Source organism: Desmodus rotundus, chromosome 7, assembly GCF_022682495.2.
Source record: "Desmodus rotundus isolate HL8 chromosome 7, HLdesRot8A.1, whole genome shotgun sequence".
NCBI lineage: Eukaryota > Metazoa > Chordata > Mammalia > Chiroptera > Phyllostomidae > Desmodus > Desmodus rotundus.
In genome coordinates this window covers 117,946,946-118,007,893 of record NC_071393.1, presented here as the reverse complement: position 1 = coordinate 118,007,893, position 60,948 = coordinate 117,946,946, and the positions used below count along the sequence as shown (strand labels likewise).

At 51.5% G+C, this 60,948-nt stretch overlaps 2 protein-coding genes across 3 annotated transcripts; one reads left to right on the top strand and one right to left on the bottom strand.

The window, feature by feature from the left end:
• Window positions 1-336: 336 nt before the first annotated feature.
• Window positions 337-8,183, top strand: ZDHHC22 (zinc finger DHHC-type palmitoyltransferase 22). The gene is made up of 3 exons (XM_045201917.3): window positions 337-429; window positions 2,258-2,806; window positions 7,531-8,183. The coding sequence occupies exons 2-3, from the start codon at window positions 2,281-2,283 to the stop codon at window positions 7,794-7,796; spliced, it is 792 nt and encodes a 263-aa protein (XP_045057852.2). The 5' UTR covers window positions 337-429; window positions 2,258-2,280; the 3' UTR covers window positions 7,797-8,183.
• A 14,521-nt stretch (window positions 8,184-22,704) lies between these two features.
• CIPC (CLOCK interacting pacemaker) lies at window positions 22,705-45,578 on the bottom strand. Of its 2 annotated transcripts, none has more exons than XM_024568282.3 (4): window positions 45,456-45,578; window positions 39,335-39,507; window positions 30,214-30,383; window positions 22,705-26,404 (listed from the first exon to the last, which is right to left on the bottom strand). In XM_024568282.3, exons 2-4 carry the CDS (start codon window positions 39,468-39,470, stop codon window positions 25,514-25,516), a joined length of 1,197 nt encoding a protein of 398 aa, XP_024424050.2. In that variant the 5' UTR covers window positions 39,471-39,507; window positions 45,456-45,578; the 3' UTR covers window positions 22,705-25,513. The 2 variants fall into 2 exon arrangements, with proteins under 2 accessions (XP_024424050.2, XP_045057686.2); XM_045201751.2 differs by lacking the exon at window positions 45,456-45,578 and adding an exon at window positions 45,365-45,438.
• Between the last annotated feature and the right edge of the window lie 15,370 nt (window positions 45,579-60,948).

The window sequence follows — 60,948 nt, the reverse complement described above, 5'->3', positions numbered from 1 at the left end:
AGGCAAGAGCAGGTGATGGCTACAGCTTCCACACCAGAGCTGGATCGAGATCCCAGGTGGAACCGGTGGCTGAAGTCAGGCAGGGCGCCCCAGCCGGCTCCGAGGGAACTAGGTAGGGGAGGGGTGGGGGGCAAGTCCACGATGCTGAGAGGGGTGGCCAGAGCGCCGCCCCCAGAAGGGAAGGAAGGGGTGGCGAGGGTTGGGGGGGTACCCAGCTGCCATACCCGCCGCTTCCTGGCCCCCACTCGCCGGCGCCCAAGTGGGAGGACCACAGCTGCCCGCTCCCTTTCCACACCCCCGCTACCTGCCCAGTCCCCGAAGCGAATCGTGAGGAGGCTGCGAGCCAGCGGGGCCGAGCCCACAACTTTGCAGCTTCGGGGAGGGCGAGAGTCGGCGTCCAGGGCTCCTCTTATCCGCGACTAGAGCTGGGTGAGCTCCTTTCCCCACCCCTCTGCGGCGGTGCAGCGGCGGCGCAGGGGGCGGCTTCCCGGGCGTCCGGGAGGCGGTGGCCGAGAAGCCGGCGGCTGCCTGTGCTGCCTGCCTCTCTAGGGCTCCCGCGGTGCCTCCCACCGCGGGCGAGGCTGGCTCCAGTGCTGAACGGACAGCTCCCCTCGTCCACCGGCCGCACCGGCGGTCTCGTAGTCTCTCCTCTGTCGCAGGGCCCGGGCCGCAGCCGCCAGTGGAACGCTGCTCACTCCCCCAGCCCCAGCCCCAGCCCCAGCCCCAGCCCTTCGCCTTCCAGGCGCCGCGGCGCATCTGGAGGCTGCTCCTGCGCCCCCCTGGCGACCGGCGTGGGGAAGACACTTGCTTCCCCGGAGCCGGGGGCCGAGGGCTCTCTCCGGGGTGGACAGCGCCGCTGCAGCCCTCGGGAGCGCGTGGCCAGAGGCAGGGCTGGGCCCCCAGCGACCACCCCTGAAGGTGCCTCGCTCTGGGCCCCTGCCGCGGAGAGAGGCGCGGTTCCCAGGCGGCTGCGGTCCCCGGGAGCACTGGCACCTTCAGAGGGGACTCCAAGGTGATGATGGGTCGCCCAATAGGACGGGACAGCCTGGATGAAGGCCCCGTGGCATTTGCCCATCCAGGGTGCAGCAGCCTTCCCAGAACTTTTCTCGCGCCTCGGGCTCTCCTCTCCTTAGCCCCTAGAAAAGTTCTCTCGGGCGACCAGAATCCTGTTTCCCGGTGGCCTCCGAAGCTGGGCAGGAACTAGGGCTGGGGGGAGGGGGCGGGAGGAGTGGGGATGTGGCAGGGGCTGCGCTGGGCCGCGGGGGTCGAGCAGCAGAAAGGCTGGCGGAGCACTTACTCCTGAGCCCAGGGTGGGCTGCTTGGTACCGAAAGGGTTTCGGCGCCATCGGCGTTGTTTGGGTTTCTAGCTCCAGGAAGGCGGGAGGCGGGCGCGAAGGGGGGATTTTAATATCGTTGTCTCAAATGAAAACGCTCTTTGCAAAGAAATAGCCAGGGCTGCCGGCGTGGAGAGGTGGGCTGACCAAGACCGGCTGACACAGGTATTCCGGCTGCCCCCACCCCACCCCACTCGGTGCCTGAGCGCGTGTGTGAATGTATCGATTGCTTTAATTGATTTTTTTAAAAGCCAGGTGGCAGCGTCTGCTTGTGTGTACACAGATATACACATACACAAACACAGACACCCAGGCACACACAGATTACACGTATAGAGTCACACAGGGAACACCTCCCCCTCCCCCAAACATCACGAACCCACAAGCACACATACCTCCAAAGAGTCTTAGGTTACCAGTGAGGTCCCTGAGTACTGCCCAAGATGGAGTGGGGGTGGTAGCTGAGAAAGGGGAGGGGAAGCAGGACTTCCATTTGCCTCAGTCCCCACCCCAAATCCTTTGCTTCTCTTCCTGTGGGGTCTGAAGGAGAATCCCCAAACCTGGGCTCTTTTCCGCTGCAATAAAGGAGCGGTACCCTAACCCCCTGCCCCCATCCCTTGCAGGCTGCGCACAGGCCCATCCTCATTCTCCTTGTGCCTGGCTCCGGGGCACCCGGGGGCTGCCAAAGTCACTCAAAAACCGAGGGAGCGGGCACCGGGAAGTACAGCCTGACCCCCAGAGGCCATTGGGGTCTCAGGGTTGCAAACCTGCTCAGCCCGGGTTAGGAAAAAGAGGAGGGGTGATCGAGGAACAGGGAAGGATCCAAGAGCGAGGATGTGCGTGGAGCCAGACCAACAGACAGCTCTGGAGGAGCACCCTGGGGCGCCCCCTGGACACCGCAGTAAGTCTTGCTCTCACCCTAGGCCCCTTAGGAATGTAATCGAAGATGCTGGCCCTGAGGCTGCTCAACGTGGTGGCCCCTGCCTATTTCCTGTGCATCTCCCTGGTGACCTTCGTGCTGCAGCTCTTCCTCTTCCTGCCCAGCATGCGCGAGGACCCCGCAGCCACCCCTCTCTTCTCGCCTGCGTTGCTCCACGGGGCACTCTTCCTGTTCCTCTCAACCAACGCCCTGGGCAATTACGTCCTGGTCATCCAGAATTCCCCCGACGACCTGGACGCTGGCCAGGGGACCTCCGCCAGGAAAGCTCCATGTCCCCCGCCCAGCACCCACTTCTGCCGAGTGTGCGCCAGAGTCACCCTGAGGCACGACCATCACTGTTTCTTCACCGGCAACTGCATTGGCAGCAGGAACATGCGCAACTTCGTCCTGTTCTGCCTCTATACCTCCCTGGCCTGCCTGTACTCCATGGTGGCGGGCGTGGCCTACATCTCCGCGGTCCTTTCCATCTCCTTCGCCCACCCCCTGGCCTTCCTCACGCTCCTTCCCACCTCCATCAGCCAGTTCTTCTCTGGTGAGTGGGCTTTGAGAGGCAGGTTGGGTCCTGTACAAAGATCCCCCCAACCCCAACTTTGCCAGATTTGGAAAACAAACAAATCTAGAATGCCCAATTAAATTATAATTTTGGATAAATAACACATAACTTTTTAGCGTATAAGTATCTCCTAAATACTGTGTGAGACATACTAAAACCAGTTACTGTTATCTACCTGAAATGCAATTTAACTGGGCATGCAGTAGTTTACCTGGTAACCTCTCATCCTGCCCCCATCCTCATCACTTCCTCCTTGCTCACCACTGTCCATTTGCTCATAGTATTGTGGTGATCCAGGCAATACACCTGCTCTGTGCCAGGCGGGCTGGGTGCTGGCCGTCCTTCCATGCAGCCTGGGAGGTACTCCCATGCCATGACCTCCCTCTGCCTAGACCCCAGTCCTGCTCACACACCACCCCAAGGCCTTTGCTCTCCAAAGGTATTGCCAGCCAACTACAATAAGGTCCACAGGGTACCAGGCCAGCCCCAGCAAGAGACTAAGCTCTGCCCTCCTGCCCATTATGTTTGACCCCTCCCAGGTGGTTGAAGCCTGCAGATGCCTCTGAGCAAGGGGCAACGTGGTGGGGATGCAGCCATGGATGATGGCTCCATCCTCAAACGACAGAGTCACAGGTCTGGTGTGGAATCTGTGCCTCCAGGAGCCCCTCACATGGGCAGGGGCCGGTTGTAAGGGCCTTCACAGAGGCGCTCAGTGGGGCACCCTGGGGAAGGCTGTATATAGTGTGCCCAAGAACAGATCCCTGGTACCTGGCCCAGAGGGACCCGGTGGCAGTTCTTACCCCTTTACCTGGCCTTGAAATTTGTCCCTCCCTCATTTCCTTCCTCTCCATTCCTACCCTGGCCTTGGACTCTGATGGACTTGGTTCTTACAACTGATAGTGTGCACCTGTGTGTGTGTGATGTTGTCATCTCCCTTTCTTAGATGAAGAAACTGAGGCTCAGATGGGAATAAGTGGCTTGCCCAGGATCTTACTACTACTGCAAAGCAGCCCCTTGCCTGCCCCTCCCCCCTCCAGCAGCACAAGGAATACAACCTATTTCCACACCCATTGGCATTTCAGGGACAAAGAGAGTGTGCAGCTACTTCCACTGAGAACCCAGGATTGCCTTGATGTGCCCGGGCTGGACATTCAGAAAAAATCTGCTCCACTCTGCAGGGAGCCATCATTTCAGTCTTTGCAGGCACAGAACCACTGTGCCATTTGGCAGTGGGAACACAGAGACCCAGGAAGGACCCAGCTGGGGGGTTGTCTGGAGGTCTGGTGACTGAGCTGAGCCCAGAACTCAGCTCTCGGGCCTTCTGGATTCTGATGCTGGCATAGGAGGCTGCTGGGACTGAAATAACCAGGAGGAGGAAGGGTAGGTGGGCGGGCTAGGGGGTGGAGTGTGAGCATAGGCAGGTGGAGGGAAGAGGAGAGCCAGACAACCTAATTACACGTTCTTTTCCAAGTGGTTTTATCACATAAAAATGGGTGGTTCCAAAGGGAGGACCTTGAAATGGTTTGATTTGAGATAGGCCAGGCTTGAGGCTTACCCATATGTTCAAGGTTTGGGAGACAGGAGAGAAAAGAGGAAGGATCTATTTCTTTGATTTGATGGGAGAACTGAGCCAGTAAGTGCCTGCCTTGGAGCCCAGGTCCCTATTTCAACAGAAGGATGAGTGCCATTTTCTTCTACCTCCTCACCGTACCCACTAGGAAAAGAAGGCCAAGATTTCTAATCTCCAACTCGCCCATCTTGTCTTCCTCTTTTGCCAACCTTTCATCGTTCCCCTTGCCAGTCCTTATTGTCTCCCCTCCCTAACACATACACCCCACCTCTTCAGCACCTCCCTCCCTATCTCTTCCCCCACCCCTCGATTCTCAACCCAGGTGGCTGAGGGCTCTCCCTATCTCATCTGCTCAGGAGGCCAGAAGGGAGTCAGAAGGCCCAACTTCTTTGCTAGATTGAGTTATTATTTCCCAACTGTGGTACTTTTTGTCCCCAACTGTGGTACTGTCGCTGAGTCGTATCTGCCACCAGAGCATGGGATGGCTGGGAGTGTGGGCCCTGTGAGTTAGAAGTGGAAGAGGTCTTCTGGTTGCTGCTGCCCATGGGCCTTCAGCTGATGCTAAAGAGGTAGGAGGCTGGCCAGGTGGATTTTAGAAGTTGTCTTTTCTTTGGTCTTTGTGCGATCTGTCCAGGTTGTGTCACCTCTCTGAGCCCCGTTCTTCTCACCTAGGAGATGATGCCATCTGACCTGGGTCATGGCATTTGTATAAGTACACCAGCGGGGAAGATGCCACCAGAAAGCCCAGTAGAAGGGAAAGGGGATTAATGTCTGTTGAGCACCTATTATGTGCTGCCCACTGTGCAGGTCTCATTTCATTTAATCCTCACCACAAATCAGTGAGGTAAGTACTATCATCTCCATTTCAAAGGCTCAGGAACCAGAGGGTTAGCAAGGTTAAGTTGCTTTGAGGCCACACAGCGAGCATGATTCCAACCCAAAATTTGGACTCAGGGTTTCTGGCCTCCAGAGCTCATATTCCTTCTACTCCACCACACTGCCTCTCTAAAGCTGTTTCTTGATGAATGAGCCACTTTGGAAGTGAGGGAGCTTCTTGTCCCTGAAGGTATATTCAAGATGCTAGGCAATGACCTGTCAAAGGTGTCATAAATGCTTGGTGGGAAGCAGGGAAGGAGAGATTGAATGGTGTGACTACTCAGGCCCTTTAGAAAAACTGGTTTTTCTAAAAGAAACAGAACTATTATTAGATAGTTGAAAGAGCCTAGGCAGCTGGGTTAGGCAACTTCAAACACCTCGAGAAAAAGCAGGTCCCCAGAAGAGCTTTTGGTAGCTGCCGCAAGGGGCCAGGAGAAGGCCACAAGGTCTTTTCTGCATGCCTTGATTTAGTGCCAGAAAAAAAGCTCGTGGAAAACAGTTTCCATCAGCCCAGGCTTGTCCCTGAGGCTGAGATGCAAGGCAGGCCCACGCCTGACAGCTCTGATGCCCTCACGCCCCAGCTCGAGGGCCGTCTTGGCCTGTCAGTTCTCCCGGAGCACAACGGGAGCCGTGGTCCCTGGACCCTTCATCTCACATGGGGCTGCCTGAGCTAACCTGTGCTGACAGGAAGAAGTGGGTCAGAGGGGTGGCACAGCCCAGTGTGAGGCCTGTCCTGCTGCTGCCCCCAGCCAGCAGACGGGGCCCTCAAGCTGCCAGCTGGAATGAGCTTTCCATCCCCTGGGCAGATGGACTTATTTTTCTCCAACTTTGCAAATAGAAACCTGCTATCAAAGCTCCTAGGGCTGAGGGCAAGAGGAGGCTGCTGGTGAGCAAAGCCGAACCAGGCCCGCATCCTCCTGGTGGCTGAGAATGCCACCGCTCAGGCTGGACACATTTGAAAAGCCCAACCCTCAGGGGTCTGAACATTGGAGCCTGGGAGACCGGGAAGGAGGTAGACTGGGGACAGGGGCGGCCGGAGAAGGGAGGGATATGGCTGATGTTTTCAGAGGTCAAAGAGGTTGTAAGGTGAAGTGTCTGGAAAGGTACCTCAGCACCCGGGGGAGGTGGTGGTGGGCGTGCCCTGCAGGACAAGACGAGCTGAGGAGGGCTCCCGAATTCTCTCCTGGGTTCACCGCCCTGGCTGCTGGGCAGGTCAAGGTAGGTGCCTGCAAGCCCTGGGATGGTCTAAGGAGAGGAAGTCGAGAACTTTTGGGGTATAGTCTTCTAATCTGTGAATGACCCTCAGCAGGGAGCACTGCGCTGAGTGTGAACCAGAAAACTGGCCACTTCACACACACTTTTCCTGAATCATGCAACCCTATGGGACCAGTTTACACATGAGCAAACTACAACTCAGAGAGGTTAAGAGACTTCTGTGAGACCACAGAGCTGGGAGATTTGAACTTAGCCTGGACTGACCACCCCAACTCTGAAGGAGTGTGGAATCTCTCACTCAGTGAATGTTTAAAAACTAGTAACAGAGAGAACTTGTCTAGAGGAGTTAACAGGAGGTTCTGCCCAAGGCAAGGGGCTGGACTAATGACCTTGGGTGCCTCTCTCAGCCACAGCAAGCTCTGATTGATGTGACATGTTTTGGTGGCCCAGCATCCCCTTGTTAACATTAATGACTGAAATATTCTCTAACTCAGAGCTCTGCGCTGCCCTGGGAGCTTGGGACTTGTTCTTCCTGATGACTAGGCACCGTTCTCCATCATGCTGTCACTTTCCTGAGTGCCTCCCCCCCCCTCCGCCCGGCCCCATGCTTCCAGCTCCACGGGGGGAAGATGCTTCAGTCTAGACAGCTGCCCAGGCACCGGCTCCCTCTCTAAGATCCTCAGCTCACCCCTCTTGCCTCCTGAGAAAAATCCCTCTTCCTGTTTCCAGAGCAGAAAGAGAAGGGAGAAAGACAGGCATGTCTGGTTCAGGGCACGTTCATGTCTAGGTTCTGCCCAAAGAAGCGTCCTTCCTGACATCCCCAGTCCATTTCTGGCCTCAGGAGTCATCAGCGCTAAGAAAAAGTTAGGGCAACTAGTTATGCTTTCTCTCCCTCGCTGAAGTGCTGAGATTGCTATAAAATGTAGACTCAGTCTCATCAATCTCCCTCCCTTCGCAGCGGAAAGCGCCTGCAGCGATGGCAGGCCCCTACGTGGCCTGGATGTAAAGCAGTTCTGGTGTTTCCCCGCCCCCTCCCCTGCAGGAGCTGTCCTCGGTTCTGAAATGTTCGTCATCCTCATGCTCTACCTCTGGTTTGCCATCGGCCTGGCCTGCGCCGGCTTCTGCTGCCATCAGCTGCTGTTGATCCTGCGGGGTCAGACCCGCCACCAGGTGCGGAAGGGGGTAGCAGTGAGGGCCCGGCCGTGGCGCAAGAACTTACAGGAGGTGTTTGGGAAGAGGTGGCTGCTGGGCCTGCTGGTCCCCATGTTCAACGTGGGAGGTGAGAGCTACAAGCAGCGGGACAAGTAGCGGGCACTCCCAGCGTTTCTCTCTGTGTCTTGACTCCTCCTGAACACAAGACCATGGTACCCTTGTCTCCACCCATGACCCACTACAACCTATGGCTGGTGATGTCCTAGCATCCATCCCCCACTGGGGCACAGAGAGAAAACATTGGCTGGTGGATCGTGACAAGGAGGAACATGAGGTCCCCCAGGCATTTTTACCGTCCCCACAGGCCAGCCAGGTGGCTGTTAGGAGGCCACTGCTTTGGTTTCTTTTCCTTGGGATCCCTGGCTTGCCCCTCGGCCCAGCTCATCTGCCCCCTACCATATCTAGCACGTGGCATAATTGCCACGTGCTAGAGCTCTTTCTGTCAGCCCCATTTTGGGAGTGGGGAGTGAATTCTTGCTGCTAGGAGGCTGCTCCCTGGGACCTGGAGTCTGGCAAAGATGTTTAAAATTACAAAATGTTTAAAATTACCAAGTCTGCTCTGCCAACTGCCAGGAAGGTTGGGAAAGGAGGGGGGGTGTCCTCGTCCCCTCTGTGGAACTATAGGCAATGGGAAGGAAAAAGAACTCAGTAGCTTGCTGCTCACACCACCCACCCCCAACTTTCAAGACCTTTCTTTGGGACACAGCAGCCAATGGTCTGGGATTTCCAGCTGCTGTGTACTCTGCCCCTGCTGGCCACCCAAGCCCAGTCCAGGACCTGGCTGGATACTTTCTTTCCCTGGCATGCTTCCTGCCTTTGCTAGATGCTGGGAAGGCAAAGAGAAGGGAGAAGAAAAGGGGACATACTGATAAATGATAGAGGAACGTGACTACAGAAGCATATAGAAGAGGACATGTGAGAGAGAGAGAGAGAGAGAGAGAGAGAGGAAGAGGGAGAGAGAGAAAGGAATGCTTAGGGAAGGGGAAGGAGGGTCACAGAGAGGCTGGGCACTGGGATATTTGGGGAAAATGAGAATGAGAGAGGTGAGTGGTTCATTTCTTCCCTGCATTGAGGACTTTCTGGAAACTAAAGTGGCTCCATGTTAGAACGTCTGCCTGGGGACCGTGGGGTTGTGAGTGCCACTAGCCCGGAGGTTTCCCAGCAGCAGCTCGGCAGGCATGCCATGGAGAAACTCTCTGCATAGGGTCAGGGAAGGGAACGTCTCCTCCCATCCCAAGATTCTGGAGTCCTCTTTGTGATTGCCGGGCCCAGAGGCAGGATCTGTAGAGGTGCCTGTGAGTTGTGTGCTTTCATGGAGGATGGACCGGGCAGGGAGGAGTCTGAAAATCACGATGCGAACTTTTAGGACCCCACCCAGCCGCTCAGGAGAGAGTTTCTGGAGGGAGAAGTCTACCTGAGTTTTAATGCTAGTTAAGGGGGTTGGCATTGGAGGACAGGGAGGCGGAGCAGTTCAGAGGCAGGCAGGGACAGTGGTGGGGAGAGCAGAGCTTGAAGGGCATGCTCAACTCAGAAGGGTGAGATTGGGAGAGTTGAAGCTGTGGAAGGGGGAGACCAGAGAGGAGGGGTGCAATGGCCAGACCAGCCCTGTTTATCTGACTGGCTCTGAACAGGGACACAGCTGTGTGTTCTGGAACCCAGAGGACCAGACCCCTGGGACATATAAGGGAGCGGGAACAACACATGTGCCCTCTCCTGACTGGATCTCAAGGTCAATCAGCCATCCATGCAGGCAGGAGGGCTGAAACCCACACTCTACAGTGTCCAGCTGGTGACCATGGTGACCCCAGCTGTTGCCACACATCACCCTGAGTTCTTGAGCAGACCTTGAAAGGACTTTACCTTGGTCCTGCTTCACGCCCCCTAGAGGACTACAGTAGTAATGGCTCCACCCGATTAACCTCCCTCCCCTATTCCTTCATTCATGCGTCCTACATGTGCTTATCTATTTAGTGCCAGCTAAGTGCTCTTCTGGGCACTGACTCCCAGTGGCGATGAAGACAATGAGATCCCTGCCATCGGGGGCATCTTGTCACTGCCCCCATGCACTGCCTTCCACCCCCAGAAAAATGGTGCCTCTGCCATCTCGGTGGTCAGCAGGGAAGGTCATGTGGAGGGAAAGGATGGGGCAGGAAGGGCTGAAGGAGAGCCCAGGCTGCCTGGATGGAGGAGTCACAAGGGGCATCCTCACCCCAGTCCTAGCCGTGCTTAGGTGGTGGGAGTGGAAGGATGGGGGAGAGACCCTGGGTGAACCAGGCCTTGGCTCTCTGTTGACCGCAAAGCTCAAGCCTGGAAGCCAGCACAGCCATTCACAGCCTCCTGGAGCCTCAGCCCTGTGAGGCTGGACATGGGGGGCAGGGGGTTGTCTCCGGGCAGATTGGGCAGTGTGTAGGGGGAAGGGTGATGGGGTGGGAAGGTTGCCAGGTGTGGGACTCGAGTAGCATTTGTATACGTGGCCCTGTATTGTCGATAAAGAACATCAATAAAATATGTGGTTTTTAAATCGGATTTGACGTGGTCACATGGGTACTGAGGTTGGTAGCAGGGCTGCAATGCACTGATGCAGTCATACTAGCTCTTAAAATATTTAAGGTAAGTGTCAAAAATACTTCTGCTTAAGTCGGTACATCATCTTTGTCTAGACTGCTGCTGCCTCAGATGCTCCTGCTCCTCCCCTGGGGCCCTGGCTCACCCCACAATCCAGCAATAAAAGGGCATCTGTGTGGCACCCCCAGGCCCCTGCCCCAGACTTTCAGCAGCGTCCATTGTGATGGGTCAGGGTTGTGCTGTGTGGCTGAGAAGTGTGCGGATATCAGCCCTGGTCGGCAGCAGGTCTACAGTGCTGGGGTCTGTGAACCCATGGGACCAGGGATGGACTGGCTAACCCCGGGACTTACTTCCTCTTCTCCCACTTTTCCCTCCTCCCACCTCTCTCTATGTCTGAGGACAGGGCGGGGGAGAATGAAGAGGCTACCTGTTCCTCCAACACAGCCAGAGATGACCACCCCTGAGGATCAGCCAGAGACCCCTGCCCTCTCAGTCCCTACCTACCACACCTGGAGCCTGTGGGCTGCCCAGCCCTTGCAACAGCCAGGAGCGGGTTGAGCCCTGCAGGGAGTGGTCCCTGAGCAAGTGAATGGGCATGACCTCTGATGCACCTTAAAGATGTGCAGGCCCCGGGCTGATGGAGAAAGTGCTGACTCTGTTTGGGCTGTTGATGAACCTTCAGCCTAGGCCAGGGGCTGCATTCCCTGAACACACACCATTGGGCAGCAGCCCCCTGATATGCAGGGGCAGGTGGGGAGGGATGAAAGAGCTGTGACTAATCCCCTAGTGCTCAGCCAGTGCTCAGCACATTCTAAAACATGGGCTGTCTCTCTACACTCCACAGGGCAGATAGGCCTGTCTTGTTCACTATTGTATCCCAGATGCCATGCAGGGGGTAGGCATCTAGTAGGTGTCCAATAAATATTGACCTGATGAATACACAGATTCTGAGCTTGTTCTCACTGCGCATCTCCTACACCCCTCATGTAGCCCTCATTGTTCTCTGCACATTGTGGGGCTAGCAGACGGATGGGACAGCTCTGTCCTCAAGGGGCTCACGTCTGAGGGGAGGTTCCCAGGAGAGCTCAGAGGACGGCACATGCGACTTCCTGTGCAGGGGCCTGGAAGGGTGTTTGAAGTCTCCAAGGTGGAGACAGACCGGCTGGGCTTTCCAGGCAGAAGGAACAGGTCTGGCGCCTCGGAGTGGTCACGAAACAACGCACGTAGGGGACATCACAGAGAGGCAAGAGGGAGTTAAGGCTGAGATGAGACTGGAGAAGAGGGCTTTGAATGCCAAGTAAGAGGTCGGCAGTGAATTCGACAGATAAGAGGGAACCGTTGAATGTTGTGAGCAAGAGCTACGTGGTTAGAGCTAGATTTCAGGAAGTGGAGCGTTGGCAGCTGGAGTGGAAATGGGAGGGACCCAGTAAGAGGCTTTATTGAGGATTTGAGTGACGGGACCAGGGTCTGGGTGGGAACGCTGGCTGTGGGTCAGGTCGGGAGCAGAGGGTGTCAGAGTGTCTTCACAGACAGGGAGTGTGACCGGTGGGTTGCTGGGGTCAGGGCCCAAGGTGGTTCTGAGCGTTGAGACAAAGCGATCAGGGTGACCTCAAAGGACAGGCCCTCAGGAGCACTGTGGTAGGGAGAAGACCATGACCCTAGGGCTCAGGGCCCACCAAGCACTCTCCTGTGTCACGGGTTCGCTAGTTGCTAGTTGATGACGTCATTCTTAACGATGCTCTGCAGCTTTGCCAGGAGGAAGGGGTTCAGGGCGACGGGCACATTGTACTTTGCCACACAGCTGTCTGACCTCCCAGGCTGAGCAGAACCATCTGCCTGTGGCCACAGAGGTCTCGGGTCCTCTGGCTACACACCCTGCATCAGACAGAGTGAAACGCTTGGCTCCCCAGTGCCTTAATATTCCTATCTGGAAAGTGGGAGACCTGCTTTGGCCCATGTCCTAGTGTCGGATTAGGCAAAAGATGAACTGCCATACTCTAGGGTTCAGGAACGAAAGGAGCTTCGGGAAGAGGCTGGCTCCAGGGGACCTGAGCCACACCCTCCTCTCCTATAACGAAGCCAGTCCGTAGGTTCCAGGGGCCTTCTTTTAGCAAATCTCTTTCCCTTAGAATATGGTTGTCCTTGTCACTTTATGTATTTGGTCCTCTAAGTGCCCTGGCTCCTCTCTGTGCCCTGTGCCCTCCAATTGGGCTCATTGCTCCCCTTATCACCTCCTGCCCTGTCTCTGGGCATGCTCTCAGGGAGGCAGCCCCTCCTGCCGGGGAGAAAAGGAGGGCATGGGCAGGGAGCAAGGATGCTGTGTCCTGTGCTGCCTGAGATGGTTTAGAGGGGCGGCAGAACCTTGGACCCGGTCACCCACCAGGGTGAGCCTGCTGGAGGGGCAGGGGTTGTCTGGGTAGCCCAGCTGCCTTGATGTCGGCCTCTGCTTCTGCCCTCGTTCCTCTCTGTGGGTGGTGCTGGCCCAGCTCCTCTATTCATTCCTCAAACATTCATCGATGCTGACTTGATGCCAGGCCTGATGCCAAGAACCAGGAATTCAAAGATGAAGGAGACCTATTGCCTGACCTTGGGGAGCCCAGAGGGAAAAGGACCAGTTGCAGAGGGTGTGGTTCAGTGGCTGATGGGAGGGAGAAGAACAGGGAGCTATGGAAGCCCAGAGGAGAGCACTCACTTGGCTGAGAGTAGGCTGGAAGACTTTCCAGAGGAGCAGCCCTTGGGGTCATGCAGGATGAATAGGAGTTGGCCAGGCAGAAAAGCAGGGCCATGCGTGGGAGTAGGGGTAGGAGAGACTGGGTAGAGGCAGGGATGGCAGGCGGTTTCTGGGATTGCGAGTCTCCATTTAGGAGTGCTGGGGACATGGGTACACCTGCTGCAGCCACACTGCCCATGAACCCTGCCTCCCCTGCTCATCACTTCTCACAAAACCCTGACTCACCCTCGTTCAAGGTGGTTCCTCTTGGGTGAGTCAAGTACAGATTGACGTTTAGTTTTTCTAATGGTCAGCAGGGTTCTCCAGGTCAGAGACCACAGGCAGGGGGTCATGTTCATTCCCCGGGGAATCAGCCTGGGGACATCAGAGCCCCTAGACCTCTCTCTTTGGGTCCTGAGACTGGCTTCTGGGAGCTCCCTGTCTTTCCTTCCCACACAGCTTCAGTGAACGGGGTTGGAAGGAAACTGTTTCTACCAAGACAACTTCCAGGAGCTGGAGTCGAGTTGAAAGGCTGAAGACTCTGAAACATGGGGATAACATTTCACGCTGTACAGTCCCCACCCTGACTGGCGAGGCCCTCTGCACCCAGGTGGGCACCTGCAGCATCATAACCTGGTGGCCCAATATGCCTCTTCCTTCAGCCTCAGCCTGTCCTGGCCCTCCCCATCCCACGTCCCACAGGGCCTTGTCTCCCAGGTCCAGCCCCTGGGGGAGTCTTCCCTACACTCGGCAGCAACCCACCGCTCTGACTGCCTCCCTCCTGTGAGGGTTCTGTCTGTCCTACTGTAAACCTTGGCAGGTAAGAAAGGCGATGGTGGAACCCTCTGGTTTCCCCCACACCTAGCACCTAGTGTAGGGCGCAATGTGGCCTCTGTCATTCTACCACGAGTAATAAAGACCAACACTTACTGAACTCACTCCATGCCAGGCCCTTGTCATACACACATTTTACCTGTAGTAATTATTTATCCTCATAGCAATCCTTGCGGTATGCTTTGTTACTCCCCCCACTTTCCAGGTAAAGAAACTGAGGCACAGAGAGCTTATGGAACTTGCCCAAAGCCTCATGGCTAGTAGTCAGCAGAGCTGGGATTCAAACCCAGGCTGCCTACTTCCAGGTTTATCCTTTGAATGCAGACCCTAGACACCCAATCAATTTCCTGCTGAAAAGTTACAAGGGGTTGAGTTTTCATTCATTAAGTCACTGACTGATTCATTCATTCAAGATGTTTATTGAGCACCTATTATGCAGTAGGCTCTAGGGGGTACAGAAAAGGGAACTAGGCTCAGCCTCTGCAGCTTTCACAGCTGCTGAAGGTGACTCTGCAGGTGAAAAGAGGCTGGCTTCAGGGTGTACGAGGTGTGTATCTGGCTCCTCCCAGGCGGATGGTAATGGGCAAGTTGCCTTGTGTGAAGCGGTTCCTTTCAGATCTTGATTGTGGAGGCCTGAGGACAGTCCAGGCTGGGGACCCTACCTCAGCGCTCAGCCAGAGAACAAGATGCCCAGCCAGAGAACAAGACTGGAGCTCTTTCTAGGCTGCTGCTTGCCCAGGCAGTGTCAGGGCACCTACAGGAGGGGACCAGACATGGTCAGAGGGCTGAGCACAGCCACCCCCCAAAACCAGGACAGGGGCACTGAAGAACCTTAAAGGAGAAAAGTATCTGCCACAGCTCCTCCAGAGAAGCCGCTGGAAAAGAGGAGCCTCTGCAGGAGCCACAGGGATGGCTGGGCCTGCGGGTTTGCATGTCAGTGCCCCTCCCCCTCCACTGAAGGCAGCCTCAGTACAAAGCTCTGCAGGCTGGAAGCAGGGAACTGACCTGGAACCCGGAGCCCAGAGCAGCGGAGAGGAGAGCAGGCGCTGGGGCACTGTGAGACCTTCCAGAGAAGAGGCAGGTCCTGTGTGGGCTCCGCCCCAGAGGCCCTGCCCCTGAATGCCCCCATTCTGGCTTGGTTATGATACCTGAAATCCCCACCATTAATATCTCCTTAAAAATAGCATTGCTCCCCATTCCACCCCCAACTCCTCCTTTCAAATTCTGGGAGGGATTGGCTTGAGCTGCTCTTTTCCTGCCTAACAGCTGAGGGCTGGGCCTGAAGTGGTCTGAATGGGAAGTGTTAGATGCAGAGGAGAGAGTGGTATCCAAGGCCACTCTCTGGGGGGAGCTGAGGGGACTCTGAAAGGGATGGGGCCCCTGCATTAGTGGGGGGGGGCAGTGCCAGCCTGGGTAACTCCTCCAGCATGAGGCAGAAACTAGGCCTCTGATGGGCAGAACTGGTGGGGGGTGGGGGGAGTGGGGAGAGCACCTATCCCCGTCCTGTAAGTGGCATCTTGGAAAGATCGCTGTATGATGAGTCCAGAGTGGCCACTGGCTCTGCTGCTGACTCCCTGTGTGACCCTGGACAAGTCACTGCCATCATTGGATCTTAGACTTATCAAGAACTGGACACTCTTGGCCTTCAGTGGAGCACATGGTTTGAATGACTTCCCCCAAAGGGGAGGTCTACTTTGTTCTACTTTGCCACAGACTCCACCTCTCCCGATTGTCCTACATAGAGCGAGTCACCCTCTTCCCCAACCAGTAGGGTCCCTGGAGGCTTCTGAGTGTGTGATCTCTGAGCGACTAAGTTTCAGAAGATCTGAGCTCTAGTCCTGGCTATGCCATAAATATGCCGTGCCACCTTTCACGAGCCACTGGGCCCAGTCTGGAAGACCTGCTGAGGGCATTGTGCTGTGGACAGCAGGAGGGAAGGCAGGAATAGAGCTTAAGAGAAAAGGCAGGGAGGTGTATGATTTGCGAGATGGAAAGGCAGAGGAGGTGAAATGACATGAATTTGATTTTGATGGGTTCTTAGCCAGCAGAGGTCACCAGCAGCAGGGGAAGTGCCATCCTGCCTTTTACTTAGTCTGTAAGGATTGCTTGCCAGGTCCAGGTGCAGAGAGAGCTCTGCGATCCAAGCCAGGACAGCGGCCAATTGAGCGGGCAGCAAGGCCCATCCACCTGAGCGAGCCTGGCAGTTGAAGCTGAGAGGTCCCTCGCACGTGCTGGATAATTAATAAACAGAGGGGAGCCGGAGGCGGGGGGGAGGGGCGGGAGGCGAAGCGACGGCTCACCGGAGAAAGGACTTAATTAGCAACGCTTTCAGGAGAGAAAATTAAATTACAGGGAACAATGGTGCCCTCCGAGGAACACGAACCCCCTAAATTGATTCCTCAGGCCCCCGCGCGCGCCAGGGCCGTAATTCCACTGCCAGGTCCCACCCTGTGGGACAAGGGACGCGTGGGGCTGGGGCTCAACCACCAATCCAGGTGCGTTGTGGCGGCGCGCGCGTGCGTGGCACCCCAGCACCCTCTAGGGCCCGCTGCTGTAGCTCGCTCCGCCGGATGGGGGCGCTGCCGGGCCATGCGCCCGGCAGTCCCTGCGCCTGTGCTCTCCCTACAAAGGTTGGAGCGCCCCGGAGGACCTAGGGCAAAACAAGCCCCAGTTGAAGGGGCTGCTAGGTCTCTTGCCTCGCAGAGCCGCAAAGAGCTTCGGGAGACAAAGGGTGAGAGCTGGCCCCAGACTCGTGCTGCTTGCTAATAGTGGTCTCATCCTAGACTCATCTACATTGCAGAAAAGTGGGGAGAAGCAGCCTAATCCTGGCAAGTGGAGTCAGGGAGAGCCAGGACAGAGCAGCCTTGTGCATACCCGGATCCCCCTTACCTGGCTCCCGTGCGTCACCCCCTTAGCCCTGAGGACCTCACTTTCAACCCTGCCATTCTTCCACAGGTACCAACGGGGACTGTTGTACCCCCCCTTCACCGCCTCCCTATCACCTGGGAATATTTTTATTTATAACAATAGCGACCATTCTTGGGCTTGTGCCAGATCCAGGCCGTGTGGAGAGTACTTGGCCTAGGGAAGTTCACTGAATCATGAGTCCTGTGCGTTGACTAGCCCAGATCTGCAGAAGAGGACCCTGATGCTCAGGCCAAGAAAGTCTCCTGGGAACACACAGCTGGTAAGTGCTGACGTTGACATTCACACCCCATTGGCCTCTGAGCTCTTCTCCAGCAGGGGGGAGCCATTTTTGATCCCCAGTCTCTAGCACCGAGCCTCTCACTTAGTAGGTACTCAGTAAGGATTTGTCAAAGGAATGGCAGGTGCTTCCTTGTGTGTCAGAGGGGATGCTAATAGCTGAGAGACTGCGAGGATGAGACGAGACGGTGAGTGTAAAACACCTGGCATTGCATGTGGACCGCCGTGAGCATCCAGTAAAAGCTGGTGTCAGCGCTTCTCAAACTTGACAGTGTGTGGGAGTCACCTGGGGATCTGGTAAAATGCGGACTCCAATCAGCTGCGCCTTTGATTCTGCATTTCTCACAAGCTTCCAGGGGGGTGGTGATGCTGCTAGTCACACTTACTGTATCGTGTGGGCTAGTCCCCGCGCAAGCCCAGTCCAATCCCAGTCCCACAGGAGGGAGCCGTTGTAGTAGTTGCCAGCTTTGTCTGCACACTTGCAGTCACCAGAGGAGTTTTCAATTTTACTGGTGGGAGTTGGGTAGAGAGAGGTCCTACCTCCCAGAGAATCTGATAGAATTGGTCGGTCTGGGTGTGGCCTTGGCATCGGGATTTTAAGAGGTCCCCGAGGCTTCCACTGTGCAGCCTAGGCTAGAACTTCAGCCGCAAAGGTGCCTGAGGAGGGCAGTAACATGAGCAAGGTGGGGATTGATGAATTCACCAGATACAGGTGTGGAGAAGAGTTTGCGCCTGTGGGAGGCTGGGCCGGGTGTGAGATTAAGGGTCCTGGCTAGGACAGGGCAGACAAGCAATAGCTCCCCACCCCCTGGCTGAATAGCCCTGAAGAGGGGTGAGGCCTGGGACAGCCTGGGGAGAGCGTGCTTGCCAAGTACTCTGAGGGTGTGTTCCAAGGAGGGGCTCTGTTCTGGGTGCAGCAGGGTGTAGGACGCCCACAGAGAGCTGGGCTGGTTGGCTGCTCACTGCCTGTAAGTACAAAGTGAAAGACTGACCTTGGACTGAGGCGAGGCCAGCTCAGCTGGTCTGTCCTCAGCCCTCAAATGACGGCGGAAACAACCCTATGATTACTGTTTGTATGGTTACTGCTCTCAACAGAGCGCCTGCCATGCAAGGCCCCTGTTCTAGACAGACACTGTCCGCATCATGGCACAGTCACCTTTGAGCAGGTGGTAACCTAACAAATGAGGAAACAAGGCCCAGAGAAGTGATCTAAGTTGCTAGGATCACACAGAAACTGGATCCAGATCCAAAGCCATGATATTTCCACTTCACCCTGATGCCTCATGTTCTTCCCTTTGGCTAAAATGCTGTTCCCATCCTCCCAGCTTGCCTAAACTCCACCGCCAAAGCTGAGCTTGAATCTCAACTGGCCCTGGGTTCCTCTCGAGGCTTTGGAGCACTCCTCCAACTCTGGTCCGGAGTTGGCCTTGGGCACCGGGCCATACTACCTTGAGCTTCTGCTTTCCCTGGGAGTTGTGTCTCGGGGCTGAGCTGTGAGGGCTGGGACCACATGCGATCTTCTGTAGGTCTTGGGCGTCAGTAAGTGTTTGGTGCTGCCAGGGACAGGATCAGGTCCTACTGCAATTCTTAGGAAGGTGCTCGTGCTCGAGGTTGTGTGAATGCTTCAGCTGGCAGCCGCGGGGGGCTAGCGGGGGAAGGCAGACACAGGTGCTGCCGTGGATGAGCTCAGAAGTCTGACGGTGAGTCGCTGAACAGGATAATCCACTTCTGAGAACTCTCCACTGGTGTGTTTGGGTGTTGAGATGAACTTATCAACTAATTAATATGTTGAGCCTATATCAACACTTCTGTTCTCAACTACTAGTTTAACTAACTAACCTTAAGGACTCTTACCCTAATCAAAGGATGCTAAACCCAAAGGTTATTAGAATGTTAATCTTTAACATGAAACGAGTAGGATGTGCCACTTTAACCGGCTTGCACACCCAACTTTAGACGTGTAAGACCCAGTGAGACTGGGACCATCCAGGGGGTGACTGGCTGACTGATGGTCATTGCTGCCTCCCACTGGAATGTGAGCAGGGGCCATGCTGTGTCCTTTGCCATTTCACACTCTACAACCAGGCCAGCACCTGGGACAGAAATGTGTTGGCAACTTTATGTATTTGTTATCCTGAGGAATCACAAAGACAATGTTTGGTCAGGTACACTTCAGGACTCCTGAACACTTTCCCAAGTAGAAATGATCAGGGTTTGAGAATAATGCAAGTTTGAGGGGGTGTGTGTGCGTGAAAAACAGAGTGGTTGGGACCACACGTTTGAGGCTGTTGAAAGGTCTCCAGAGTGGGACTTACCGTGAGGCTGACCTGTGCTGTCAGCTGCTGCCTCACTTCTGACCCTGTGGGTCCCAGAGCCCTTTTTTCTTGAGATTAAAAAAAAAAAAAATTCACACTGACAGAGACACTTACCACTCGCTCACTGTGTACTCTCCCGTTTCCCAATCCCCTGCAGCTGGCGGGGCCAGGAGGCCACCCCCGTCACCGTGGCCCAACCTAACACACACAGCAGCACGAGGGACTTACTGGCTCACTAGTAACTTAGTGGCTTCACAGTGTACCCGAGGCTTGGAAAATGTTTCAAGAATGAGAGCAGCACATTCTTCCAAATACTCTTTACTAGACAAGCATCAACATGGAGACTTTGAAAAGAGACTTGCACCTTAGCTATCCTCGCCCCCGCGGTCTGCCGCAGGGCCGGGACCGCTAGGGAAAAGCTCACAGTCTGAACCACACTTGGAGTTTCATCATTGGCTGTGGGTGTCCTGGGCTGCTTGCCCTTCCTTCCCTCTCTGTGGTCTGCTTAAGTGACCACTCATTTGCTTTTCCTGAGCAAGCCAGTGACACTCGAGGAGAAGCCCAGAGGACTTGCTGGAGAGCAGAGGGGTCAGACTTGAACCTTCACTAGGAGGACCGCACCTCCGCATCCAGGCTTTCGTGCATCCATTCAACACGATGCAGGGCCTGCAGAAGATGCAGGTTTGTATTTGTGGGTAGTTTTAAGCTTCTTCTCTTCTCCCAACTTGGGGGCAATTTGTTGATTCGTATAAGGAGTGGGCAGGAATGGTGATTTCAACCCAGCTCTCTCTAGGGGTATTTCGGTTTTACCATCTACAAGTAGTAGTGGTTTCTCAGGTGCTTTCTCAGCCCCAGACGATGGGCAGGTTCCGGGCCAAGCACTCCCCTCTACCCACCCAGCAGTGGAAGGCTTATGGGTAACCCCCGGAGAGCACAGGCCCCGGCCCACCTCTGTTACAGGGACTTTTACCAGAACTGTGGAGCCCTCCTCCAAAGCCACTGCGATTCCTGAGTCTTTAGGAAAATTAAAGGCAGCTATTTTTACTCTCAGCCTCTCAAGCCACTCTGAAGGCCTAGTTCCACTCGCTAATCATGCAGCCTGACAGGGGCCCTCACGCCGGCTGGCCTCCGATCCCGTTTTCAGCCTTTATTCCCCATCCTTTCCTGACAGCCGCCACCTACTCACTCGCTGTGTTAACTTCGGACTCCACAGGCTTTTCTCCCTTTCTTGCTCATCTCCTCCAGCTGCTGTAATTGGAGGCAGGAACCATACAGACTGTTCTTTCAAGTGACTGTCTAACATCTTGCATAACCACCCTTCAGAAAAAGAAAGAGATAGGAGGGCCACGTGTTCTAAGAAAAACGGAGCAATTCTGAGAAGAAAAAGCCAGCGTACTTGGGCCTACAGAATAACTCCTTGCAACAGCCCAGTCGGAGGATGGATTGGGATGTCCTCTCTTCCCATTAGCTGTAAATGAGATTTTGGTAAAAGATAGTCTTGATTATTCCGAGCAAATGACAACCCCAAGGGGTGGAATGCCATCGCTCGTATTCGTTCCATTGCTGGGTTTTGGGCAAGGAGGCTGCCTGGCTCTGCGGAGCAATTTTGAAACCCTCGAGTCATTTTTTTTTGCACTCCACTGTAATCTCGGGATGCCACGTGGACAGCAAAGTATTACTCTCCTCCTCTCGTGATAGCGGGAACCGTGGCAGCAGGATCAGCTCTGCTGCCTGCTGTCTCCCTCCCCGCCGTTCCGGCTGCTCTGTTGCCCAGCCTGACCACTTCTCATCACTCATCTCTCTGCCGGTGCGGATGAAAGGTCACAGCCAGAAGGCTGGGCCCTGAAAAATGTCCTCACAAAGTGCCACCACCTCCAGGGAGGCTGGGACTACCTGAGAAATAATGTTAAATCAACCTAAGAGACTCCTTATCAGATGCACAGAAACATCCTTCCCGGGGGTGGGCAGAGAAATCAGGAAGGAAATAAAAGCTAAATGACATACTCTCCAAAACATAAAACCAGTTACATCCTTCACCTCGGTGAGAGGAAAGCACTGTTCGCAGATGACTGACCAGGGAAGGCCATTATTTCATTGAACCCCAAGTTACTCTCCTTTGGGGCTAATAATTCTTTGCTTGGAAAGAGTCTTTTCTAGGGGAATTAGTGAATCCATGGGAGCTGCAAGCAGGTAACGATAAGAAAGACAAACCAGTGTGGACTGGCAACATGGCTCTTCCAGAGTCACCTGTGATGAGACGAGACTCTGGCAGAGCACTGTCACATAAAGCCATCTTAACAGAGCGCTAGGAACCTACTTTGTAGGTTAAAATGTTTTAAGTACATTAACTTTATGGCTCACTCATCTGTAAGAGAGCCAGAGATCTTACACACGGTTAGAGCCGAGAACTGGAGAGAGCCAGTTCCGATGCTTTATTATTCAACTGAGAGGACTGACACCCAGAGAAGGTCAGTGACCTATCCGAAGTCCCCTTGTCAGTGAGTACTAGATGTGACAGGCGCGTGCAGGTCCCAGACCCCAGCACACAGGCTGCGATCTGCAGCGATGCCATAAAACATGAGGATTAAACAGACAGTCCGCGCACAGGCCTCCTAAGTGGACATTGTTTCCACGTCTGGAGATCAGGCTGAGGGGCTGAGGGGTGCACGCTCAGGAGCTGTGCCCGCCTCAGTCTCGCAGAGCCTGCTTTGGGGGCTCTCGCTTGTCTGGGGTCCCAAAGCAACTCAGCAAATGGCGTGGGGGAGAAATAATGCTGTAAGGGTTAGACTATGGCGACCCTATAGGCCTCTACATGAGGATAGGCTTTTTGTTTTTCCAGGGTCTTAAACAAATCCCACGGGGCGCTTGGGGGGCAGGGAGGACACCACACATCTCCCTGTTGAGACTCTGCAGGTGAGCCTTGAGAGGGGCAGGGCATCGGGAATCAACTCCAAGAAGCGCGGAGGAAGGCCCGGTGGAGCCCTTGCCGGGGCACCCTCTGTTGTAGAAAGAACTTCACTTAACGTGGCTGCAGTTTATCCCAGTAGACAACTGGAGTAGTTCTGTCATTTAAAAATTCGACTCGTTAAATCGTCAGGTCGGATGGAAGGAATCACTGGGCTGTACTCTCCCCTCCTCCCAGCCTACCCTGTATAACCTCCCAGGGTCTAAGGACATTGCATCACTCGTTTGTCTTGAGACTGACTGCTGGTATTTCCTGTAGCTTCACAGCGGTCAGTCTGAGTGATGGACTTCTGCAAGCTCAGCGTCTAATCCCGACGTGCCCGATGACATGAGTGCACATGTTTGGGACTTCAATCAAATCAAACGTTTACTCTGGGTTCCACTTAGTATTTTTAAGCAGTTACAAAGCAAAAAGGCCAACTAGTTTTCAAGTAAGTGACTTTTATTTTTCTCTGACAATTCACAGTCAATCTCTACAAAACTTCATACTTCCTCAAAAGAATTCACATTTGGTAAATAAATCTCTACCCTAAAGAATGCATAGCTGGAAAAACACTTCAGTATATGCACGAGAGTTACTTTTCTGCTGAAGGAATCAGAGTAAAGTCAGACAATACTATGATCAATAAACAGCAATGAGAGTGTAATAAATTACAATGTCATTAAACTCCATTCCCAAAACCAATTCAATCAGCAGCTTTTTCTAGATGTGTTTCAATATTGCCAAAAAAAAAAAAACCTGCCAGAAGTTCTCTTAAGGACTGGTTTGAGCTAAGAAAGTCTTCTCACTTTCAGCAAACAGTAGTTCTGTCACCGGGCGTCATACCAGACCACATTCTGCCCCACGGAGACCATTACTACTTACAGCTCCATGCAACCAGCGAAGGTCTTTCGAGTCAACTCCAAGGATCCTCCATTTGCCGACCTGGATCCCGGCCCCAAACGTCTGCTAGTTTCAATGGAGTGTCCTTCCAAGGTCTAAGTCTCTACTTGGCTTCACCTGCCTACAGCCCCCCTAGGGAAAGAACGCCCATGCTAAGAGCCTAGAGAGACTTCCAGCACTGAGACCAGAGAAGAGCCAGGAGTGGCGCTGCTTCTTCCTGCCACTCAGCAGTGAGGATCAGTGATGGCTCTCATCATCTTTTACCAGGACAGGAAGGGAAATGTAAACCTTAATCTAGGAAGAAGAGTCCAAGAGGCTTATAGCTCCACAGAGGGTTTTCCGATGGAATCAGTTTGGTTCTCAGCAACTCTGTTCAGGTGTTTGACACTAAGACTCATGACTTGTGCCCAGGCTGTTCTGAATGCACCTGTCTCCATAGCTTTGCTGCCAAATACACTCTCCCAGAAAGGAAGCTGCCTAGCGCGGTGCGCAGAGCAGAGCTGCTGGAGTTCCAGAGATTTGGGGAGGCAACGGGAGTAGGCCAGGACAAAATTACTCACTCGCTGAGTCTGCTTAAAGACACACTTACTCTGACTTTTTGAAACTCTTTCAGAAAGCAAAAGGCAGGTGGTAATTCTGCATTGATCAGGAGAGTACAGAAGTTTTACCAAGTCATTTATTTCTAAGTCTGTCTTACCTAACTTGGGCATATTTGAGAACAAAGCGCAGGCAACCCAAAGCCTTGTAGTTTTTAAACTATGTTAGAGTTACCACTACCTAGCAAATATGAGCTTTAGCTTCTTTCTGGCCTTAGTAAAACTTCAAGAACATTTTCCTTGCAGAAAAGCTGGTCATCCAGAAGTTGTTACTTAGATTTTTAAGAGGATGAAATTTTTAAATGAGAAAAACTTTGAAACTTTGTTAGTGGAAATCTAGTTTACCTTAACAAGGAAGCTGTAAGAATGTGTATCGTGTGTACACTCTCATCACACCCTGCACTCCCAGATGAAGCTCACAAGAGCAACACTATACTTTTGGGGTTGCTGCCAATATCCAGCGCACGGAAGAAACACAGAAGACGCTGCTCCCCAGTTGTACCACGTCACATGGGAGACATGAAGACTCTGGAGGCCAAGAGAAAACTGATAGAATGTTTCCCAAGTTTGTGGGCTGATAGCTCATAACCTCAGGATGATCTTAATCCCAAATCCATCACGCTTAATAATCACTTGTTTCATCTTTTAGAAAAACAAAAGAAAAAAAAAGTGGCAGCAGCAGGTCAACTCACACTACTTACTCACTCTCAGGAACCATGAAAAGCTATCCTTAAGATGTTCACATGTAAGACCTGGCTGGGTGGCTCAACTGGTTAGAGCGTCTTCCCAATATACCAAGGTCGTGGGTTCAATCCCCGGTCAGGGCACATACAAGAATCAAACAATGAACGCATAAATAAGTTGAACAACAAAATCGATGTTTCTCTCTCTAAAATTTAAAAAAAATTTCACACATAAAACTGGTTGCATTGCTTCAAAAGGAGAAAGAAGAAAAGCACAAAGTACCAGAACCTTCCAGCTCCTGACCAAGAGATACTGACCATGTCTTTCCTTAGACTCTAAGGCAACAGAGCGGCTCACCCGCTGCGATGCCAGGCGGCACAGAGTCTCTTCACCAGGTTAAGTGAAGAGGATCCTGGGTCGTGTTGAAAGTGTAAGAGTGAGATGGAACTGCCCTTTCCCCCTGGCTTTCGGGTTCAAGAAACAAAGCTGTAAGTGATTAAGGGCTTGCACCCTATGCCCGACCTGTGCCCAGAGCATTTCAGGTTTCGTCCAGGTGCCGCGGTGCCTCAGGAATGCACACACACTTCCTCCCACTTTTCTCTGTGACTTTTCTGTAAGACATTCAAGGGAAGACCTGTGAAGGGATCCTTATGGCGCCCACTCCTGGCATGACGGGCACCACTCTGTACGCGCATCCGGGCCACTGCGCCTCTGAGCACAGTGAGCGGGAGGGATGGTGGGGGCGGCAATCAGAAGAGCCTCACACACTCCTCTCTCCTGCTTGGCCCTGTGAGCCATCCGAGTGCCTGCAGGCTAAGGAAAAGGGACTCAAGGACACCCTGAAGCTGAGGCCCTCAGCGGAACAGACGTATGTAAACTGTGCCTAGACCACAGGTTAAGACAGCAGCCAGGTACGGGCAGGTGGCTTCATAAGTGACCCGCCAAACAGTTTAGGTTAGAAGGAGAAGCTCTTACACAAGCTTTGGGAAATGGGAGTAAGGTAACAGGCAAAGGGTTGGAAAGAACCACTCAAGTACCACGAAGATACACCCTCTGTGCTATATGTCTGGGTGGGCAGAGAATGCGTCTAGGTCACTGCCAGTATGACTAGACCCGGACGCTAAAGACGCCTGCAGCTTGGCCCAAGCCTGAGGAGCCCTGCTCTTGATGGCCTCTAACAGTAGCTGTGTCTGCTCCTTCAGCTGGTCTAGCTCCACCTGGGTCGCCTGGTTCTGACGAATCAACTCCTTGGTTTTCAAAGTGATCTCCAGCAAGCCGGACTTGTGCAGGACTACCAGGGTGTTCTGGAAGCGCCTGTGTCTGCTCTGCCGCTGCTCCGCGAAGATATCCGGGCTGCGGCAGAGGGGCTCCGCGGCCCACAGAGGCGAGCTATAATTAGCCGGCAGCGGCGAGAGCGGGGAGTTGCTCTCCAGCCCATGCAGAGTACTGTCGGAGGCACAGACAGGACTGGCGGGGGACGCAAAGGTCAGACTGGGAGCTTTAGCCACGTGGCTGCTGGACACCGGCTGAAGAGTCTGTGGACTTCCGCCTGCCACTAGGGAGGGCACACCCTGCAGAGCTGAGTCCTCTGCCAGCTTGGTGCTGGGGGGTGCCGCAGGCGGGGGACTGGAGGACACAGCGCCAGTCTTGGTGGGCTCACTGGCAGGCGAGCTCGGCCCAGGTCTCTCGGTACGGATTTTCTTCTGCGTTCCACGTTCTCTTTCTTTGGGGCTGAGGGAAAGGCCCCTTTTGCCTGGATGTGGGGCTATTTTGGTGTAAGAATTCAGGATGGGCAAGTAGTTCCTGGAGTCCGACTTTTTCTCGCCAGCGTGACAGGGCCTGACGGGAGACGGGACGGGCGGATGAAGGAGTAAGAGCGGCGGCTGTGCAGAGATCACTTCGAAGGAGGGCTGGACAGTCCACGACTGGAGCTGGGAGGAGCTGCCGCCCTGCGAACAGAAGAGCAGCACACTACTCGTTACCTGCTGGGAGGACGGGTGCTCCCAGCTTCTGCCAAGGGCGAAGCAGGGGGATTGCTAACAGTTGCCAGTGCAGAGCCCCCCGCACGTGAAGGGCAGCCCTTTCTCAGGAACACGATTGGAGAAGTGGCTTACAAACCCATCTGGGCCCCACATCACCTTTTTTTCCCTTTTCCTAAGGGAAAACTGCAGGAAAGATCTATTTTTATTCAAGTGCTATCACTCAGGAAGAGAAACTGTAGGTAGGTGAAGTGATGACAGGAGAGGTCACAACTGAGGCAATAAAAATATAAATAGTACAATTTCTTGGCATAAGTTAAAATGTGCTAATCTCAAGATTATAAGTGTGATTTTACATCAAAGTCTATCATCATTTAGTTACATCTGGAACCTCTTTTACCTGAACACAACTTTTGATTAAAAAGTTACATATTGTCGGGAGTCCACGGGCCCCTTTATAAGGCAGTGACAACCAACAGTCGTAAAACCACTCGAGATCACACCAGTTACGTGTACTGCTGCTTACCGCAGGCCAGCCCTGGGTGTAACGTTTCCCACAGGCTGTTCCCATAACAACCCCACGGGGCACTTATCATTTCCCTTCTCGAATAGGAAACTGAGGTGTAGGAAGGTGCACTAATTTGCTTTCAGCAAACAAGATCCTAAAGGATAGAGCTGGGATTCTATCCTCTGACTAACTCTAAAACCCATCCTAACCATTTTGGTATACAGCCTTTGGTATATTACTCCTTGAATATATTTTTGTTTTTAATTAAAGTACTGATTCAGATGGAAATCTACTATAATAAAGAAGAGCATGGCTATCTATTTCCAACATTTTTAAAGAGATTTTATTAATTTATTTTTAGAGAGAAGGGAAGGGAGAGAGAAAGAGAAGGAGAGAAACATCGATGTGTGGTTATCTTTCAAGCACCTACTACTGAGGAACAGGCCCACAGCCCAGGCATGTGCCCTGACTGGGAACGGAACCAGCGACCCTTTGGTTCATAGGCCAGCACTCAATCCACTGAGCCACACCAGCCAGGGCTATTTCTAATGTTTAAAAGCCAGTCCAGTTCCAATCTGGTCCCAAAGATCTGAGTGTTGAGGCCAAGCAGAGAGCCTACCAGAGGTTCTTATCCTTGGTGGAGAGGTCAGGTGATTTGGCCGAAGAAAGCTACCTCCCACACACGCACACCATCTTGCACACATTTCAGCCTCTTCGATGCGTGACTAGAAACTTGAGGCTCATCTCCTGGGCAAAGGTTGGGGTGACCTGGAGAGCCCATCCTGGAGCCCTCCTGGTGCTCAAATACACTCTGGGACATACGTAAGCGAGCACCGTGAGGCCGAGCGCCACGGCACCCTGTCAGAGGAGCTCCAAAGTCAGCGGTCTTTCCAAGTAGACATCACAGTCCAGCTTGGTCAGGAGCAAAACATCAGGCTATTCTGCTCACTCACACCTGCGGGTAGGCCTACAGGGCAGATGGGCCCAGGAAATACCTAATTCATGGCTTTCCTGAATTGATTCCACTGGATTCCTCCTAATGCTGCTGTTATGCCCACTGCCGTGCTAGATACTTAGCTTACTTATTCTAATTATTAGATTTTACAATGTATTACTTTTTTTTAAAGATTCCATTTACTTATTTTTAGAGAGAGGGGAAGAGAAGGAGAAAGTGAGGGAGAGAAACATCTACCTGTGAGAGAAAGGCTGACCAGTTGCCTCTCACTCCCCCAACCATGGACCTGGCCCGCAACCCAGGCATGTGCCCCGACTGGGAACTATCCCGCGACCTTTCACTTTGCCAGATGACGCCCAGCCCACTAAGCCTCGCCAGCTAGGGCTCCAGGGTATTATTCATGCTGAGATCATCTGAGGGAACACAGGACAAGACTGTAGACTTGGCTACCATCTCAGAAGCATTTCACATGCAGCCTTTGTGTTGAAGATGAGAAAGCTGATGACCTGGGTGGTTAAGTAACTGTGTGCAAGATCACGCAGTTAAGTGGCAGAACTGGAATCAGACCCTCAAAAGAGGAATATCTAAAACCAAGACATTACACAATACACATAGATTTTTTAAAAGTATACCACTATTGTAATCTTGGAATATGCTGGATTCTAGCATGTATGAAAAAAAAAACGTCGAAACTCCTAGACTATGCCATTAGGTCAGCCTGTCTCCGAGCCGCCCATGTCGTGGCGGCCCAGCAGCCTTCCCCGCGGGCCTTTGTCCTGGAGAAGGCAGCTCTGCTGGGAAAGCCTACTCGCTCCGCAGCTGCGGGCTGTCTGCAGCCCTCGGAGCCGCCAGCCTCGCCCACGACAAAGAAGGCATACAAACACAGACACACAAGAAAGAGCGACAAGGCAGCCAGAGAGGGCGGCGGGGAGAGGAAGAGACAGGAGAATGGAAGCCCTGAGCAGCGCCTCAGCGCTGGTGGGGTGGACTAGCCAAGCTCATTGGGCTCCATTTCGTGTCTTGGTCCTCTCTTTGTTCAAAAAGCGGAGCTGTTCTTCCTGCTGAGATGTGGTCTGCCAAGCAAAGATCTTCAAATTCTTTTTTCCAGACTCACCAGGATGCCTTGTTGAAAATCAGTTTGCGTTCCTCAGAAATAACTAGGGAATAGTTGAGACGTTAAGGTGTCGTGTCAGGCTACAGGGTGGATGTTCTTCTGCCTAAGGTGGCAAGGTCACCAACATAAAGCCGGATTTCCAATGTCACTAGCTTCAAGAAGCCTCATCAATGAACCCGTGGACCCACGTGAGAACTGATATAATTCAGAGCAAAGTGGGTAAGGTTAAATGTTCTTTAACCAGGTCATGTGATTAAGGTCTCTGTTGCAAACACGGGGCTTAGATTTTCATCTGGACAATGATCACATCTCGTGTCTAGTTACGTAACAAAGCCCATGGCAGCATTTTTAAGCTCCATGGCAAAGCTGTGTGGCCTCTGCTGGGACAGCCACCTCTACAGCACAAAGCTGCTTTCCCACGGGTGACATGTCTTCGGCTGATTACTGAGAAAATGCTCAGGATGTGATGTGAGAGACATAGAAATTGCCTCTACTTCTCAAACAAACAAATGCATCCTATGTTTCTAAATTCCCAGGGCATTTCAAATTAAAAAGAGATCCTCTTGCTTATACCCGAAACTCTGTCACATATAGACTGCACTGTAAGTTATGACATTTCTGCCTGGTGCCTTTACACAAGACTAAAGAATTCTGGCACTGCCCCGGCTGATGCGGCTCAGCTGGTTGGGTGTCATCTCCTAAACCGAAGGGTCACAGCTTCAATTCCCAATCAGGGCACATGACTGGGTTGTGGGTTCGGTCCCCAGTTGGGGCACATACTGGAGGCAACTAATCGATGTTTCTCTCACATCAATGTTTCTCTCTCTCTCTCTCTCTCTCTCTCTCTCTCTCTCTCTCTCTCTCTCTCTCTCTCTCTCTCTCTCTCTCTCTCTCCCTGTCTCTCTCTCTCTGGAATCAATGGATATATCCTCGGGTGATGACCAAAAGAAAAAAGATTTCCAGGGTCCCTCTGAACAGATCAGGGATACAAAAATAAACCAGTCTTGCTGTCCGGAAAATGAGCACACACGTCACGATTCTTGTAGCCCTTTTTACAACGCTGTCAGTGGTGGAGAGAAAATGTCCTCTCCCCAGGACGGAGTGCGCACCCTGCGTTCTGATGGTCGGCCCCCGGCACCCTGCACAGAGGCGGTGTGCGCACCTTAATTTGCAAAGGCGTCGGGGAGAGCACCCCGCCTCACCTGTCTGACCAGCACGTTCTTCATGACGACCATGGGGGACAGTGTGGGGAAGGCACTGCCCGCCGTCTTGGAGTTCTGCCTCGGCCTGTCTGGCCGGCTCCAGCCCAAGGCGCTCAGCACGTCCTCGGAGTCCATCTGCTCGGCCGAGCTCAGACATTCCGAACTCCCATCTGGTGGGCAGAAAAACAGTCGCTTCACTCAGGATAGGGACTCTAGGCAGGCCTCTTAGGGAGTGGTGGGTGGTACCCCTTGAAACTGAATGGAACATTCGTGAAATGGGTTTTTGTGAATTTTTCTGAGGACAGGGTCTTTAACTTTCACTGGATTCTCAATGGGATCCATAATTATCACTGCCACCCCCAAAGACTGACTGCCCTAGGACCCCCTTCTAACTCTCTCACAGACAAAGGTCTGCGTCCATTCAGGCTCATGAGAGCAGTCACCGCCAGCCTACCAGGGAGTTGGAAGAAAGGCTTCGGCGGCAGCGCATTGCTTCCAAGCGAGCGTGGTTGAGAGGGGAAGGCAGTCCGTGCATGACCTGGGGCCAGACGAAGGCCTCTGAGGGGCTCTGAGCCTCCCGAGATGCAATTATAATAATAACAACAAAACCAATCTGTATACCTCAGAACTTACATCCACACTGCAACAAAAACAGCTTCTTTCTAAGTTTTCTAATTGTAAATTCTGGGTAAGTTCACCAAAGCTGAAGTTTAAAATGTATCTGTCCCTCTACCCAGTTAGGCGCCTCCTTTGTTGGTGCCTGAGGTGCACGGGTGTGCTGACTGGGGGTCCTGCGCCCTGGGGGACAAACGCTCTCTGAGGAAAAGAACATATGATTGTCCTCATGTGATCTGGCAAAAAGCACTCAGCTCCCTGCTGGAGCGAACCCCGAGACTGCAGTAGCCCTGCGAGGACCCTGGTGGGGGGGTACCCTACATGCTCATCGAGGCCCTCATAGTAATCTGGATGCGGCAGGACTGGAATGTGCCTTTAATTGAAATGAGGGCAACTGTCAACACTTGCATTTAAATCAGAGTCTCCAGTGACGCTTTTTAGGAATTACAGATGTTGGGGTCCTCCCCTCAATCCACTGAACGGACACATCTGGCAGCCAGGCAGGTACAGTTTCACAGTTGGGCGCCTCTAGTTAAGAACCAGCCTGCCAGAAACAAAGACCTCGGGAGCAGAGAGCCCAGCTGGTGCCTGGGCCCTGGCTCCTAAATGCCGTCCCGCATGAAAAGGAAACCAGGGCTCCTTGGATTCCAAGTCTTTGGCAGGGAAGGCACAAGATGAGCCTGGACATCTCATTGTCCCAGAAAGCAAAAGGTACTCAAACACAAATGGAGGCATGTCGAAAAGACACAGGAGCTAACTAGAAGGCCAAATCTGGGGCATTTTGAGTACAGAAAAGAAGAATGATAATGTATCGACAAACTGAATTACGAAGGAATTCCATGAACCACCGCCATACTCAAAAGGGGGCGGAGGAGGGCAAGGGCTTCTTTCCAAAGAAAGTCAGCTAATAAAATGTACGAGGACTAATAGAAGTAGATCGCCATTTTTACACTGCAAAGGCAGTAGTTGATTTGGGCAAAGACCAGCAATGGATGCTAAAACCACTGGCGGCCAGGAGTTTGTTGGGGAACAAGATAGTCGCACAATCTCAAAATGTCATCTCATACATTGCTTACAGTTACAAGGAGAAAAGGGCACTTTTACAATATGAAATCTAGTATACTACCTTAACCAACTACTAACACTGCCTTAACCAAGCGATCACCCAGAGCGTCGCCAAGAATAAGCCGCGTTTAAGAGCTTCCTTGTGTGCGCAACGCGAAGGATGTTAACAGAAAAAAATGTAGTAGTCTGGAAAAAGAAATGTTTATCCTGGTTCTAGTGATGGGGAAGCTACCAGAAAAATCCAGAGGGTGGGACATGGCACAAAACAGACCTAACTCATTTAAAGATGTCAATGTCGTAAAAAAGAAGAAAAAAAAAAGGGCAGAAAAGGAAAGACAAGGGAGCTGTTCTGAACTAGGTTAGTCTAGAAAGACAGGGCAGCTAAAGGAAAGGCACCGTCTTCGATGGACTCTGGATATACAACAGACAAAATGACTCAGAGCCACAAAGGACACAACTGGGACGATGGGGAAACTCTGAGTGTGGACTGCAGCTAATCAATAATTGCAGATTCCGTCATGTTCTCAGGTAACTGAGATAGTAACTCAGGCAGTGACAAAATCACTGGCACCTGGCCCTGAGGTGGCTGGAGGCGTGCGTTCACTGGGGTTACTCTCTGGAGCCCAACCCGTCCGATTCGTTTTACCAGTGCCTGTGTCTGAACAGCACAATGCTTCTTAAAGCACTTCTCCACGGGGACTAAGAACGCTGTCAGAACCACCACCCGGACTTTGGGACACGGTAGAAAACAACTGGCCTGACAACGGTGGAAAGAGGAAAAATGTCAACAGTACTGCGAAAAACAGGTGGTGGGATGGTGAATAATGTTTATATTTTTCTTTGCACGTTTCTACATTTCTAAGCTTCTACAGTGAGCACATATTACCTTTGTGACATGAAACACAGGGGGAAACAAGCATGACATTCAAGGCAAAAACAGGCACGAAGCCTGCCATGTCTCCCAAACCTGTGCGATCACACCGAGCACCAGGCCTTCCGGGCCCTCTGCCAAGACCCTCGACGTCACAAGGTCCGGGAGAGGGGCCTGGGGGGCAGTATTTTTAACAAATGCCTCAGACGGGCCTCACGAGGAGGCGAGCTTGAGGAAGAGTGCAGAGCGAAGGAGAAAAGCCCGAAGGGCTACGCGCTGGCCCTCCCCTTTCAGGACTGTCCTTATTTTAATTCCTCGGCCAGCCGGTGCTCTGTTCCTCCCTGAGCGACAGTCTATTTGTAATTTTCTGCCTACTGGGAGAAAATATAATTCTCCCATCCAGGGATGAGGCAGACCTCGTACTCCCAACAGCTGTACTCCTCACCATAAGCTAAGGAATCAACAGGATAGACTGATTAGTCTCTGCGAGGCTGGATGACATCCACCTTCCTCTAGGAGAGCGCTCCGCCTCAGGATGGCACCTCCCACCCCCAGAGTCCCCAGCATCACCGTTCTGCCTCCCCCGTGCCTCGGCCTGCGAGGCAGTCAACGGGGTCCGCCGATACACCTGCAACGGATGAAAAGGGATGGGACAGGAGGCGCGAAAGAACGGCAGCAAGACAAAGGATTCTGATCAAGCTGCAAATTTATTTCAAAACGGAGGGAGTTATATAGAGGAGGGCAGTAGAGGAAGTGCAGTGGATAGGTGGCTTCAAAGCGTGCTCTAGCCTGCGATTGGCCGGGGGGTGCATGGTGGGCGCGTGATCAAGGCACTGATTGGTGTGCCACCTGCATGTTCAGGCGGGAGGGATTCCATGGCTCCTGACCGCAGCATCCTGTTTATTCCGGCGCAGCTCTCAGGTCTGATTGTATCAGCCTGTTTCAGGCTTATCCCAGCCCCCAACATCTCCTCCCTTATTTTCATTTTTAAGGTGAGGAGTGGACTTTAACCGGCTAGGGGAGGCAGTGGTCTGGCTCCTCCTGAGCTCGTCCCGAGCTCTGAAGCACCCTTTTCGGAGGAGAGGGTTGGGGCGCTGACCTCTATGCAAGCCGACTTGCCTCTCAGGAGACATGGCAGGGCCACCTTCGGGGTAGCTTCTCCTTGCGATGCTTTGCTCTGCACCTAGCGGTATCCATTACAATTTATATGTAAAGTATAATGCCAAGAGTTATACTGTTCTCGTAGGAGGTGGGGGTGCAAAAAGGAGCTTATGCGCGAGGACATTCTCGGAGAAGACGCTGCGAGTCAGTGCCAGGTTCATTCATTTCTAGCTGGTGATAATGTATCTGGATAGGTTTGCCAAGAAGGGAGTTAAGTTGGTCTCGGATGAGGTTTGTGGTGCGCCTGAGAACCCAGGGAGCAAAGGTCAGGAAGAGAATGATAGCTATTAAAGGCCCGAGGAGAGGGAGAAGAAAGGGGAGTAGTCCGTTGAAGGCTGTAAGGAAAGGGCTCTCAGTCAGAGCTTTTCGTCGTCTTTCCAGATCTTCTTGAAGGATCTTGATCTTGTCCCGGACGATGCCTGACTTGTTGGCATAAAAGCAGCATCGTTCCTGTAAAGCTAAACAAATGCCTCCCTGCTCTGCTGTGAGTAAGTCTAGACCTCGTCTATTCTGTAGGACTACTTCTGCTAGGGAATCTAACTGGTCTTGAACGTCAGTAATAGTACTTGATAAGGCTTGGACATCATCGACAAGTTGTTTGGAAAGTTTTGTATAGGAGTGAACTGCAACTCCTAATCCTGTAGTTCCGGTAGCTACCGCTCCAGAGACTCCTAGACCAACAAGCAGGGGAATAATAGCTAAGGCTCTCTTGTGTCGTCCTGCGAAGTGGTCAAAAGCAGGAATGGGGACAGGCTCATCTCCTGGGATGATGTCTATGTCAGGTAATAAGGCAGCTAGGACGCATAGCCCTGTCCAGTTGGCAGGTAAGGCAGTGAAAGCTAAATTATTACCACAAATGAATGCTCATCCTGGACCAGGGCAGAGGGATGTGCTATAATTAAGCGTGTGGCTACAATTGGTAAAACTAGCGAAACCAACAGAAATATCAAAAGAATTATTTTGTAATTTCTTATAGATGCAGGGGGAGGAGTAAAAAAGCATAGGCTGAACTTTAAAGGGTATGCTGAGGGTGCAATTTTGTTCGGTGATATTCAGGGCTGATATGTTGGTGGGGACAGCTAGAGGCATGGGGGTGCCTTGGCTTAAGCATAACCAGCAATCTTGAGCTAGTGTAGGGTTGGAAATATTTAGCGCCCGATGGGTGGCTGTCAAAATGTCTGTCGTTTGGGTATATCCTAGACCTGTCTTATTAAACTTTGGATTAATAGAAATGGGTTGAGTGATGCCTTGATGGTTTTTCCCTAGCCCTTGGCCGGGTAAGAATCCTTGGTTTAGCATTTGAGTTATAGCAACGTTACTGGGGCTATACAAGACTACTTTCATTTGGGCGAGAATGTCTCTCCCCCATAGATTAACGGGCAAGTTAGGTAGTACATACGGGGTCACGAAGCCCTGGTTTCCTTCATTGTCTTCCCATTTAAGGGTTTTAGAGCTTTGTTGTGGATTGGTAGACTGTCCTATGCCACGCAAATGTGTGGCAGCTATGGTTAGGGGCCAATTTCGAGGCCATTGAGACTCAGAAATAACAGTGGCATCGGCTCCTGTGTCAATAATACCTGAAAAAGCTTTACCATTAATTCTGAGTTCGAGTAAGGGACGGCCCTCGGTGACCTGTTGTACCCAATATGTATCTGAAGAGCCAGGGGGGCTTGACCCTCGAAAAGGTTTTTGAAAATTGGAGTTAAGATGTTGAAGGGGGAGGATGATTATTTGGGCTAACCTAGTTTCTTTGGGGATGGTAATTAAATCTGAAGTGGTGGAAAGGATAATTTGGATTTGTCCTTCGAAATCATTATCTAGAATGCCAGGGAGGACTTGTATCCCTTGTAGGGTGGAACTGACTCGGCCGAAGATAAGCCCGAAAGTGTTAGGCGGTAGGGGCCCGAAAACGCCGGTGGGGACTATTAGGGGACTGTTGTCTGAAGTTAGTACTGTGTCGGTGGCGGCACAGAGGTCCAGTCCTGCGCTGCCTGCTGTGGCCCTCCACAGGTCTGTGATGTGGCGGCGTGATTGATTACTGGGAGGGCAGGGATCCGTGGGTGGAGTGATTGGGGGGTGAACTGTGTAGCCCCGGAGTTCACACCCGGAATGAGGCCCTGGGGCTGGGCCCTGTTGGAGTTTCCCTGCTTTGGGGGAATGGGCTGTCCATAGATGTCTGTCCTAGATCTGCATTCTGAGGACCAGTGAAAACCCTTCTTACAGCGAGGGCATTTTGTGGCAGGGGCTCCTGGACTATTAGTACTAGGTCCTGTTGGGTTTTGGATCCGAATTTGAGTCTGATTTTGGCTCTTCTGGGGGCAGGCTCGGGAAAAATGTCCAGGTTGGTTACAGTTGTAGCAAAGGCGATTAGGGGGGCGCGCCGGCTGTGGGGGCATAAAATTTTGTAAGGCGGCACCAATGGCAAGTCCGAAAGCATGGGCAGAGCCGATGCCGGAGCAGAGGCGAACATAGTCACAGAGCTCTCCTTGGCGATAGGGGCTGATGGCATTTTGGCAAGCGGGGTTGGCATTTTCATAAGCTAGGTGTTTAACGAAAGCGTTTTCACTTTCACCCGCGCCAAAGAGCCTCTCAGCTAATTCTTGTAAGCGACTTATGAAATCACTGTATGGCTCATCTGGGCCCTGTCTTATTTTTGCAAGAGAAGTGGTTGCGGTGCCCTTTTGTGGAAGGCGCCTCCATGCTTTAAGACCCGCGGACTGGATCTGGGTTAGAAGTCCGGGGGGAAATTGAGCTTGTTTCTCATTGCTTTGGTAGGGGGCGGAACCAAGAAATTTAAGTATGGTCCAATTTTTAGAGGAGGATTTTCGCATATTACGCTGAACAAACTGTTTAGCGGTGTCTTCATATTCGCTTTTCCAAAGAATAAAGTCACCTCCACTTAGCGCTGCCTTCGCTAGAAAGAACCAATCATTGGGCGTGAGCCAGCGCTCACTAAGATTTTCAATTAGGGCGAGGGAAAAGGGGGCTGTGGGCCCGTAGTGTGTTACAGCAGATTTGACCTTTTCTAATGTTTTAAGACTAAGTTTCTTATATGTGTGGAAATAAGTTTGGGGGGCCGCAGTATCTCTTGTACTGGGCTCTGCTTCATCTATATCAGAAGGGGAGCTGTCAGAGTCCTCGGGGTTGTCACTGTCAGGAAGGGGGGTAGCTGCAGCCGCAGCTGAACTATTTATGTTCTCGGTCCTATCTGGGCGAGTCTGGGATCTAGTAACTGGGAATGCTAAAGTCTCGTGGGGAGGGGGACTGATCGTAAAAGCGGAGAATTCTTTGGCAATGGTTTTAATATCTCGGATGAAAGTGAGGGTCTCTTGAAGGAAAGGCTTTGGAAGCGGAGTGAATGCGGTGGTGGCCGCCAGGGGCAAGGTAATGGGTGCCTTGCACACGCGGGTGAAATGGCGGACGCGCCATGCGCTGAAGGCAAAATGGCGGCGGCAGGTGCGTGAGAGGTACTATAAGGAGGCGGTTTGAATGGCGGAAGGACTGCCGCCACGAGTGGTGGCCAGCCAGGATTATTGTAGCGAGCGGCCTCGTCCTCTAATTCTGCCTGTTCAGAGGGATCTAACTGGTCGCCGGAGTCCTGAGAAACGGGGGGTGGAGCAGAGGAATAGAACTCCTGAAGGGGAGGGTGCAGAGAAGGGGCCGGAGGGTTTGTATCTATTTGGATGGAGACAGAAGGGCAATTTGAAGGCGCTGGTGAGGGGGGTCGCGAAAGCGAGTCAGCATGAGCGTAGGGGAGGCCGTGAACTGAGGGGGCTTTTGAAGGGGCCGGGGAGTGACTACGGAGAATTTCTTGCCCTTCTTTGCAAAGGCGCTGTATGTCAGGGGAATTATTGTGGTTTTTAAGGATGTCTGCTATGAGGTTATAATAGTTAAAGGCAGTTATAGGGACAGTCTCGGGGCCAAAAACCTTATAATAGTCATTTAGGCAGTCGCCTACACGGTGCCAGAGGCGGGAGTCAATGCTACCCTCCTGAGGAAACCATGGGCAGATTTTAAAACGAAAGTGAAAAAGGAATTCAAATCTTTTTTACGAACCCTTATCTTGCGCACCTTGAGAGATTCTTTTAATTGAGCAACGAACAAATCATATTGTGAGCATGCCTGTCCCATGGTTGGGTCTTACCTTTGAAATGCCGCTGTCGGGGAACGGGGGTCATCAGGGAATGCCGGCGCGCGGTCGGGTAGTCGCGGTGAGCCGGGCGAAACGCTGGCGGCGAGCCGGGCGAAACGCTGCGATCGAAGGGGACAGCGGTCCGCACAGGCGATCAGTCGAGCCCGACGTTGGGCGCCAGTTGCCTCGGCCTGCGAGGCAGTCAACGGGGTCCGCCGATACACCTGCAACGGATGAAAAGGGATGGGACAGGAGGCGCGAAAGAACGGCAGCAAGACAAAGGATTCTGATCAAGCTGCAAATTTATTTCAAAACGGAGGGAGTTATATAGAGGAGGGCAGTAGAGGAAGTGCAGTGGATAGGTGGCTTCAAAGCGTGCTCTAGCCTGCGATTGGCCGGGGGGTGCATGGTGGGCGCGTGATCAAGGCACTGATTGGTGTGCCACCTGCATGTTCAGGCGGGAGGGATTCCATGGCTCCTGACCGCAGCATCCTGTTTATTCCGGCGCAGCTCTCAGGTCTGATTGTATCAGCCTGTTTCAGGCTTATCCCAGCCCCCAACACCCCCGGGGCCAAAATGTCGACACTAGAGCCACAGTCCAGTGTCAAGCACCACCCTCAGACCTGGAAATAGAAAAGAGCCTCAGCACAAAACTGAGAGATTCCCTGGGTGTGTAGCTGGCCCTTTCAGGTAAGATTTAAGACCAACTGCTAAGGAAAATCATTCTACTTTCTTGCCTCTGAGGATGCTCACGTTGGGAACTGAGCCCAGAGGCTCACAGTCCAAATACAGAAAGCATGGCTCCCGGGAGGGTGGGTTCTAGAGGGGAAGCCTTTTTAAGCACAGCAAAATTACTTTCTTAGCAAAAAAGTTATCTGAAAGAATGATGTTACTTTTGTTTAATTTGTTACTTGGAAACAACATGCAGTATTTTTCCTGCAGTGTAACTATTCCCATGAAAAAGGAGCTAAGACAGCAGAATTATGGGTACTGAAATATTTCTTTCCAGTAACCATTTGCAACAGTTGGAAATGTAAGATTTAAAACTGATAGTCTGAGTTGAAAAAAGATGTCAAATCATTCCTTCGGAACTGACCCCCCAGAGACTCTGGTGGGTACCTTGCCACATGGCACCAGAATTACCATTTTGAGAGATCAGATATTTATTTACTCTGTCCGTGAGAGCTTCCCATCCTTATCACACAAATGAGTGACAGGGAGGAACATTTTCAGGCAAATCCCTCATTACAGTGTAGAAAGAAGGAGGTATTTTTAACCTGAAAATCCAGAGTCCTTGTCTGACTCGGCAGCTGCTGTGCCCAGTTGATGAGCCACCTTCTTCACCTCTGTGCCTTTGCCCAGTTTGGCCGAGAGTCTCCTGGGGCCCTCTCTGGGTGGGGTTTTCCTCTCCATGTTTTACTGGGCTGGAGGTGAATGCATCTGGAGTGCCCTGTGAAAACAATAATTACGTAAGAAGTCAATCCCTAGAGAGCTGAAACAGGTGATGGAAATGGTGTGTAAAGTTGAGTTGCGAAGAACACTGGCCTCGCCCACTTCCTCTGTGTCTTCTCAGGGGTCTCAGCTGAAGAGGCTTCAAGTTTACTAAACAGTAGAAGGGTTTCCACCCAAAAGGAGGTTCACTGTCCTCTCCCTGCCCTCAAATTCCATTAGGAATTCAAGGCACACAAACGGCTTTCAGTGGAGGCTTTGTAAACAGCTAACAAAGGCACATTTGATTGGGTTCCTGGACCGGGCAACTCACCCTGCTCCCCGAGGGGGAGAGCGGAGGGAAGGCCCATCTGGGACGAGGCTTGCTTTCCCAGGATACATTCACCACCTCCCACAGTGTGGTTTCTCAAATTAACCTTTCACTTCTTTGGATGTTTTACTGAACAGAGCAAAACAACTCCTCATATATGCACGCTCCCTTTTGGCTTAAAAAGCACTGTTATGCACAAAAAAGATCATATAGAATAGTGCTTTGCTTCTATAAAAGCCTATAACATTATTTCTGCTGATGTTACCTCAAGCCCATAACATCATTGCTGCTAATGTTGCTATACCACTTTACAGAGGAGGAGGTTGAGGTTCAGATTAGGTCACACTGAGTCATTTAAAAATATTTACCAAGTGCCCACTAAGAACTAGGCATTGTGCTAGGACTGGGGGTACAGGGTGAGCCCAACAGACAAGGGATACCTTCCTGGAGCTCACACACTCTAGAGAGAGACAGACATCGGTCAAGTAATCACACAATTAATTACTATTTTGATAACAGCTATGAAGGGGAGGGGCTAATAGTCTGGGGGACAGGGAAGTGACATGCAGCTGAGATCTGGGGAACGAGACAGTTACTGGGAGTTAGCAGAAGTTCAAAGGTGAGCTGGGGGGAGGGGCCTGGGTGGGGTGTGGAAGTGTGAAGTCCCTAAGGGAGAAAGAAGCCTGACCTGAACAAAGAGCTGAAAGGCCAGGGAGGCCAGAGCTGGGGGGGGGGGGGGGGGGGGGGGCCGGGAGGCCACACCCTGACACTGGAAGGGCTGGTGGGGGCCAGACATGCAGCGCCTTGTAACCCATGTTGTAAAGACTAGGGCTATTAACTTCAGAGTGATGGGAAGTCACGGAAGGATTTTAACCACTCGCTCGAGACACGGGATCTGCATTTTTAAAGCATTTGGATGCAGGACTAAGACTAGAGCAGGGAGAGGCCAGAGTGGCGTTGAGACATCTAGACTCTGCAGTACGACCACACAGTCCAGGGGACGTAAGGTGGTGGCAGTGGACATGGAGAGAAGTGAACAGACTGGAGACATATTTAGGAGGCTGACTGGATGGGGCCCGGTGCCTGTATGTTTGGGGACAGATGGTGGCGCCAAGAAGGGCACAGAGGACGCGTGGTGGGGTGGCTGGGCTGATTCAGTTCAGGCCACATACAGGGAAGCGACTGTGGGTCATGCAAGTGGAGACGCTCGGTAGGCCGTCATATGTTCCTGTTGGGAGCCCAGGAAGAGGCCTAGAGTCGCCCCAGTGACACAGCGCTAGCCCACAGCAGGGCCGTAACTAAGCTAGCAGTGCAGAGAATTAGACAAACGAGCCCTTCCGAGGGCTGGCGGAGGCTGAAAGTGTTCCAGATATTTTAACTAAGCCATCTGAGGCACTGAGAACGGGCAACAAGAACACAGGGACACAACAGGGCTAAAGACAACGGGAGGCCGACAAGGACAGGGACACTAATAATAAAACTGGGTAAGTGCTGGTCTGAACGTTTGTGTCCCCTCAAATCCACATGCTGAAACCCTAACCCCCAGGTTCAGGAGGTGGGTGGGGCCTTTGGGAAGTGCAGCCCTCGTGAGTAGGATTAGAGTCTTATAAAGGAGGCTCCAGAGAGCTCCCAGCCCCCTCTACTGTGTGAGGGCACAATGAGAAGTCTGGGACCCAGAAGCAGGTCCTCACTGACCACACTGGCCCTCTGACCTTGGACTTCCAGCCTCTAGAACCGCTAGAAATAAATTCCTGTTGTTTATAAGCCACCCAGTCTGTGACATTTTGTTACAGCAGCCCAAGTGGACTAAGGTGCAAGCAAAGCCTAGTGACACTTTAATTCATAATCCACTTGCAGCTCCATGCATTTGTCCCGGGTGCAGAGAAGCATGAGCCCCCTGCCAAACAGCCCTGTGTCTGGCATGCCCTGGAATGCCAAGTCTGAACATTTCTGCTAATACAGGGTCTTGTGAAGAACATCAGCTACTCCAGAAGCAGAGGAGGGATTCAAAATAAAATTAAACAGAAGACAAGGATGCTTACGAGCATCCCTGGGCAACCCTCTTGCTCATACTTCTGCATACAGTATAAATGGACTAAAGGGAGCACACTAATCTGAATGAGACTGAATTTTAAACACAATTCCAAGCAAAAATCATTTTGTGCCATGTCGACCTCATTTAAGGGAACTGGTTTCTCATGTCGGCCTAAGCACTCCTTGAGGGTCATTAGTCCTTTGTGCACATTAGATAAACAATGGCATCCTCACGTCTTACACAGCATTCTGCAAAAGCAACATCTCCCTGTTCACGGCCAGGAAGTGCGACCGCATGGACAACGCAACTTAAAAAACAGACTGACATGTGAAAATGTATCTCTAATTAAGTCGTAATCCCTTTATTTGAAAACCAACAAACTGCGTGGTTTCATTTCCCTGAAATAACACTATCTGAAAGTGAATAGGAGGCGTCTTCAAAATGGAAGTAGCTGCAACTTGTGGATGGGCCGTCAGACTTATTTAGGTCTGACCCTGCTGTTGATTTAGATTACGAAAGATGCTCATGTTAGTTGCAACTGATTAAGAACTTGACAGCCCTGGCTGGTGTGGCTCAGTGGGTTGGGTGTTGTACTATAAACCAAAAAGGCTTTGATTCCTGGTCAGGGCACATGCTGGGGTTGTGGGCCAGGTCCCTGGCTGGCGGCGTGCGAGAGGCAACCGATTGATGTTTCTCTCACACATGGATGTTGTTCTCCCTCTCTTTCTTCCTCCCTTTCCCTCTCTCTAGAAATAAATAAAAGAACTTGACAAAGTTTCCCATTATCTTATAAAATATACATTATTTTCCAGGTATTTTAGATAAAGCATCCCAGTTTGGTCTTCTCTGACCCTTGTGACAAGACAAGGTCGCGCTGCAGATACGGAAGTGCAGCTATAGAGCTACAAAAGATGCACAGGAATGTATTCTGGCCCATCAAGGCTCTGCAGGACAATACTGATGGCGGAATCAAAATGCGGAAACACTGACAAACTGGTGAAAAGGAAAACAGATGCTAAAATTTTAGATCCTGGGCCACTGGCGGCAGTTGGAAGTAAAAACCACACAGTCAACTTGAGAATAGTAAATGAACTACTCTGGTCGCGGAAAGTGTCTAAAAACGTGAAAGGCTCCGCCCTCAGTTCTCACTATGCAGCAGAAAGCCTCAGTGCCCAGGGGTGTCCGACAAAGTTGGGGAACCAAGGCCTGCCTCCCAGCCTGGCCGATCGCTCTGAGCGCCACTTCCTTCCCGGAAGTGGCACTGAGGACACACCAGCGCGTGAACAGCAGATCCACTCACGCGCAGGGCAGCAGATGGGCTCTCCGCAGGAGAGGGCCGAGTAATGGTGTCCATCCCAGCGCTCTCACACCCAGTGCCGTCCGGACAGCAAAGTCCGAAAACCTCAGAAGGATTTTTCCTTCCTCCTCGGTGTTATTTTACAATAAAGACAGGTGCTCATGAGCTGACAAGGGGTTGAAAATGGGTTACCACACTGTCACCCACGGCGGCATCTCTGCTTCCTGCACAGACTGGAAACCACAGAAACTGCCTTGCAAACATCGCAGATCCTCAGTGCCTGATTGCGTTAAAAAGACCCCACCGTAAGCTCCCCGAACTGTCAGGACCGACCCCAATTGGGCCTCTTAATAAGAGCATACGTAACCCAGGGTCTAAGGGTCTACAGAGGGAACAGTACGTGCTAAAGCTTATTATGAAAGTGAATGTAAATATAGAGGTTTATATAAACAGGTATAAGATAAAATTCTAACAAGCAATCCACAGCACTTGGCTCTTCTATTTTTGAACTTCTACTACTCAAGCCTAATTATTTGTCTCCTCAACATCAACAGTTTTTTTATTTATTTTATTTTTGCTACCTCAGCCCCCAAGAATATGTATGAGGTACTCAAGAGAGTAATTAATTCCTACAGCCCTTCTGTCCTGCTGAGCCGCGCTGACAGCCCCAGCAGCGTAGCTGTCACTGAAATACCTGAACAGCTTGAAGGTCAAGATTCTGTGTTTCCAAACACCACCGTCACCTCCACATCTAGCTTCCAGTTCTGGTCTCCTGCAGGAAGCACATCTCTCATCTACCCCTTATTCTCAGAGGAAAACTCAGGGATAAAAGCAAACTAAAGGTTGGGTAACCCCCCCCCCAAAACAATCTCTATGACGATGTAGATTTATAGTAAACAGGAGACCCAAGGTTTACAAGGAAAGGACCTGAAATGCTGCTCTCGGATCTCTCCTTTTATAGATACTTGGCAACCTTCCCGAGAGCTCAAGTTCCCTTTAAGATGTGTCACATGTATAACACGCGTGCATGGACAGAGTTGAGAGGCGAAAGCCCAAGCAGAGACTTAAATACAATAAAGTGACAAGGCCATAAAACACTAAGACCTCTCCACCCAGAAAACCATGAGTAATCCCAGTTAGAATTATAAATACATTACTAGGTTTTCTCTGAAGTCATTTTCTCTTGGTCTGCATGTTTGGAGATACCATCCTGGGGAAATGTCTGTGTGTTGTAACTGGGGAAACGTCTATTATAACAGAGAATACTCCCCACCCCACCCCACCCCATCTACCTAGATCTCTAATATTCATCTTCCCCTTCACATCCATTTTCGTTCTTCCACTTGGCTGCAAAAATCCATGTCAAAAATGCTACACCCTGATCCCATACAATGTCCTCTGTTTGCCACCTGGTATGGCTCACTCCATTCTCCACCCCTCAAACTCCCTGCTTCCAGCAGGGCCCACAGTACCTGCACCCACCTCCCCATCCGCGTCAGCCAAGGCTGCAGCTGTGCCAGGCGGCAGGAGCACCCTCCGAGCAGGCGAGCCTGCCAGCTCCGCAAGGCGGAACTGGGCAGACCCTACTAGGACGGTGCTATGGCTGGCATCCCACCAGCCTCCCGGGGCGAACGCCCAGGCAGTGCACACTGCCAGGACTTGGGCAATAACGTAGAGCCTGAATTCGGGCTGCACCTGGCCTGGATCCTAGCTCCGCTCAACCCACCCACCAACCCCTTACTTGGTACTTCTTTCCCATCTCCCCAACCCCTGGCACCATGCCCGGCCGGCTGGCCACCTAGGGGAAACAAACCAGCCAAGTGAGGGAGTGACAGTAGGTTTCTGGAAAAGACGGCACACCTGTGCCCCGGACCCCTTACCGGGTTACCAGCTCCCGCACCCACTCACCTGCCCCTTCCCTGCCCCTCTGTTCACAACTTGGCAGGAAGCTTCCAGGCTCTTCCCCTGCCCGGAAGCCCTGCAGGTTGTTAACCCCATAGACCAGGGCCCACCTGCCCTAACGGTCTTACACCCCTGGCACCTCACACAAGCCCCCTCTCGGGACACGGCCCTGTCCTCACCCGGGATTCCTTCCCCCAGGCGGTCCCACCCCTCGCAGCCAAACCAGCCAACCAAGTGGGAGAGGGACGCACAGCATCTGATCCCACCATTTGGCCTTCAGTTCCCCAAAAGTCCAAGTTCCCCCTCTTGCCTACCTCGCGCCCCTTCTTTCCCCTACTCCCACCTCCTTTCCCCCACGCTCCTCGCCCAAACCCTCTCCTCCTGCGCGCAGTCCTCCTTTCTCACCTAGGGCCGAGGTCGCCGCTTCACTACCAACCTGCGGGTCAGGTGGCGCATGCGCCAGCCCGGCCCTGCCGCTCCATGACAACCCAGTAGTCGCCGGGTCTCCAGCAATGCCCCCGCCCCCCCGGCCTCCCGCCCCTTTCTCCTCCCTCCGCCTCCTCCAGCCACGTGACCCGGCTCGGATGACCCAACACCATGGAGACTGCTCGCTGTTCTCCTAGAAGGGCCTTTGGAGGCGCACCCTGTGCCCGCCTCCGCCGGAACTCGAGCTCCGCTCGCCTCTCAGGAGCACGGACTCCCCGAAGAGGCTGGCGCTGTCTCCGCGGAGGGCGGATGTCTCTATGGTTATTTCCCAGGCCATGTCGCCATTTTGTACGGGGGACTTTTAGCCTTGAGCGGCTCGGAGTGCGAATTCCACACGGGGTTAGGAGACGCTCCCTGCGAACATGGCAGGACGCATGAATCTCTTTGCGGGAGTGGGTGGAGATTGGCTAGGGGGACCGGTTCTCGGTTTGGACGCCACGACACGCTAGGGGTGGGGGCCAGGACTGGCCATGCTGACTGGCACGCGGGCGCGTGGCAGCGGCGTCCGGCGTGGGAGGACAGGCGGACGGCCCCGCATGTGCCCGATCGGAGGGAGGCGTGCCCTGACCGCCCCCGCGCGGCTCACGTTTTTGCCACGCTTGTCTAGACGATTGGTTTGCGTGCCCTGCTACTCCTCCAGACGAGGCGGAAACGCAATCAGTATTTTTGTTGGATGATTTCATGTCATTAGATGCATGACTCACTTTGTCCCGCGGGACTGCCCGAGTTGCTGGGTTTTATATGGATACTGTTCTCACGCCAGCTCTTGGTGAAGCTGCACAATGAAGACACCTGCAACCCCTAAAGAAATAGAGGGATTGGGATCGGTTGAAGTTGTGATGCTTTGAGTCAGTGAGGGTTACTTCTCGGTTTAGAAAATATTCTTTTACTGGAGAGAAAGGGAGGCAAGTTCTAGAACTGCCCTGTCCAGTAGGGTAGCGCTGATCATTAGAGGGATTTGAACTAATTAAAATGAACGGCTTCTCAGATGTTCCAGCCACATTTCAAGTCCTCAGTAACCACATGTGGCTACCTGGGCCACTTTATTGGACAGCCCAGATGATAGCGCTTTGCCAGCACCGCATAAAGTTGTACCGGGCAGCCCTGATCTCCGTGATGGGGCGGGAGAACTGGCCCCGTGTACGCCATCCAAACACAAATGCTGCTAGGTCATAGTTACGCCCTTCCGGCGCAGATAATGTTAATACGTTTCTAGGCATGAATGTATTTATCAGCATGAACTCTACCAACAAATAATTGAAAACCTATAGCATGTAAGGGGCTGTAGGGAGTGCAAATGATAGTTAACAACTATCAAGTAATTAAAAGCCAGGCAACTTTACGTGTATTCCCTTGTGTTGCCTGTACAAATGTATGAGGTTGGTGCTATTATATTCAGATGAAGGTACTGAAGTTTATGCCCATGAAATCACACCTACTCAGCCTGGGATCCTAACCATTAAGCCATATGGCCTCTTTGAGGCAGAATAAAAGTCTTTGCTTTAAATACCTTAGAGTCTGAGGGCTTGCAAAGTGGCAGCCAAGTAGGTGGGAGCTACACTCACCTCCTCCCAGGACCAAACTGGAATTACAACTAGTGTGTAGAGCAATCAACCTGAATAACCTGAATAGAGATCTTATAACCAAGGGTTTACAGAAGAAGCCACATTGAGACAGGATGGGCAGAGGCATGAAAAGGGCTGACCCCACCCCCAAGCCCCCCCACCATGGGCCCGGTGCTGAGATTCCAGAGGGATATCTCAGCTGCAAAGGTTCCTCTTGAGAAGAATGGGGGGTCTCAACCCCAAGCCAGGCTCCCCAATCCACAGCACCAGAGCCAGGAAGAGGTGCCCACGCATCTGCCTGTGAAAATCAGCAGGGATTCTGTCCACCAGGGAGAGACAGAAGTCTGCTAGAGACACGAGAGCCCTCTAGAAGGGCCAACACACACAAACTGTACAGCCACTCTGGGCTCTGGCAGAGGGTGGGCACAGCAGACTAGAGTTGGGTGAGGAGAGACAGGTTTGTGGCTCTGGGGAGAGAGCTGAAGGGACAGCTGCCAGGATCTCTGCTGAGTCCCTGTCCCACATCTTTCCTGGGTAGAGCACTCCCCTCCATAGGGCATCAGCCTGGGGCAGTGCAATAGCCCCACTCTCTGGACTCCCTTTCACCCCACCCTATGGAGCGTGCACCCTGCTGAGGAGTCAGCTGCCTGGACTGGGGTGTAGAGGTCTGGGCAGACTCGGGGTGTCAGTTACTGAATAGTGTGGTTTTGAGGAGGGGGCCATCCCCCCCCTTTCCTGTGAACCTGACTGGTGCCTCTTGCTTATGGGAGACTTGCTAGCCCCACTCTCTGGACTCCTTGTGGCTCCACCCTGCCAAGCTCTGGGTAGAATCTGGGACAGAGGGAGTTGCGTGGCTCTAGGGCAGGGCCTGTCCCCTTCCCCCAAGCCTGACAGGCACCTCCCCCTCATGGGAGATACACTAGCTCCACCCTCCTGGACTATCAGTGTCCCCATCCAGCTGAGATTGGGCTTGTGAAAGAATCTGGGACCAACTGAATCCCAATTGAGTTGTGTGGCTCTGGGATGGGGTCATTTTTCTCTCACATGTCTGATGGTGCAGAGCCCTCCCTTCAAAAGGCCAAAGCTTGGTCTGTTCGGGCGTAGTAAACTCTGCTGGCCTCACCGAGATGACCGCCTGAGATCCCCTTGCCCCACCACAAAGGTGTGCAAGCACTCAGCGGGCGGCAGCTAGACTCGGTATACTCTAGGACATTTGCTCAGTGGCCTCAGACTCAGCACTGGCCCCAAGTTTAAACCTGTACCAGTCTGGTGAACACCACTCATCCCTACCTGGTGACTCACTGAGAACATACCTTATGCAACTTGAGTACAACCAGAGGCTGTTTCAGTGACTGAGCCTAACAGCAGGCAGAGGTGGATCCCGGGGTGCCTTTGGACTTTAGCTGACTTGTCCCTGGGCTAGTGCTTGTAAAAGCCAGCATTGGTGCACAGTTTGATCCTTTCTGCACATACTTGGGCCCAGCAGAGGCAGCCACAAACTATGGATTGCTTTGTGGCTCCAAACAGGTTGCCCAGGGCCAGTCACAGCAGCGTCAGACATTGGTCTGCACCAGTTTCTCCCAAGAGGCTCCAGAACCAACACACTCTGTGGCCAGCTTTAGATGTGATTAGAGCAGGGTCCAAATAGCTTCACAAGTGGCATAACCAAAGAGAGATCTCGGCAGGCACCAAACCGTGCTGAGGTGAATTCGGCTCTGTGTGGTCAGAACTACCTGCACAGCAGCTGATACAAGGTGGGTGGGGTTGGTCCTCCCAGTCACGGGACAATAGCAATCAAGACTCACAACCGAGGACCCACATGACCCACACAAGGGACCTGCCTGGAGCATCCAGCTCAGGTGATCAAGGAGACTGTGTCACTAGGTCACAAAGGACCCTTACTACAAAAGGCCTCCCTACCAAGACTGGTAGTCATAGCAGATCTACCTAGTAGATCTATCTACATAGAAACCAATGCAAAGAGGCTGCCAAAATGCAGAGACAAGGAAACATGTCCCAAGTGAGAGAACAGGAGAAATTGCCCGAAGAAGAGCTAGGTAAAAGGGAGGCAAGCAATTTATCAGACGTAGAGTTCAAGAAAAAATGGTTAAATGATTATAAGGATGCTCATGGAACTTAGTGAGAACTACAAAATAATGAAAAAGGACATCAAAACAAAACAAAACAAAAGAACCAGTCAAAAATGAAGAATGCTGTATCTGAAATGAAGAATATGCTAGAAGGAACAGGCAGTAGGTTGGATGGAGCAGAGGACTGAATCAGTGATTTGAAAGACAAGGTAGCAGAAAACACCCAATGAGAGCAGCACAAATTAAAAAAAAAAAAATTTAAAGCGAGGATTGTTTAAGGGGCCTTTGGGACTACACGAAGCTTAAAAACATGCACATCATCTGCATCACAGGGGTACCAGAAGGACGAGAGAGAGCAAGGGATCGAGCACCTATTTGAAGAAATAATGACTGCAAACTTCCCTAACCTGGTGAAAGAAAAAGACAAGTCCAGGAAACAGAGAGAGTCCTAAATGAGTGACCCCAGAGAGGTCCACACCAAGACACGTCATAATTAAAATAGCAAATACCTTAGAGTCTGATATAGGAAATAAAGACATACTATAAGAAACACTATAACAGAGAATGCAACAAGTGCCAGAGGATTCTGAACACAATCTAATTAATAAAACCAAAGGAGTAAAAAATAACCTTCAGCTTGTTTTTTGTTGTTGGAAGAGGAAGAGACCAGGAGATAAAGCGTTAAGAAGGACAGATAAAAGTTGGATTTACAGTAACGGAAGTGGTTAAGAGTATAAGGCATACCAGGCAAAAGAGAGTAAATAGAATAAGCAAAAAAGCATGAGGGCTACTTTAGTCCTGCAAAGGTGCAACTAAGTCAAACCTCCTTGATTTTGCCTTTCTCAGGAGGACACAGCAATGCTACAGGAAGAACTTGAATTTCAAAGACAAGTTTGGTATTGGAACCAGTGAAATCAGACCAATTTACTGCTAGCATGATTTTTGTCGAGCTAGTGTATGGTTCTGTATGATTGGACATATAGAATAAGCAACTCGTGAAAATAGATATGTTTCTATAGCCAAACCAATGTAAAAAATTTTCTTCCTTTCTTAGTTAAGTCGCCAGGGTTTGAAATCAGCTTCTTCGTTGATAGTTTCCTGATGCCATAAGCTCTTTAATCTTTGATGTCACACTCTCGTTTGGGCTGAGGTTCCCAAAACAGAGAGTGGGTTTCAAAGCATCGTTTCTTTTTCTGTGGAGTCCTTTCCAGTTTAAGTCCTCAGTAACAGTTGTGGTTAAGACTCATTTTACCACCACCGCTGCCAGCAGGGGGAGACCTGCTCCCTTCAATGCCACACTTAGGGACTTTCTTTCCTACTGTCGTGGAGTGCGGCAGACAGGTCAGAAACTGCACCTCCACGGAGCCTACTTCATTCAGTGATTACCTGCCGCGTCCGTGTTGGGGTTTGAGTTTTCCTACCGTGCAGGGTGCCCTCAACAGTTAACTTTGTGCTGAGTGTTATTCGAAGACATTTTAAAGATTTTATTTATATATTTTTAGAGAGAGGGAAGAGGAAGGAGAAAGAGGGAAAGCAACATTGATTGGTTGCCTCTCACACGCCTGCAACTGAGGGCCTGGCCCGCAACCCAGGCTTGTGCCCTGACGGGGAATCAAAGTGGCCATCTTTTGGTTCGTAGGCCAGCACTCAATCCACTGAGCCACACCAGCCAGGGCTCAAAGACATTTTAAAGTAGTATACAATATAACTTAAAATATTTGTAAATACTATTTTAATGTTTAAAGTTGAATTTAAAACAAGTTCTTTTAAATTACTAAAAAGTAATTAACATAGTGTAATAGCAATGAAAGTACCCAAAAGATCTAGTTTCAAGTCCTAGCTCTTACCAATATCATTTTTTAAAAGAAGGAGCATTTCAACATGTTCCCCCACACAGGAGGGAAGACGGGCGATAATCTCAATTTAAAAATGGAATAACTTCTGTTTTGTGAAAAATCCACTGCATTTTTTTTTCAGTTTTGCTGTGGACCAGTGGAAACATCACCACAGGGGCTGGCATCAGTTCCTGGCCCAACATTTGAGAACCGCCTATTTAATTGTTCTGAACCTTAGGTTGGTCTGCTATAAAACAGTTATCGCCTAACGTGGATGTAGCCTCATTAGTGCTAATCACTTTACAGTCTTTTAAGAGGGTTTGAAGGCATGGTAAGAATGTGTACGCTCCAGAGTCCCAGAACCACGAGCCAGTGAGAGAAGAGGCAAGGGGCGCCAGCCTGTGCCTAGGCAGAGGGGTCTTCCCAAGCTGTGTCCCAAGCTGGCAGACACAGAGGTAGATCATAGCCAAAGGCATGATCTTTTTTCCATAGCAGTCAGACGACTAGAGCCCCACCAGCCAGGTTGGTTCTTGGCTCGTATTCTTAGGGGATATCTGGAAGAGCAGGGACAGTAAAGGATAACTTGCAGGTTACAGTCAGTATGTTAATGTATAGGCTCAGGTTTGATTCCAGGAGCAATAGAACCCTCTCCCAAATAGCTCTCTGTCTTCTTGCCAATATGTGAAATTCCTTTACGTAAAATTGCTTGACGTGCACGTACTCTAGAACCCACCCTCTGTCATTGGAGGGTCTTTACATTCAGAGCGTTTGCTCAAGAATGCCCCAGAATCCTCCTCCCTAACATTTGATTTGACTCCTGGCTGACTCTGTTTGGGATTCTGTAAAGAAGGTATAAAGCCTGGTAGTCAGTAGAGGTGACAGATGGAGTGGCTTCACTTTGCAGACTGACACATGCCCCGGATCTTCACACACCAGCACCCAGTAGGCAGGGCAGGGACTTTTAACAGGCTTCGCTCCACAGGGTTGGCCAGCTTGTTTAAATCAGCACCACATCAGGTTGAATAAATGGGCACCAGATGTTCGGGTGAAGCCTTGCCCGGTTGTTTATCAAAATTACCTGGTTGATTTTATCTTGATTCAGAATCTGCTTTCTCTGTAACTGATTGCCTGATCCCAGATTCCAAGATCTCAAAGTTAATCTCAAACAGGAGAGTGAAAAGCAATTTCCGAAGAAGACCTAAAGATGATGTTCTTGGGAGTAGGGGCAGGGCAAATGTTCTTTTTTAAATGTTTATTTATTGATTTTAGAGAGAGAGGGGAAGAGAGAGAGATTGAGAGACAGAGATAGAGAAAGAGAGGGAGGGGTTTGTTGTTCTACTTATTTATGCATTCATTAGTTGCTTTTTGTATGTGCCCTGAGCAGGAATTAAAGCCTCAACCTCGGTGTATCTAGACAACATGCTAACCAACTGAGCTCCCCGGCCAGGGCTCAAGTATTCTTTGTTTTTTAAAAATTCATGCCCTGACTGGTGTGGTGCAGTGGATTGAGTGCTGGCCTGCAAACTGGAGGGTTGCTGGTTCAATTCCCAGTCAGGGCACGTGCCTGGGTTGCGGGCCAGGTCCCTGGTGAGGGATGTGTGGCAGGCAACCACACGTTGATGTTACTCTCCTTCTCTTTCTCCCTCCTTTCCCCTCTCTCTAGAAGTAAATAAATAAAATTAAAAACAAAAAATCCAGGGGCCAGGTAGCTCAGTTGGTAGTGTGTCGTCCCAATATGCCAAGGTTGCAGGTTTGATCCTCGTTCAGGGCACATGTAAGAATCAACCAATGAATCCATAAATAACTAGAACAACAAACTGATATTCCTCTCTCCCTTCCTCTCTCTCTCCAAAATCAATATGAAAAATTAAACAAAGTTTGGGGGAGATGGTTCTTTGGGAAATTCATGTGGAAAAGGTGAATCCTCTTAGCCTCCCAAATTTGAAATGGCGTGTAAAGTCTCAGAGACAGACTGCATGCGTTCTCCAGCGCTTCGTCGCGTTCCAAAGACAACGATGCCAGTACCTGAAGTGGAGCGGAGTCTGTACAAGGCAGCTCATTTGCCTAAAATGTCTGGGAAATCACATCCAATCAAAGAAATTACTAGGAGCATTTTCTTCAGGTATAAAAAAGTGCGGCTTATGCATCCAGAACGTGGGTTTCTCTGAGATGTTGAGGGTCCCTTTTAATACTTAAAAGGCTGCTTTTATCTGGTACAATCTCGTCCCAGCTGGAATCAGGGGACGTACTGTTCGGCAGCCCTTACTGACTTGACAGCCATCCACGTGCAGAAATACAGTACGTTTGGGCTCCTGCTCTGTGGGCAGGGCTAACAGGATAACCCACAGGGTGGGTAAATCTGAAGACATTCACGGGGACGTCTTGGGCTGATAGTTTAATGAAAATTTCCCTCCAGCACTTTCTGACAGGGCACTGGGATTTTCTCCAGTGTCACCACACTTCAGGAGTGATTGTGTCATCCAGGTGCAGGTGTTCTCGGATGTCCTTTACCTGTTGTCTCTGCATGTCACATATAGCCAAGAAAGCAGTTGACAGGTTCATTTCTATTACACGGGGAATTACCAAGTGGTTGCCTAGCAACTCACACAGCGCAATCAACATGGTCTCTGTTGTGGAATGTAGAGTGGTTGGCTTGCATTCAAGAATGACTGTATTTGCATATTTCTTTTGGGCTTCTAGAAAAATAGGTATTTTTCTTAGACTTGAGGCTATTGAAAAGGCCTTTTGTATTGCTTTATCCTAGTGTTCATTTTATAGTATCCCATTATCTTTTAAAAAAATGACAATTATGTGATCAAATTATTAATTCAGCCATTGCTTCAGGTAAATTCAGTTCTGTAAGCATCTTCAATATGCATCCTGTGAGGCAGTACAAGGATAAACAAATATGGTCCCTGTCTCAGGGAACTCACAAGTGTAATAGGTGGATATAAATCATTTGTTTACACTCGTGAGACAGACAGCTATGATGTGTATGTAAAATAAAGGTACTTTTTATTTTAAAGAGTTCCTTTGTGCCTGATCAAAGGATTTTCACTTTTATTTGGATCCCTTCCGTTAGAGCTTACAGCGGCGATCCGTTCAAAAACCTGCAATCAGTTCAAGATCAGCTTTAAGACAGCGCTCCTGTTGGAATCTCAGTAATTAGCAGCTGCTAAGCAGCTCTGGCTGGCGTCTGACACTGGCGGCGGTGTCGGTAGGATGGCTGCAGCCTTTCTGCATAATTGCTGCGGAGGTGTTCGCAGCCTCCCCACCTCTGTTTCACACGTTCCAGTTTAAAAGTCCCTTGTCTTTCTTTGTCTACTTTGCAGCAGTGCGAGGGCCTTTGGAAAGTTTCAGATCTTGAATTAAGGAGCCTTTTGATCACTCGAGCTCAGTTTTTCCCCACTGGGGAGGCGGCAGCTAGACGGAGCCTGGGGTTTGACCAGCCCCTTTCCCTTGAGTTGATAAATCTGGCGGGTTGGTTTGGCATCTTTTCACCAGGAAGGTGACAGGGCACGGTGTGAAGTGACTGTGCCTCGCAGCACTGGCGCGCAGTCCCGCCCACACGCGTGAGCTGCGCCTCCTCAGTGCCCCGCGTGGGGAATCCACAAAGAAAAGAGGAAGCTCTTATGGGTCCTTGTACCGTGGCGCCGGAATTCTCGCCACCACCTTTTGTTAGCGCGCTCGTTCTTCTCCGCTTGCCCCTCACATCCCAGTGCAGGACCTGCCTCTGCTCGTTTCTTCCACCATCCAGTTCGCTCCGATCCTTTGCCGTTCTCGAGAAATCATTCAGACCTCTTCTTGTCTTCACTTAGAGCACCAGATCCGAGGTCAGGCAGAAGGAGACAAGGGGAAAAGGAGGCTGCATGAGACCAGCCCCTGTATAGGAATGTTTCCTGTGCTGCTTCATTTCACCCTGGTAACAGCCGTGCAGCCCCTCACCGCCGATTCCGCAGATGAAGCCCAGGGAGCGCTGTCTCCAGGTAGCGCTCCACCTGCGACCAAACCGACCAGCACATAGGATATGCTGTGGGCCTTCCAGGGGCCACGGACTCAAAAAAGAATAAGACGCAGTCTCTAACCTGATAAGTTCACAGAGCAGTCTTGTCAAGTGCTGTAAGGAGGACTGGGAGCAGAGACAGCAGTGAATTCAGGAAAAGATGCAGAGAGAGCCATTTAAAGTACATCTGGGAGGCCAGCAGATAAGGCAGGCCTCTCACTTTACCTTTAGAAATAGGCGGCATCCTGGTCGGGCAGCTGAGTCGATTGGAGTGTTGTCCCAGTCACCGAAAGGATGCGGGCTCGATCCCCAGTCGGGGCACATACCTAGGTTGCAGGTTTGATCCATCGGAGCCCGTGTACAGAAGGCAACTGATCGATGTTTCTTTCCCTCTCTCTCTCAAATCAATAAACATATCCTTGGGTGAGGATTTTTAAAAATGGGCTTGGAGTAAAGAATCTGGTTCCCTTTGACATTGGGAAGCCTTTACTGCTCTAGTCTAAATCCTTTACGCAGCAGTCGAAATAGCAAAACTTCTTTGCCAATAACACAGTCACAGAAGCCCTTAGCAAATCATATTTGGTGTTTTGCCCTAACACAGAAAAAAAACTATTTGTTTTTCTCCTACCCCCAAAGCCTAGCTAGGAGTCTCCAGCTGCTACCCTGGGACAGCCTCCGAGAGGTTCTCCGGGAGGAGGGCCTCCCTGGGGGCAGGGCTGTCAGCTGGGGGAGGTCTGCCCTCTACAACTGCACTTGGAAGGCGTCTGCACCATAGGCGTCTTCCACAGCCTCTTCTCTGAAGACGGGGTTTCTGAAGTTCAGTGCCATATGGGAGAGAAGACAAAGTGCAGTGTTTCACAACACCGCCCTGCCAGGCTTCACCAGTCGGGGGGTGCCCACGAGGTCAGATTCACACCCAGACCTAAATCTCTTTAACTCGGAGCCCCTCTTGAAGGTCTGTAGAACTCTCTGCTCGTCCTCCACCCCTGCCAACTCTTCCTTAGTTGTTCCTGGAGGCCCCTTAGCTATGTCCCCTGGGCTCAGGGGCAGACCCTCCCCATTGGTGGTCTAACTCTTCACAGCTCGTTAAAGGGGGTGTCTCATCAGCACGAGTGCCCTCTCTGAGAACACTGCTCTTAGAATGTTGCCCTGCTGGGCACAGCATCCTCTCCCAGGGTCACCCTAAGCCACTGGCCGGGCAAGGTGGAGGGTGGGATGGAGCAGTGGGGAACACGTGACCTTCCCACCAATCGGCTGCACTTTGTTAACCTGTTTTTGTCGGTTTTGTCCCAAAGCAAAACTGCTTGTATCTTTAGTTGTTCAAAGGCTTACATCGTTACCCGTCTTCCCATCGCCGCCCTAACTGTCCCCTTGCTCAGGTCAGGATGGGGATGACAGCTCACTAGTTCTTCCCGTTACTCTAATCCTTATCCCCAGGAGCTGTGCACCCAAACAAACAATGCCCACAAACAAAACAAATGAAATAAAACCTTTCTACTTCAATACAAATAAAAGTCTGTCCATTTTTTAGAAAGATATTATTTATTTACTTTTTAGAGAGAGAGGAAGGGAGGGAGAAAGAGAGGGAGAGAAACATCTGTCCATGGGTGAGAGAGACATCGATCGGTTGCCTCTCGTGCGTCCCTAACCGGGGAATCTGGCCTGCAACCCAGGCGTGTGCCCTGACTGGAAACCGAAGCAGAGACCTTTCGGTTTGCAGGCCGGTACTCAATCCACCAGCCCACGCCAGCCAGGGCAAAACATAAAAGTGTGTCAACTGATGCAAGTAGATACTAATACTATACTGGGCTGGGGGCGGGGGGAGTGTTTCGTAAACTCCATTCCGTCATTCGTAACTTGAAAATGGGGCAAAGACTACCCCATGAGGGATGCGATGCATGAGAGCTCCCATCTCAGGGGCAATCCGTGAGGACGCCATTTGAAAAGAAGTTGGAATGGTTGCAGTCCAAAACTTGACATTGTTTCGTCAAATAGCGTTTTTGCTCTATAAGAATTTTCTCTGTAAACTCCAAGGCTCTATCTAATCCATTGCTTTACACCTCCCCACCCCCCAAAGGGAAAACCAACAAACACAAAACAAGCTATTTAGATCCAGGGAATGCAAAAGGCAAAGACAGACACGGGATTGCCCTGAATGTGACTTTACAGTCCGGCGGACAGAGCCTAGGCGGTGGCATTACCAATGCCAGTAGAGGCCAGGCTCTGTCTCCTACAAGCCGGGGTCCCCTGACAACGCGAGTCCCTTTCTCTCCCTGAGTTGCTATTTCTCCTCTCTGAAATGGAGCGATGATGATGTCAGCCCTCCTTTCCAGGCTGAGAGGATGGGATGAAATGCTGCAGGTGAACGTGCTTTGCGAACAGTGAAGTGTTTGTGTTCTCTGAGGGTAAGCTGGAAGAAGCCACAGCAGCTCAGTCACATCCAAGTGGCCTTCATGGGCTGCTGCGGTCTTTCCCAGAGCTGGCTCTGTGCCTACACATCATGCCACCTTATGTCTCTGGCACAAAAGGGAGGCCTGGAACTGACAGGACCCGTCCTGATAGATTACCTCGTCTAAGGCACGGTGGAAAACAATCCAGCCTGAGGAAGCCAGCCTTGAAACCAGAGAGAACGGGAATGCCCGTGGCTCGGTGAATGTGTGCGCGCTCGCTGCCACTGAGCCTCACATCCCCTTTCCCACCAGGAACCAGCTCTTCTGAACCCCTTTTCACCTCAGAACCATTGCTCTGTTTCCCCGACAGCATCACCCTTCATGCCAAGAGCATATCTTTTTTTTTTTTTTGCAGCCTGTCTTAAAAGAGTGAGTAATTCACTACTAACTCTGGGATCTTTTCCAAGCCACAGGCGCTCTTTCTCCAAGTTTTAATGCCGGCGCTTTCTTGATTTTACCAGAAGGATCCTGCATGTGCAGAAGTGACAAACACCAACACGGCTGAACCTGGGGAGGGCAGAGCCCCTGCCTGGAGCCCAGCGACCACCAGCGCAAACATTTATTGTAACAAAAAAGGAATGGCATACTGTGTGATGGCCTTGGAAAGTCCGGCTCGTGTCACTACATAGTCACGACTTTGGTCATAACGGGCTTCTTGCAAAGACCCAAGCCCAGCAGCAAAGACGGCCCTGGGTCTGGGCATCCCTCACACCGTCTCCCAAACTTACGGCCAGATCCCGAGTGGGGAGCTTTGTAGCTCTCTACAGTGGGTGATGCCTGGAGTTATAGTTGTAGATGGGTGAGCTATTTTGTTGAAGGCTTGGCCTTAAGTTGATTTTGATATAAAGATTTTGCTGATGTGGGATCTTGTCCCATTGCCCACTCAGAACCTTCTCCCTTTTCTGTTTCTGTATAATGTTTGGCCTGTTTCCCACCCATTCATGGCTCCTTTGCTGGCCCTCTGGCTCGTGGTATTGTGGCAGCTGCCGACTTCTCAACTGCACGTGCAAAGGGCCGGTCAAGGGTTAGTGGCCACAGTGCTGGACTTGTGCTCTGTCGCCAGAAAAATGGGACTTTCAGTGACGGGGCCCGCCCAAGGTCTGGGAAACAAGTCAGCAACTAACTTTCTCCCTTCTTCAAGTGGGGAAAGGAACTGTAGAAACTGGCTTTTATGGTCTAAGTGTATTTATTCTAAGTTCAAAATCAAGTATTCTGTTACCATTGCTACTTGTTTAAAAATCTCTCTTCCAACATTAGCTTCCACCAGCAAGGGTATCTGTGACTGGAAACGCATAGAATCTGTATCAAATGAAGACAAAACATCACTTCTATGCAATATGTGATTTCTAGAACATGGACTGAACTGCAGTAAACATCACACAAGTTTTTTCAAGATTTTATTTATTTACTTTTAGAGAGAGGGGAAAGGAAGGAGAGAAACATCTATATGTGGTTGCCTCTCACGCAACCCCCCACTGGGGACCTGGCCCACAACCCAGGCATGTGCCCGGACTGGGAATCGAACCAGCAACTCTTGGGTTTGCAGGCTGGCACCCGATCTGCTGAGCCACACTAGCCAGGACAGCATCAAACAATAGGCTGCAAAAAAGCCAAATAAAGGCTGAAGCAGAACGTTGGCACAGTGTTCTTGAAAGAATATTATGTGTCCAGTGTTTAGTCCACAGAATGGTGTGATGCTATTGTTTCCTTATGGTGGGAGAATGAAACTATGAAGAGATGGCTTCTGGGTCTAAGCAGGAAGGGGCAGTGCGTGGCCACAAAGAAGAATCTTCGTGTGCGTAGATTGGACAATAAATGCATAAGCAGCTCTTTCTCTACCCATTACTCTAAATCTTCACTGACAAGTCACTATACCTCACGTGCACTTCTGAATTTCGTAATGCATGAATTTTAAAATAATTTGTTTCATGGACAGAATCCCCACGAACATACTTTCCTGGGGCCTGCCTTAAGGTGGCTCCTGATGACCACCGCCTGGCCAATGGCATGATGGATTTCAGAGATATTAGAATATGAAAAAAATGTATCTTAAAAGAGTTGAAATGCAATAACTTAGTGGCTTAGAAAAGACAGAAGTTTCTTTCCTTTTCACTTGAGGTGTCGCAGCTGGAAGGAGGCTCTGCTCCACATGGTCATTCAGGGATCCAGGTTCCTTGCATCTTTCTTTGTCATTCCCTAGCTCAACCTTCTCACTTGCCCGGTCAAAGCTGGATCTCATGTTCTGATCCAAGGGAAAGGGAATGAGTGTGGGTTGGGCAGGCCCACTCTCGTAAGGCACAAGTCATCTCTCCTATTCATATAGTGCAAAGTAATCACATGGTCACACAGCAAATGCTGTACCCAGCTTGGGAGCTACGGGCCCAACTACACATGTTAGGGGAGAAGAGAAGGAAGAACCCTGATGCAACTCCACTTTGGGAACCTATTCGAATGAACTATCTCAGTGGCTAGTTTGTCCTAGAGAGAGAGAGAGCTTTTATCTGTCACCTGGAGGTTGATTTGAACAATCACGGCACAGGCTTTGTACGGCCATTCAGCAAAGTCCTGCTTACCCTGTTACCTCTCACCTTGATGGGCTTAACAGCAATAAGCTTCTTTGTGGTAGAAAGACAGTGGTAGCAATCTGTTGCTTTTTGTTTTCCAGGATCCTTTCACCTGTCCTCTGGCAGTTGCACCCAGCTTTTCCCCTTGGGAACTCCCACTTTTTAATCTTCAATGTGCTGCACGCAGAGGTGACTCTACTCCCAGATCCCGAGGTAGACAGGAGACTACAGCCTGGCCCAGTTAGGCCCTCCCATTCCTCGCCGTGGCATGTGGCTTGGTGATGGACCCACGACCGTATCAGAGCCAATGGAGTGCAGTGAGAATTTTGCTAGGACTGTGGGGGAGAAAGCACTCCACGTCGTTTTCTCCATCGGTCTGAAAGCTGGGTAGGTACAGGACTGGAGCGCCGGAAGCCGATCTGGCCCTTATAAGAAGAGAAGATGGAGAAGAGCAGAACCAAGAGAGCAGATGAAACCAAGTCCTGGTGACAATTGATCCCTGAGTCGAGCTATGCCTGCCTCCCTGGTCTCTCAGTGACCCGAGACAGCATTCGGCCCCCTTTCAAGTCATGTAGAGTTGAATTTTCTGTCACTTAGTGCAACCAAGGGAGCACTAACTGATGTAAGGGCCACAGATACTTGGACTTTTTTTTTTTTTTTTTTTTTTTTTTTGCACGGAGTGCAAATTCCTTTGGGATGTGTGTGGTCCAGCTCCATCTTGCATCTCCTGAGCTGTCTAGGCACTGGATGGACACTGCTCCTGGCCAGTGGCTCTCAACCAGGAATGATTTTGCCACCAGGGATATTTGGCAGTATCTGGAGGAGTTTTAATTGTCACAATGAGGGGGGAGGGGAGGGGAGCGGTGCTACTGGCATCTTGTGGATGGAGGCCAGCATTGTCCTGG

Excerpts from the sequence above, each read along its gene's own strand:
- ZDHHC22 (XM_045201917.3), top strand. The coding sequence starts at position 2,281 with ATGCTGGCCCTGAGGCTGCTCAACGTGGTGGCCCCTGCCTATTTCCTG. Across the intron at positions 2,807-7,530 it reads CATCAGCCAGTTCTTCTCTG|GAGCTGTCCTCGGTTCTGAA; the intron begins GTGAGTGGGCTT and ends CCTCCCCTGCAG.
- CIPC (XM_024568282.3), bottom strand. The coding sequence starts at position 39,470 with ATGGAGAGGAAAACCCCACCCAGAGAGGGCCCCAGGAGACTCTCGGCC. Across the intron at positions 30,384-39,334 it reads CAAGGACTCTGGATTTTCAG|ATGGGAGTTCGGAATGTCTG; the intron begins GTTAAAAATACC and ends TCTGCCCACCAG. Across the intron at positions 26,405-30,213 it reads AGAACGTGCTGGTCAGACAG|GGCGGCAGCTCCTCCCAGCT; the intron begins GTGAGGCGGGGT and ends TTCTGTTCGCAG.